This window comes from Carcharodon carcharias, chromosome 9 (genome assembly GCF_017639515.1).
Source record: "Carcharodon carcharias isolate sCarCar2 chromosome 9, sCarCar2.pri, whole genome shotgun sequence".
Taxonomy (NCBI): Eukaryota; Metazoa; Chordata; class Chondrichthyes; order Lamniformes; family Lamnidae; genus Carcharodon; species Carcharodon carcharias.
Window position 1 is genome coordinate 131,306,768 of NC_054475.1, and position 72,089 is coordinate 131,378,856.

General features: G+C 43.0%; 1 protein-coding gene across 6 annotated transcripts; it reads right to left on the reverse strand.

Annotated features, from left to right (window-relative positions):
* Positions 1-2,346: 2,346 nt before the first annotated feature.
* Positions 2,347-43,817, reverse strand: LOC121281873 (serine protease 23-like). 6 transcript variants are annotated; one of them, XM_041194965.1, is made up of 3 exons: positions 43,555-43,817; positions 18,422-18,523; positions 2,347-4,024 (listed from the first exon to the last, which is right to left on the reverse strand). In XM_041194965.1, the coding sequence occupies exons 2-3, from the start codon at positions 18,463-18,465 to the stop codon at positions 2,890-2,892; spliced, it is 1,179 nt and encodes a 392-aa protein (XP_041050899.1). In that variant the 5' UTR covers positions 18,466-18,523; positions 43,555-43,817; the 3' UTR covers positions 2,347-2,889. The 6 variants fall into 6 exon arrangements, 5 of the variants coding, with proteins under 5 accessions (XP_041050899.1, XP_041050900.1, XP_041050902.1 ...); XM_041194966.1 differs by lacking the exon at positions 18,422-18,523; XM_041194968.1 differs by lacking the exon at positions 18,422-18,523 and having other exon boundaries at positions 2,347-4,027.
* Between the last annotated feature and the right edge of the window lie 28,272 nt (positions 43,818-72,089).

Sequence of the window (72,089 nt, forward strand, 5' to 3'; positions counted from 1 at the left end):
AAATAAGAGTGAAAGACATTTGGAAGTAATATGATGCTTGGCTAGATGTTTTAGGGTAAGGAAGATTCAATGGAATCTCTTGTTGACTTTGTGTTTCCTAAATGCGCTCTCAAATGGCTAAAGCAGCTTTCAGTTACCATCTTTTTGAAATGCACATCTTTACAGTTTCACAAATTACCTGTTTGTATTCCAATATTACACTTTTCTCTAGCAAAGGAACTTTGGAATTGAGCTTCAGAAAATATGCATTTTCATAGAATTCTGATAAAATAACAACATTTTATAGCAAGAAGTTGATGGAAAGCCAAGTGATGGATCTGAGCCAGTCTAATTTTAACTTGAACTTTTATCATGCAATTTGCAATACCTTTCGAGGCATTATTGTCTTTGCCTTTTTAGTTCCAAGACAGCAGTAACAAACTAGGAGATACTTAGTCACAAATCTGAAGCCATACAAACAATAATTACACACAAAACACAGTCAACTCAGGCATTGCTATGCACCATAGTACATTTTTGCATAATTTTGGGCTTCTGTTTATTTAAAAAAGATAAATCTTGCGCCTTTTGCTTGTTGTTTGATGCAGTTCTTCCAAACTGCTTCATTCCTCCTCAAAACCAAAACCATTTCACAAATTCAAAGCAAATCAAGTAATGAGACAGATGAAAAATAGTTGGGGAAAAATCCACCCTTTAAGGAGTGTGGTGGAATGTCAGCAGTCGGGGAGATTGTGGTTGGCCTGGTCTCATTGGTGGAGAGTATCCGCAGCAGCAAAAGCCCAGATTTTTCTTGACAGATGTGGGGGGGTGGGGAGGTAGTGGAGTGGATATTTTCATGGATATGATCTGAACTGTCATTGGAGATATAATTTCCACCCCCGGCCAGTTATCAGAAGCAGAATGGGCACTGTCTTACCTATAGAATTTTGTTTAAAGTTTTTTAGCACCCTACCACAAACAAAAACAATTTGTTGTCGCTTAACTTTCATTTCTTTTTAAAGAATGTTTCTTATCTTAAATGCCAAACCATAAATGACCATTAAAATGACCCTTTGGCAGTGTTGGTGTTGGGTTGCATTGCAAGCTGCATGTGACACACTGTGGGTCAGTCCTGCCCTCATTGATAACAAAGCAACAGCAACAAATGTGCTGTCCATGGAGATGTGAAATAAAATTAGAACAAGAATGAATGAGTTTTGGATTGACTAATCAAAAGGGAGCATTAGTTGACACTAACTTGTTTTTATGTTTAAGTATAGTGTTTCTTTTTATCTCCAGGACCAAGAAATGTACCCTTCCTTCCTTCAACCATTTTCTTTTCCATTATTTGAGGCTGCCCAAAATGAACAATAGGTAATGCAGTATCAATTATGCCATGGCACAGAATGATAGGCTGGTCAAAGTTCTGTCTCTATCTGCTGATGGCTCATTCCAAGATAGTGTTTTGGGGGTGGTGGGAGGGGGTCTCACCATTCTTGAAATATTTCAGTAAACTGTGTTACCTAGCACCCTACCAATCGGAACTCTCTACAAACCGGAATTTCTGATTTTTCTTCCACCCCCCCCCCCCCCCACCACAAACGAGTTGTCAACTGGAACCCATACCTGTATATTGTTTTATTTTATATTAAAATGTACTGTTGAAGATTAGAAGTAAAGCAACACTGTTCTTTACTTCTGGCATATTATTTAATGTGACAAGCATTGTCCTGTATTTTATTGGTAAATTGAACTCTCCTTTAACTGGCATTTTTGATTAACCAGCACCACCTGCGCTAGCCTGTTAAAGATCTTACTGTTATCAAGAAAAGCATCTTTTAAATGATTGTGAAAATTCCAGAAACATCCATGATTGCTGAATGGTGGCAATGTCCAAATTGTTGCAGTTTCTACTGTGAAAGGCAGTAAAATTAATTTGCCTTCCTGTAGGTGGTTTTTATTACTCTGTCACAGGGCAGTGGCTAGCAGGTGAATGCTTTAATCAAGCAAAATGGAGGGGGAGAAAAAACATGGCTTAGTAATAAGGTTAGAAAATGGCATTGAAAAGCACTTATCACACCGTGAATTGTGTGCATTCAGATGTTTTAAAATAAATTTTTCCCCCCTTTTTCCATCTTGAAATTGATTTTTACAAAAATCTGTGCAAATTAGAGTTAACGGTTCTTTGACAAATTCATCAGCTTCTGATCTACTGGGGAGCAAGAAATGGCAACTTCATTAAGGTTTTCCTGAAATAAGGTTGCCACCAAACTTTTTTTTGGCCTGACAATCCTTTTTGATTGGCGACTCAAATCATTTAAAAAAAAATAATAATTGAACACCAGCAAAAAAAACAAATGAAGTTCATTTAATTCCTAATGCCAATTTTTAATGTTTTATTAACAGCTAGGAAAATGAGAATTCCAGTCATGAACTCCCCTCCTGCCTCAATTCTGTTTAGTCCCACACACACACCTTAAACCAGCTTATATTTCAGCTCTTTCCTGGACTCGAACTCAAGTTCTGTCGAAGGGTCATGAGGACTCGAAACGTCAACTCTTTTCTTCTCTGCCGATGCTGCCAGACCTGCTGAGTTTTTCCAGGTAATTCTGTTTTTGTTTTGGATTTCCAGCATCCGCAGTTTTTTTGTTTTTATCTCTGTTTAGTTGGAAACTGGGCAAAGGTGGTAACCTTATCCTGGACACACCAAGACTCTATGTACTCAAGTTCCCCAACTTTCCTCCGTGACCACGACCTCAGTGAAGAACGATGTTTTCAGGACACCTCCACTCTACTCTTATACAGGGCTTCTGTTTTTGAACCAAGGTACAGGGAATGAAAGCATTTGGTATTGAATGTTTAAAACGGACAGGATAATCCTGGTTTTCCTTATGATACTGTCTAATTGCTTTATTCAGAACGGCAATCGTTATAAGTGCCTTTGATCCAGTAACAGATCTGTGCGTATTTCAGTGGGGTGATGCGAACTGCCACATTGTAATCCTGCTGCATCCCGTTCAGGTCCACCCACTGGTGTCCGGAAAATATACCGACAATCCTCCTTTCCCAATCCTGTTTCTCTGGCGACCACAATTTGGCATAGACGCCGGAGCCACTGGAGCCCGGCTGCGCATCACAGTGTTGGTAGATGAGATGAGGTGTCTCACTGATTATTGGACAAAATCTATACACCAACTGTCCGGGCCTGTCACTGTCAAATCCTGAAAAATGGATTCTGTTGCCAGCTACTTGGTCTGTAGTTGGCATGACCGTGATCTCCATGTGTGGCCTGTCATGAGGCCTCTTCAATTCCAGCAGAGCATAGTCATAGTCCATACCAAGGTCACTCTGAGATCGTATCCAACCCTTTGGCACCTGCGTGCGTTTGACACGGGTCCACCTTGTCAATAATTCTGGTGGAATTTTGGAACTTTTTGCTGACTGAGTTTTGGGATTCTCTTTCAAGAACCCAACCTTCAACTTCTTTGCCCCCTTGACATAATCTTTCCCATCATGAATGCAATGTGCTGCTGTTAACACATGTCTGTCTGACACTAAGACACCTGTGCACCCAGTGGAGATTTTCACTGTTGTAGAAAATGGGAAGTTGAGCAAGAATTTTTTTCCACTAATATCAAACCTGCCATCCACCCCAAAAATCTGCCGCTTACGCCGTGATCTCATGGGGGTGTACTGTTTCAAGACAAGGGTACTCGGGTCAAAGTTGGGGATGTCTACTACAGTGAGAGTTCGAGTGCCATTGGTGTAAACCGTTTCATAGGAGAGATTTTCCTTTAAATCTTCTAAGGAAGGGTGAGCTTCTCTCCATAGGCACTCTGCATTGCAGTGGGTCGTCAGTTCTAGCGTGGCTTTTGCAGAGAATTGGGGTTTGTCCAACTTCAATGTTTCTTGAGGAAGGAAAACTGGGATCTTGTGTCTGTGCCAGGTCATACTGGGGTCTGTGGCAGATAACGGGGATTGGTTGACACAATACAGAAGAATAATGGCTAGGATCTGTAACTGGTTCATTGTGAAGACTGAAGTCCTGCTTAAATAAAATAAGAATAGTCAGTGTTTATTGTTGATACTGAACACGAAAATTTACATCCTTGTGTTTACGAGTTTCTTAAAACATTGAATTCCTATATTTTACAGGAAAGAAAATACCAGCATAGTGATGCTAAAAATTAATTTTTACTTGTTTATGCTGATAAATTTGCAAATTTCTTTTTTTGATTGTTGAATCAGCAAAGATGATCTCTTAACAGAAATGTGCAACTTTTGGACCTGATATGATGCAGCTATGCATGCAGGTTGGAGAGTTTTAATGCCTATAGTTATTTTAACAAAATTGATGTATTGCATACAGTTACGTAGGAACAAACCGTTTAGCCCCTTGAGTCTGTTCTGCCATTCAGAGAGATCATGGTTGATCTCTGGCCTAACTCTATATTGCTGTCTTTGCCCCACATCCCTTAACATCTTTGGATAACAAAAATCTATCGGTTTCAGTTTAAGGTTAACAATTGATCAAATACTATTTGAAGAAGTGAGTTCCAAACTTCTACCACCCTTTACATGAAGTGTTTCCTAATTTCACTTCAGAGCTCTGGCTCTAATTTTTTTTTTTTGACTCTGCCCCCATAGTCCTATCATTAGCGGCAGCAGCTGACCCTTGATTTGAGGAAGAATCTACTCAGGGTCATGAGTATCTGCTCTGGGTCTTCACATGATCGAACAGGCCAATTCTTGACCCATGGATCTTTGGACACAGAGGGCTGGATATCCCATAAGGTAGTGGGATCCAGAATGCAGGGTTTGCTTCCTTCTCTACCACCACTCTGTCTCATCATAAAGATGTTGAGACTGTGTGTGACTCAGTGTGATGACTCAGTGTGATGCAGTTTGATGGACAAATTGTCGCCTTTTTGAATGATCGGTAGCAAGATCCTCCCAATCATTAATGTCAATGCTGCCACCCTCCAGGAGGGCATTAGTGTCTTTTGAAGTGTTTTCTTTGGCCTCCCCTGGAATGTTGGCCATTTTGAGAGTTGAAAAAAACAGGAACTGGCGGGGAAACATTTCAGCCATCTGGACAGTGTCCAGTCCATCATAGTTGATTTTTGCAGGAGTTTTGCCCGAATACTTGTGGAACTGGCTTCAAGAAGGACACTAGGGTTTGTCTGACAGTCCTTCCATTGAATTTGGAGGATGCAGCTGAGCCATTGATGGGAAATTTTCTAGCGCTCCTATGTGTTACTGATGCACAGTCCAGGTCTCTGTGCAGTACAAGAGTCTGGTGATGATTGCTCTGTACTCTAGGACTTTTGTTTACTTGCAGAGGTCTTTGTCAAACACTCACTGCCGTAGCTTGTAAAAGACTCAGCTGGTGCAGCTGATCCAGTGTTGGGGCTCCTTGTCAATGGTGGCCTTTTAAGGGAGCTAGCTGCCAAGATATGGGGAGTGCTCAACATATTTCAGTCTTTTCAAAATAAGGGAAGTGGAATATTTTGCTGACCAGGTGTGGGTTGATAGGAGTTTTTTAATTTGGCAACATTCAAGGACAGGCTGAGTTTCTTGTATGCAGAATTGAAGAGATCAAGGGTGGCTTGCAAATCCAGTGTAGAGTGGGTAATGACACTGCAGTCATCTGCTAGCTGATCATGTTTGTCTTTGGTGGTCAGTTTTTAGTTTTCACTTGATGGCAACTAAGATTGAGTTTTCGATCTAGGTGGTAATTAATACTGAAACCAGAGGACAATTGATCTATTGAGGTGAATAGTCACTATCAAGTTGATTGTAAATAGTATGGGGATATCGCATAGCCTTGCTTAACACCACCTGTCCAGATTTTGAAGGCGTCTGCCTCAGACCTCCCACTCAACACAGTTGCTGTCATTTCACCATGAAGCAATTATAGGATTGTAATGAAGTTTCTTAGAAACCCAAACCTTCTGAGTATAATCCAGAGCCTCATGCTTTAACCTGACCAGAGTACTTGACTCAGTAATGAATGGAATGAAGAGTTCCTGGTGGTGTTCTTGACGTCTTTCTTGGATTTGTCTGGCAACAAAGAACATGCCAGAGGTCCTTTCCAAAGGAACCTAGTCTTCTAATATCCAAACTAGCAGTAATAGTTTCTCCTAATCTATCCTATCTGGTCCTTTTTTTAAATATCATAAATTTTGACCAAATCATCCATTAAATGTCTAAATTCCAGGGAATATAACCCTAGTTTCTTTAACCCTTCCTTGTAGCTTGACCCTTGGAGTTCCAGTATCATTCTGGTAAATCTACACTGCATTCCCTCCAAGGCAAATATATCCTTCCTAAGATGTGGTGCCCTGAACGGCTCACAGTACTCCAAGTATGGTCTAACCAGCCTTTGTAAAGCTGAGGCATGACTTCTACCCACTTTTTTTTACCTAAAGGAATAGAAAACGACAGTTTTCCATTAGCCACACCAATACAGCAACATGGTTGACTCTTAAATTCCCTCTGAAATGGCCTAGTAAGTCATTTAATTGTATCAAAACTGCTAAAAAGGCAATAAGGATTGAAACCAGATGGATCACCTGGCATTGAGCTAGGCACTGGAAATGAGAATGACAAACTTAAACCCTGTTGACCCTGCAAAGTCCTCCTACTAACATCTGGGGGCTAGTGCCAAAATTGGGAGAGCTGTCTCAGATTAGTCAAGCAACAGCCTTAGTCATCCTCATCTGAGTCATCCCTTGCAGATCATGTCCCAGACTCCACCATCACCATCTCTGGGTATGTCCTGTCCCACTGCCAGGGCAGACCCAGCAGAGGTAGCGGCACAGTGGTGTACAATTGCAGTGGGGGGATTGCCCTTAGTCCTCGACATCGACGTCTCATCAGGTCAAACATGGGCAAGGAAACTTGCTGATTACCACGAACTGCTCCCCCTTCTCCATGTTGAACACCACTTGGAGGAAGCACCATCCCTGGGAGGTGGCTAGGGCAAAGAATGTACTCTGGGTGGGGGACTTCAATGTCCATCACCAAAAGTGGTTCAGTAGCACCATCACAGACCAAGCTGGCCGAGTCCTAAAAGCCTAGACGGGTTCCTTCACTACTTGCCTCAGAAACAATGAGGGAAAAACGTTCTTGACCTCATCCTCACCAACTGACTGCCACACATGCATATGTCCATGACAGTATCAATAGCAGTGACCACTGCATAGTCATTGTGGAGACGAAGGCCTGTCTTCACACTGCGGATACCCTCCCTGTTGTGTAGCACTACCACTGTGGTAAATGGGATAGATTTCGAACAGATATAGCAACTCCAGATTGGGCATCCATGAGGCGGTGTGGACCATCAGCAGCAGAATTGTACTCAACCACAACCTGTAACCTCATGGCCTGGCATATCCCCCACTTTACCATTACCACCAAGCCAGAAAATCAACCTTGGTTCAATGAAGAGTGTAGGAGGACATGCCAGGAGCAGCACCAGGCATATCTAAAAATGAGGCCTCAACCCGGTGAAGCTACAATGCAGGACTACTTGTGTGCCAAACAGCATAAGCAGCAAGTGATAGCCAGAGCTAAGCTATCCCACAACCAATGGATCAGATCTAAGCTCTGCAGTTCTGCCACATCCAGTCATGAATGGTGGTGGACAATTAAATAACTCACTGGAGGAGGAGGCTCCACAAATATCCTCACCCTCAATAATGGGGGAACGCAGCATATCAGTGCAAAAGATGAGGCTGAAGCATTTTCAACAATCTTCAGCTAGAATTGCCGAGTGGATGATCCATCTTAGCCTCCTCTGGAGGTCCCCAGCATCACAGATGCCAGTCTTCAGCAAATTTGATTCACTCCACATGATATCAAGAATGGCTGAAGGCACTAGATACTGCAAAGGCTATGGCCCCTGACAATATTCCAGCAATAGTACTGAGGACTTGTGCTCCAGAACATGACACCCCCTTAGCAAAGCTGTCCCAGTACAGCTACAACACTGGCATCTATCTGGCAATGTGGAAAATTGTGCAGGTAGGTCCTGTCCACAAAAAGCCGAACAAATCCAACCCAGCCAATTACTGCTCCATCAGCGTACTCTTGATCATCAGTAAAGCAATGGAAGGGGTCATCAACACAGACCAAACATTGGAGAGACCAAATGTAAACTGGACGACCGCTTTGCAGAACACCTGCGGTCTGTCCGCAAGAATGACCCAAACCTCCCTGTCGCTTGCCATTTTAACACTCCACCCTGCTCTCTTGCCCACATGTCTGTCCTTGGCTTGCTGCATTGTTCCAGTGAAGCCCAACGCAAACTGGAGGAACAACACCTCATCTTCCGACTAGGCACTTTACAGCCTTCTGGACTGAATATTGAATTCAACAACTTTAGGTCTTGAGCTCCCTCCTCCATCCCCACCCCCTTTCTGTTTCCCCCTTCCTTTTGTTTTTTTCCAATAAATTATATAGATTTTTCTTTTCCCACTTATTTCCAATATTTTTAAACTCTCCCCACCCCCACTAGAGCTATACCTTGAGTGCCCTACCATCCATTCTTAATTAGTACATTCGTTTAGATAATATCACCAACTTTAACACCTATGTGTTCTTTTGTTCTGTTGTTGGTGACATCTTTTGATGATCTGCTTCTATCACTGCTTGTTTGTCCCTACAACCACACCAACCCCCTCCACTTCTCTCTCTCTCTCTCTCTCTCTCTCTCCGCTGCTGCGCCCATCCCCCCCCCCCCCCCCCCCCCCCCCCACCACACACCTTAAACCAGCTTATATTTCAACTCTTTCTTGGACTCGAACTCAAGTTCTGTCGAAGGGTCATGAGGACTCGAAACGTCAACTCTTTTCACCAGGTAATTCTGTTTTTGTTTTGGATTTCCAGCATCTGCAGTTTTTTTGTTTTTATCTCTGTATATAAATAACTGTTGATTGCACTTGAGGTACTGATTTTCTTGAGGTTTAGTGATGTTCAAAATAAAGAAAAACATTGTTAACTGGTTTCTATGTTTATCTTCTTTAAACTTTAATGTTGTCACTGATTTTCTTTGCTGATAAAATTGAAGCCTCTTGAACTAGGTTTTTTAAATTGGCAATGAAACTGTTGTTGTAGGTCCTCCGTGGCTGATGCAATACTATTATGATACAAACTGAAAGCTGATTTACAGGGAAATGTGAGAATATGTCTTGAAATTATTGTTGCTAATATTAGTGAATTAACATTTAATGATCGTATGAACCAGTTTATTCTTAAAGGGCTAATACCCTTTAAATAACAAACATAGGAATACTGTCAGCCTTCAATGCTATTCCTGCAATCTGAAGTGAATGTTCATTCTTCTCCTTTAATATCCTGTTGCTGTAATGTGTTTGGTTTCCTGCAGATGGAAGTAAAGCTCTGGGAGAGAGCTTGATACTATACAGTGCAAATGCAGCTCTTTCCCATGAAGCAAAAATGGAACATTTTTCTGTCAATCAAACTAATCCATTTTGCTTACAGGCATTTGGCTGCTGCTTAAGTACCAAACTAAACTTTTTTTGGTAGTCATCCCAAATGGACAGTGGTATTTCATTGCGATGGGATCATGGTATGGTGGCTACGCAGGAATTTATTTTGTCCATCACCACCTAATGTTTTAAGGGGATACTCAACAAAAACAGTAGCAAATGCAAAGACTATATAGGGACAAGGTTTTACGCGACAGTTAAAATAATTTATGAAAGGGCAATGAGAACCTTGCCAACATTAACACTGGCAGCTGTAATATTGCATACGTCCTAATATACTGACACTTCAATCATGCTTGCCTTTTTAAGTATTTTGCTAACGTTGGCGTGACTCATCATTTTTGCAGTTTAAAAGTATGGTTTATGGATCCAATTTTTTAAAAACATTGTTGTCTAATAATTTCAACTCATCCCTGAAAAACCACTCACTGATAAGGCAAACTCTGCTACAGACACTCACTGACTTAGATTTTCCAATTGGGAGACATATCTCCAGAGGGTAGGAAGCACTTGGCAGAGATGTCTCCTGATCCTCTCCAAATTTCTGGTCCTGGAGTTACCTGCATTTAGAAGGTGGGATCCTTGTCCTTGTTGGAAAGTTGCACTATACTTGGCATGGAACGTTCCTTTACTTGTAGAGATAAAGACCTTCCAGTTGGGCCTCTGATCTGGCATTGGTCAGGTGCTGCATGATGAGCATATTTGTGTCAGCAGCACAGTTTTTTTTTTTTGCTTCTTTTCCTGTCCTATCACAATTCCCTTTGGCCTTGTGAGACTAACTCTTCTGTCTTTCAATCTCTTCCACACCTTCCTTGTCACACCCACCCCTTGCTCAAAGACATATTACATTTCTAACTTACTGTGACGAAAGGTCACAGACCTGAAACGTTAACTTCCTTTCTCTCTCTCTCTCTCTGTCTCTCTCTCTCCACAGATGCTGCTGAGTATTTCCAGCATTTTCTGTTTTTATTTCAGATTTTCAGCATCCACATGATTCTGCTTTTGCCCAAAAACAAGAAGTTTGGTGATGGCTTCAAGATGATATTATCAATTCTAGTCCAGAGCTATTTATATGCATTTCTAGAAACTGCACACTCTAGCAGCCCTGGACACCTGTTTTCTAGGCTGGGCAAATGAGATTGCCAAACTGATACAAACACCAGGAAAATTGTACAGATGTCTGTGCAATATCATTTTATTATAATTAACTAAAAGCCACAAGCATTTCTAATGGCTTTACAAAACTTGATCAGGAAATTGGATTTATACCAAATGGATGAAAATTTGGTGCAATGAATCCCCCTCTTGTTTCTAATTCAGTTAATCTTTCATAACTGATCACAATCTGAAATGTTTTAATCCTGGCTCCAGAACAGTTACCCACACTTCATTAGGATGGCATATCTGCTTCCCACTTAAGCCATCTTGTGTAACCTCGTGGAGTGAAACAGATAAGTTAATACCAGTTGGTTCTGAATTACAGCCAATATTCTACTCTGGTCCCTGCCTACAGGGAACTGGCTTCACATTACTCAAACTCATTTTGCTTGGGACTCAGTCATTGCACAAGTACAAGGAAACCTTTAATATCAATCTGGGCTGAAATTGGACCCATGTCCCAGAGATAAAACAACATTTATCGTACTGACTTGTGACATCCAGTTACTAAATAAATATATGGGAAATATTCTCTTAAGTTTCCATTCTTTAATTTTCACATTGGACTAGCTCTCTCCACACCTTGTGCCATTTATGGAGATGAAAGGATGCTGCTTTTGAGCTCAGGAATATGCAAGAGTGAATTGGAAGTAACTCGTCTGTCCTGAATGGCTGGCTTTGCTGTGGCCAAATGAAGATTTCTGTCTGACAAATCATCATTGCATCTATGTGAAGGACAAGTCGCTGTGATTGTTTTTCTTCCTCCTCTTACAACAAAGATCTGCTTTAAAAAAAAAAAATAATTTATACAGGTGGTTTGATGCCCAATAATATTTCCAATAAGCAAAATAACACATGGAAGTATTAATGAATGGTACTTTCAGTGAGAACCACACATTTTCTTACTGACCCATAGATGCAGTATAGAAGAAATATTTGGAATTAAGTGCACATTTGTGAATGTATACTCTTGGCCAAATCCTGGAACCTAACCTTCCAATTTGATATAATACTGGATTTATGAAATGTTTTCCCTTTTTATAGCACAAAAATAAAGATTGATGCTCCAGTGTGGCGCTGAGGGAGAACTGTACTGTTGGAGGTACTGTCTTTTGGATGACTTATTAAACCGAGGCTGTTGGACTATTCCGAGGAAGAGCAGGGGAGTTACCCTGGTCAATATTTATCCCTCAATCAACATCACAAAAAATAAATTACATGTCATTGACATTGCTGTTTGTGGGAGCATGATGCGTGCAAATTGGCTGTTGAATTTCCTACAACAGTGAATACACTTCTTTGGCTGTGAAGTGTTTTGAGACATTATGTCATTATGAAAAGTGCAAGTTTTTTTTTTGCAAGGCTTTGTCACAAATAAAGCATTAGCATTCTATGTTGGGAATTTTAATGATTTAATGCCTAAATCAGCAGGAAGACGATGACAGATTTTAATTTGAATATGATTCTTCGCCCTGTAGAACCGCTAATGCTGTAGCAAAGAGATTTTCCTTCAGTTGTACTGGAAATTGCACTAGTGCCTGCTCAAATATTTACAGGAGCCCAATCCCAAGAGGTTAGGGGCACCCAAGATTGCCAGATATAAGCTATGCTTTCCCAAGCTTAATGCAATCAGTTTGATTGGACATATTTCAAAAGATGTTTGCCCACCTGTTTCTGTTTCTCCCCTCATTAGCCTCTCTATAGCAAAAAAATAATTGATACTAGCTTTGAAATTCATTCTGAAGCATTAGTTCAAATAATTTTGAAAAAAAGCAAATGGATGCATAAGTTCTAGGCTCTAGATTTTCAATGAATTGGAATGTTAGTAGAGACCTATCCCAGTTTTTGCCCTTGCTAGCCCTTTCCCAAACTACGTTGAAGGTGTGCAGGGGCTAGTGGGGGAAGATTTGACATAAGACCCATTAATCTTCACCACTTGCCTCTTTTTAGACCTACAGTTTCATCCATGTTACATTCACCATCTTTGAACTTGCCATTGCTGGAGAAGAGTGGGTTGGGCAATTACACCATTCATTAGAATTCCTAGCAGGTCCCCCTCTACCCACCCAGGCAACTATATGCCTGCACAAAGTTGACCTTCTGGTACTGTCAGGTTGTGCAAACTGGCTGTGGATCAGTTGCCAAATGGCTATAAGCCTCTCTGGAAATGTCAAGTTTTATTGAAACCAACCCCTCTTTATTTGTACCTGCAATCACTTCTACCCAGTGACTTGCCTTCACCAATAATTTCCTGCTCATCCATCATCATCCTGAGGGTTACAATTGACCAGAAACTGAACTGGACCACTAGAGCGAGTCAGAGGTTGGGAATTCTACAGTGAAAAAACTCACCCCCAGTTACGGACAGTGGGAGGGGGAGGGCGTTAAATAACCCTGATTTCTCCTCTCTCCACTTGCCTATAAACAGTAAAGTGTTTTGATTTTGATTTCCCCCTTTATAAGCGGTGGCACATTTCCCAACCCCTCAGTTTTGATGTGATCCAATTTCTATTAATAACCACACAGCAAACTCAAGGGTGAACTCAGAGGGGTAGTTTATTTGCACACACTCAAAATGCAAGTGTTCCAGAGAGAGTCAAGGGTTTAAAAAATAATGGGTGTGAATACAGGGCGAGAGTTGATTGTGTTTACTTAAGTTCCAAGTTCAGTGCAGTAAATAAATAATTTGAGTCATGGCAGGGCTGCTCATAGCCGTTGAGTGCACGTCCTGCACCATGTGGGGACCCCAGGATGCTACCCATGTCCTGGACAACTACATGTATAGAAAGTGCCACCAAATGGAAAAACTCGAGTGCCGTATCTTGGAACTCGAGCAGCTGGTGTCACTGAGGAGCATTCGCAAGGATGAGAGCTAAATGGATAGCACGTTTCAACAGGTAGTCATCCCGCAGCTTATGAAAGAGCAGGCAGCAAAGGCCTGGGTGGCTGTCAGGCAGACCAGGCAGGTAAAGCAGAAAACCCTCTGAGGACATCCTACTTTCTAACAGGTACTCAGAACTGAGTACCAATGGGGGAAGAGGGTTCTTCTGGAGAGAGCAGCAAGAGTCATGACCGGAGTACCATGGGTGGCTCAGCTGTGCAGGGAGGGAGGAGAAAAGAGGAGAGCAATAGTGGTAGGCAATTCTATAGTTAGGGGAACAGACGGGTGCTTCTGTGGTCGCAGACATGATTCCAGGATGGTATGTTACCTCCCTGGTGCAAAGGTCATAAATATCACCAAGCAGCTTCAGAGAATTCTGGAGAGTGTACAGAGATCATGGTTCACATTAGTACCAACGATATAGGTAGAAAAAGGGTCCTGCAGGCTAAATTCAGGGAGTTAGGAAAGAGATTAGCAAGAAGGACCTCAAAAGTAGTAATCTCTGGATTACTTTCAAGGCCATGTGCTAGTGAGTATGGAAATAGACGAATACACTAGATGAATGCGTGGCTGGATAGAGGGTGCAGGAGGGAGGGTTTCAAATTTCAGAGGCATTGGGATTGTTTCTGGGGAAAGTGGGATCAGTACAAGCTGGATGGTCTACACCTTAATAGGACTGGGACGATTGTCCTTACAGGGGGATTTGCTAGTGTTATTGGGGAAGGTTTAAACTAGATTAGCAAGGGGATGGGTACCTGAGGGCAGATTCAGATAGAACAGATTCAGAGCAGGGAGCAGGATGCAGAAATTTAGCGGGTGACTTTGAAATCTCAGAAGAAGTAAAGGAATTACAGCACAGGAATTTGGCAATTTTAAAAGGTGTTTATTTAAATGCAATGAGTACATTAAAGCCGATGAGCTGAGGACACATACATGGCAGAATGATATTGGTATAATGGAAACTTGGCTTAAAGAGGGGCAACACCCCTGGAGGTAGAGTTTTCAGGCAGGATAGGGAGGGGAGCTTAAAAAAAAAAGTGGGGGTGTAGCACTATTGGTTAAAGAAACGATTACAGCTGTGAGGAGGGATGATATACTAAACGAATCATCAAATGAGGCCATATAGGTTAACCTCAGAAATAAGGGGGAAGCCACATTATTAGGAGTGTACTACAGACCCCCAAATAGTGAGACGGTGATCGGCGAGCAAATATATAGGCAAATTTGAGTGCAAAACAATAGGGCAGTAATCATTGGGGACTTCAACTACCCTAATATCAACTAGGATACATACATTATAACAGGCACAGAGGGCACAAGAGAACTTTTTTAGCCTGCACATAAGTCCAATGAGAGGGGGTGCAATTCTAGATTTAGTTTTGGGAAATTAAGCTGGGCAATTGCATAAAGTAGCATTGGGTGACCATTTTGGAGACAGTGACCATAATATAGTTATATTTAGCATAATTATGGGAAAGGATAAAGAAAGAACAGGAGTAAAAGTTCTAACTTGGGAAAGACAAATTTTACAAAGCTGAGAGGTGATCTTGTGAAAATGGACTGGTTATAGCTAATTAAAGGGAGAGCAGTGACAGACCAATGGGAGGCATTCAAAAGCTTCCACGAGATTCTGCAGGCACAGTGTTGACATGTCCCCACAAAGAAAAAAAGGGTGGTACTACCAAATTTGGAGCCCCCTGTAGAAGCATACAGGCCAAGATAAAGCAGAAAGATCACTGATAGTCACAAAAATACCCAATGCTGTAGAAAGCCTAGAGGAGTATAGAAAGTACAGGGGTGAAGTAATAAGGGTAATTAGGAAAGCAAAGAGGATATGAAAAAAATAATGGCAGTTAGAATCAAAGAAAACCCAGAGACATTTTACCAGTACATTAAGAGCAAGAGAATAGCAAGGAAAGGGCCTATCAGAGATGTACATTGTAACTTGTGTGCTGATGCTGAATGTGGGCGGGGTTCTCAATGAGTACTTCTCCTCTGTCTTCACTAAGCAGATATTCTAGTTAAAGAGGAGTGTAAAATATTAGACACAATAAGCATGGTGAGAGAGGAAGTACTGGAGGGACTGACATCCTTGAAGGTGGATAAATCGCCAGGCTCGGATGGATTGTATTCCAGGCTGTTACAGGAAGCCTGGGAGGAAATGGTGGATGTTCTGAGGATCATTTTCCAATCCTCACTAGATACAGGTGAGCTAGCAGAGGATTGGAGATCTGCAAACATTGTACCATTATTTAAAAAGGGTGCGAGGGACAGTCCAAATAATTACAGGCTGGTCAGTCTGACTTCAGTGCTGGACAAATTATTAGATTCAATTCTGAGACAGGATAAAATGTCACTTAGAAAGGAACAGATTAATCAGGGATAGTGAGCATGGTTTTGTTAGAGGAAGTTCGTGTCTTACTAATTTAATCAAATTTTTTGAGAAAGTGACAAAGAGGATTGATGAGGGTAGTGTAGTGGATGTTGTCTACATGGATTTCAGTAAGGCATTTGACAAGGTCCCACATGACACACTGGTCAAAAAAGTAAATGTCCATGGGGTACTGGGGATTGCGGCAAGGTGGATCCAAAATTGGCTCAGCAACAGGAAATGAAGGATAATGGTAGGATGTTTTTGCAAGTGGAAAACTGTTTCCAGTGGTGAATCACAGGGCTTAGTGTTGGGTCCCTTGCTGTTTGTTGTATATATTAATGATTTGGACTTAAATGTGGGTGACATGATTGGGAAATTTGCTGATGACACAAAAATTGGTCATGTAGTTGATAATGAAAAGGATAGCTGTTGTCTCAAATGATATCAATTGTTTCGTTGAGTGGGCTGAAAAGTGGCAGATGGAATTCAATCCAGAGAAATGTGTGATAATGCATCTGGGGAGGGTAAACAAAGCTAGGGAATACACAGTAAATGGGAGGATATTGGGAGGGGTAGAAAAAGTAAGAGTTCTTGGAGTGCATGTCCACAGTTGGCTGAAGATGTCAGGAGAAGTTGATAAGGTAGTAAAGAAAGCTTATGGAATGCTTTCCATTATTGGACAAGGTATAGAATACAAAAACAGGGATGTAATGATGGACCTGATGAAAATGCTAGTTAGGCCACAGCTGGAATTTTGTGTACAGTCTGGTCACCACATTACAGGAAGGACATAATCGCTCTGGAGAGAGTGCAGAGGAGATTTACAATAATGTTGCCAGGGCTTGAAAATTGCAGCTATGAGGAAAGATTGGATAGGCTGAGGTTGTTTTCCTTGGAACTGAAGAGGCTGAGGGGTGGCCTGATGGAGGTGTACAAGATTGAGGAATCTTGATAGAGTAGACAAGGATGCCCTGTTTCCCCTAGCAGAGAGGTCACTAGGGGGCACAGATTTAAGGTGATTGGTAAAAGGATTAGAGGGAACATGAAAAATTTCTTCACCCAGAGGGTGGTCGGTTTTTGGAATTCACTACCTGGTTTGGTGGTGGAGGCAGATGCCCTCAGTTCATTTAGAAAGTACCTGGATCTGTGCCTAAAGTGCTGCAACCTGCAAGGCTATGGACCAGGTGCTGGAAGGTTGGATTAGAATGGGCAGCTAGTTATTTATTTTTTGGCTGGCACAGACACAATGAGTTGAATGGCATCTTTCTGTTCCATAACTTTTCTATGGAGTGTCGCTACCTAGTCCCTTGTGCATTCATACAATAAACAAAGAATAGAGAAAGAAATGGTTAAAGGACAAAGGTCACAGATTAAAGAATTATTTTTTCATATGAGTCTAGAGTCCAGAATCAAAGTCCAATCATGTATTCCTTTACAGAGGTCAGCAGGTTGAAAACTGATGCTGAATAATTCACTTTTCCAGTAGAGACAACTTCCATGATGAAATAGGCATGCAGAGATGAATTAGCCTTGTAGGCAATGGTACAGAAGTTCAGAAGATCCAGTAGAAACAGTGTAGATGGGGGCTAGGCTTTCAAACCTGGTCAGAGTCCTTGTTCTATGTTGCTGCTTGGTAGATGGAAGATGGCAGACTGATCTGCAGTACAGCAATGAGATAAAAAAAATCTGATATTGCCCTGATAGCTCTTTGTTTAGGGGGTCACAGACAGACATAGCTTCAGTAATTTTAAAAGGTCATTGTCCAATTTTAAAATTTAGGAATAAGTCCTGATGAAATATACATATATATCTCATAAAAATATAGTGTGCGGTGTTAGCCCCATTACAGCTCCTGACTCCATAAAGCCTGCCCACCATCTACAAGGCACAAGCCAGGAGTGTGATGGAATACTCTCCACTTGGGTGAATGACTAACTGAGCACAGCTCCAACAACACTCAAGAAGCTTCATACCATCCAGGACAAAGTACCCTGCTTGATTGGCACCCTACCCGCCACCTTAAACACCCACCTCCACCACTGATGCACAATGGCAAGTGTGTAACATCTACAAGATGCACTGGAGCAACTCATCAAGGCTCCTTTGACAACACCTTCCAAACCTAAGACCTCTAGAAGGCCAAGGACAACAGATGCATGGAAACACACCACCTGCAAGCTCCCCTCCAAGACACACCCCATCCCGACTTGGAAACACATCGCCATTATTCCACTGTCATCGGGTTAAAATCCTGGAACTCCCTCCCTATCAGCACTGTGGGTGTACCCACATGTATTGCAGTGTTTCAAGAAGGTGGCTCACCACTATCTTATCAAGGACAGTTAGGGATGGGCAACAAACGTTGGCATAGCCAACGATGCCCACGTCCCATGAAACAATAATAATCCAATAGGCACTCCAGCTGCACTGTTACTGACACTAGCACTCTCACCCATTTTACAAAAATGCCTTTGACCCATGAGTCATAGGAAAGTTCTGCTTTGCCATACTTACGATAATGGAGCGAGATCACGGGTTTTTGGGGTACTGCCAGCCATCAAAGAAAAGCATCCTTCATGTTGGGCTGACAGAATACCACTGGGGCATCCTGGGAAACTGAAAATTGCACATTCTCAGACAGTTTTCAGCTGCCAGTTAAAGATCTAAAGAACAGATTAAGGCTATCTTTTAGGAGAAACTGATATTTTACAGTAAGAGCATTAATGAAAGTATTCAGGAGATTAAAAAGTTAATTTTGTAATTATGTTTTTGAGAAATATGTAATTTTTATAATGCACTCCCAATTTTGACATCTTAATCTTCCATCTGAAGAGAAAATATGATGGATGAATTTTCAAGTGTGTTGTGACTTGGCTGATGCACAGGTTAGCCTATTTGAGTTTCTCTAATTCAGGTTACAGACCTGGCCAATGCCAAACGGAGGTGTCATAATGTTACAGTAGTTGGAAAGTGCAACAGCAGTAGGACAAATTTATATAAGCAGTTTCCATCATAGGAATTTATAATTAAAAATTTACCAGTAAATATGACAAATGTGAGAGTAGACAGGGCATCTGCACAATGTTAATCAATAAATATATATAAATTCACATATTAAATTGATAAATGGATGTTCAAAAATAGATTTACAGGGTAACATAATGGCCATTTCAAGTGTTAAATTAAAAATTACTGCTTTAACTAAAAATTGAGGAAACCAAAGACTAGATATAACTCAAATTAACAAAAAGCGAAATAACGAAGCATGAAAGGGAAAATACATGTTCCCAGTTAGTGGTAGAATGCAAAGAGCGAGCTTTGGTGCGGGACACGTGATTATAAGTGATCTCTCTGAAGTGCCAGTCTAAGGAACAGTTTTAGAAGCATGCTGGTGAGAAAAGATGATCTTTTCTCATTTCACTGTTTAATGTTCCTGTGAACCTTGAAAATAGGATGGGAACTGATTTAAAAAGTGGAAGAGATAAACCTTAAAGCTGAAACAAAAACATGCTTTAAATACTCAGCCAGTCAGGTCGCAGCAGAAACTCAGAACAGGGATTCTGATGAAAGGTCATTCACCTGAAATGTTAACTCGGTTTCCTATCCACAGATGCTGCCTGACCTACTGAATATTTCCAGCATCTTCTGTTTTTATTTCAGACTTTCAGCAGCCGCAGTACTTTGCTTTAGTAACCTTAAGGCTAAAATGGAGATGTGATGTGGAGATGGATTCTGAAAAATCTGAGGCAAGGAAGCTTAAAGGAGGTGGGCAACATAATCCCAGAAAACTGTGTGAAAATAGATCATTAAAGCTGTGATGGCTGGATCCTTGTTGGTATATGGGGTGAAAATTCAAAGATGTTGTGAGGAACAGTTCAAACCCATGTACTTTTCTAAAGACGATTTGTGGATAACTTTAATTCCCTCTCTATGAGCTGGATTTGAGCCCAGACAGTCATTTCCTTTTTTAAAAAAAAATATCCACATTGGCTGGAACTTTCCAGCCCTGCCGCGGCGGATTTCCCACGGCGGGGCCGGCGAGCCGTTGAAATCTCCGTTCACGTCGGTACGACTGGAAGATCCCGCCGGCGTGAGGGGCTGGAAAATTCCGGCCTTTGTCTTACTTCATCTGAAAATTCACCAAAAAGACAGTAGTGAGATAATATATTACCATGTTTATGGCATGTGTTGACTTGATATCTGTAGCTCTTCAAAAACAAGTTCTGAATCACTCACTCAGAGCATAACTCAGAGTTATGCACATAAGTGCTGCGTGAAAACTAAGAATTAAGCATAGGGCTGCCAAAGGCTGGAAAGTTAATTCTTAAATTGGGACAAACAACAATGCATTTCTAGAGTACTCAGCTATTTTTTTAGGTTGCTGTAATGTATATTTTCGAAGTCCTAATTGTATCTGCTAATCTGTTAATGTTACTCCTCTGTGGGCTCTTTGGCTAGAGTAGCTTGATTATTATCGAAAATAATAGGCCTTTATTTAAAGTTTACTCAATTTTTTTGTATCAATAGTATTTCTTGTAAACCATCACAGGACAGCATTAATATATGCACCAGATTGTTCTGCTTTATGCATTCATTATTTTTAACTTTGTGGATGAACCTTTCATCTGAGAAGTATTCTGTTGCTTTTCATTGGACACGACAAATGTCAATTCTGAGTCTATTTAACCTCAGTATCAGATCATTTTAACTACGTAAGATTATCAGGGCCATTGTTCCCAGCCCAGACCATTTTCATTTGCCTTCATGGTCTTTTCTGCTTATCATGTTACTACTCATTGAATATAATTTCTCTTTTTGCTCTTCCATTTATCCATAATCCTTTTCTTATTTGCCTTTGCTTCCTGGTTCTTTTTTCCTTTATGTTCTTTTCTCCCTGTTTTTGCAATTCAATGCTTCATATTTATTTTCATTCTCTGTCATTTGTCCATCCTTCCATCAGTTCTTTTCCTCTTGTTTTGTATCTTCACCTGTCCATCTCAGTCTTTGAATAGCATCTCTGGTATCCAAATCACTATCACAACCATCCATTACATCCTACCAGCTTCACTGAAGTATAGGATATAGGGCAGATTCTTGCCCTTGTTGGGCGGGCGGGGGCGGCGGGGGGGGGGGGGGGGGGGGGGGGAGATACTCTGATTTCAATAAGTTTTCTTGTGTATCTTCCATGTTAAACAGGGTTTCTTTAATAAGTTTTAATATGCAATCTTGAATTTTCAATAACGGGAATAAAAGCCAACATACCAGGCCATTGTATATCTTTCAATCAGACACCAAAGTGTTTAAAAGCAAATTCATTCATCACAGAGGACTTGATTTGAATCTTTAACTTTGTAAATGTCCAAGGGACAGAAACCATGGGCAAATTATTAGACAACTGTGTCTTAGTTAAACAAATAGAGACGATTTGATTTTATTCTTGTAAAGACTTTTTATTCTTGTAAAAACATGATGGGCCTTGATAGAAACTCTAAAACTTTTCACTGGGCTGCATCTTGCAGTCGATGAGCGGAGGGCGGGGCCTGTTTGCTTATACGTAAAATGATGCGAGGTGATGTCTGCCGTGTGTCCCCACATCACCCCACGTCATTTAGATTTCAGTTTGGCGAATTGTCAAAAAGTAATTAAAAACAAAAGAGATAAAAACAAAAAACTGCGGAAACTGCGGACGTTGGAAATCCAAAACAAAAACAGAATTACCTGGAAAAACTCAGCAGGTCTGGCAGCATCGGCGGAGAAGAAAAAAGAGTTGACGTTTCGAGTCCTCATGACCCTTCAACAGAACTGATTGAATATCAGAAGAGGGGTGAAATATAAGCTGGTTTAAGATGGTGGGGGGGGGGGGGGGGGGGGTGGGGGGGTGGGGTGTGGGGGGTGTGGTGTGATTGTAGGGACAAGCAAGCAGTGATAGGACACCAGGAGAGAAATGGAAAGCAATGAAGGCGAACAAGGCAAAAGAGAGATAAGGAAAACTTGTCTCAGAAAGGAACAAAACTTCTTCAAGATTGGCATTTCTTGAAGAGGAGTGACAGTCAACTAAACTGATTAATGGATCTGCCCATCCAACCTTAAGGCTGGCGGGTAGGCGAAGAGGCCAGGTGGCCTTCAGAAAAAACGTGAAAACTCATCCACGGGCAGGATGAGGTTTCATGAGGGTACTTAAATTTGTATGAAATGTCTAAATGCAAAAAATCGACATGTCCCAGCTCGTGTGACAGTGTCATATGAGGGGACATGTCAATCTTTTTTTCTCAACTTTATTCACTGTTTGAAACCTGAGCAGATCTCCCAGAGGCAGCACTTTGCCTCAGATCTGTGCGCTTTTCCGTGCACACTCATGGCTCAGGGAATCCCCTCTCACCTGCACAGAGAGCGCATAGTGCTTCGGAGTGCATGTTGGGCGGGCCTTAATTGGCCTGCCCATGTCAAATGACAGCGTGCCCCCAACCGGGGGCACCGATCGGGAACCCACCCACACCCACACAATCCCCCCCCAACAGGGGGAAGATCCTGCCCACTGTGTTAATACATTCTTAAGGGAAGACGGAAAGTACATGTGTGATTTCCTTCCATCATCCATTCTAAGATTGCCAAGTTGTCTTCAGAATAGTACGAATATAAGGTTGTGGCAAAGTTACCTAATTTTGTCTAAGTTAATGAGTTTTCAACTTTGCTATCAAACTTACTGTGCCCATTCTTAGAATTTGAATTTGAATCAAACCCCAACTAGTGGGAAGCATACCAATTCTTTGTCATATAAAACAATTCCTAAATGGCCAGCCTTAATGCACAGGTTCTCAGAATAAAACTGAACACAATTAAACAATAATTTGCACCATCAGAAACCAAGAGGATGGTTGGCATGGGAAATGAAAAAAAGTCATACTGAACTTTTGAAGTTGGTATTGAGCGATATTGCTAGAGACAGTGTTGAGTGAGATTTACTCTGTGTTATTTCAGGCTAGACTCAACCTGGACTTGCTTGATGTGGCAGCGTAGCAGGAGATTTGCACACCATTTAATTAATGCTGTACTTGATTTAGCAGTGCTTAATGTCTGTTTTTGGAAATCTCTACCCCAGAGTGTTATGTGTACTAAAGTTTTGAGTATATCCAAGACTGAGGTTGATAGTATCTAAAAATCTAATGGAATTGAGGGATATGGAGGGCAGTGGAGAGGATCAGCCATTATCTTACCGAATAGTGGGCAGGCTTGAAGGGACATATGGCGTACTCCTGTTCTTATTTCTTACCTTTTTATACTGAGAACTGGATTCTCTCACTACAATAACATTGCCAGAGAGTACAGTGCCATATTTTCCTGGAGCTGAGCTGTCCTGAACTGGCTGGTGATGTGGTTTGATGTTGCATTCTCCACTGCCATCAATGGGGCTGCTCCGGGATATAACCATAGTAGCGACATGGCAAGAAGATGCAACTTAACTTGTGAGACTCTGTTCAGGTAAGATATTTGGGGCTGAATTTTTGGGGTGGAGGCAGGCTCCAAGATACAGGTGGCGGGACGGTGTTTTAGTTTAAAGACGCTGAATGCAATAATCACCAGGGAGGGGCAAGGGTAGACAGGAATCCATTCTCCTAATAAGTGAGGCCAACTAAACTTGTTATAAAGCTTGTTTAGAGCTTGGTGGAGGGAGGTGGTGGAAAATTTAAAGGAGCACCCGAGTTTCACAAGATGTCAGTTTCAGAACAGTTGAAGGGCAGCAGGTATACAGTAGGGAGCCAGTCATGGCTGCCTCCAGGTGCATCATCATCATCAGTGCAAAGGAGGACTGGACACTTGATAAGAGGGTGCTCTTGATGCTGCACAGGTGGCAGGGAGAGTGTGAACTCAACATCTGGGCTGTGAATGGGGTCAACACCCCCTGACATCACAGGGACAGAAGAGCAGGGGGGAAAGCTACCAAAGGACAATGGCAGCCACCTGCCCAAAGGAAGGTTCCAGCTGGCAATGGGCACATAACTGTCGGATATTGGGCCCAGTGGTAATGAGAGGCAACACCTTCACAGGAAGGGCAGACCCCCAGGCATCAGGAGGACGTTTCCCTTGATGGAGAATTCTAGAACCAGGGGACATGGATTCAAGATAAGTGCCAGAAGGTGTAGAGGAGGACATGAGGAAGAACTTTTTTTACGCAGAGGGTAGTGGGAGTCTGGAATTTGCTGCCCAAGTTGGTGGTAGAGGCAGAAACTTTAAACTCTTTTATAAAATACCTCGATCTGCACCTAAAGTGCTGTAAGCTGCAGGGCTATGGGCCAGGTGTGGGAAGGTGGGATTAGCAAGGGCACCGGGGTGTCCTCGGGCTGGACAAGATGGGCCGAATGGCCTCCTTCTGTGCTGTAACTTTTCTATGGTTCTATGGCAGAAGAAAGAAGGGCAGGAAGGTGTCTGAGGCCATATCTTCAACAAAGGATCGACTGCCAAAGATGAAGATCACCAAGCACCAGTGCCACATGAGACTGTGACTCTCCTGGCAGATGGTGACAGACATCAGTGCCCTTCATCCACAGCCAGGCCAGGCTCACAGATCTTCACTCAAATCCTCAAAGTGTGTGGATGGCACCTGGGGACAAGGGAAATCCCTTGAACAGATGGCCACTTCTCCCTCCACAGGAGGCATAGAGGCAATACAACCAATGCCATCTGCTCAGCAGGACAGACATTGAGCAGGCCATTGGGCTTCTGAAGATGTGATGCTGGTGCCTGAACTAGTAGAATGCTGCCCTCCAATACCCTCCTGCAATGGCCTTGTCATTATGGTGGTCTGCCGCATTCTCCATAACTTGGACCTCCAGAAAGGTATGGACATTGGGGGCTGAGACCCTGGAAAGGGACAGCTCATCAAGGGTAAGAAAAAAAGAGGAGGAATTGGAGGTTGAGGGAGGTGGCGTTGAACAGCAGGTGCCCTTGCTGCACTGAAGTGGCCTCCTCCTGTCACCCTCCAGGAAGAGAACTCTCTTCTCTCCCTTCAGCATTGGGTCAAGATTGGCATCAGTGAAATGAGGGGTGTCGTGATGATAATTGATCGTGATAGTGGACTCAGTATTAGATACTATACAGTACTCTGTACTAGATAGGAGGTCACCTGACCTGGGAGTTGAAGGACAAGTAGCACATGTTGGAGCCGGTCTTGATAGAATTCAGTTAGTGCAGATATGTGTTCATGTTAGGAAAATGTGTTACCAATAAAGTTAGCTCAGCTACAAGGTCGACGGCCTGTGTGCATCATTGAAACAAAAAACGAGACATGGTGTCAGAAGTAAACTAAGTGCAACAATGGAGGTTCTGAAACCACTGACAGAGCTCAATTTGGAGGGAAATCTCGCCGAAAACTAGAGGAGGTTCCAGCAGGGATTCAAGCTGTACCTCTCAGTGACGGGCAGTGATTTAAAAAAAGACCCTCAGGTAGAGTCTTCCATCTTTCTTCATGTAGCAGGGGAAGCAGTCCTAGAAGTCTATATAATACATGCACATTTGAAAGTGATGAGAAACAAAATTACCTGTAAGAAATAATGGAAAATTTGGAGCCTACTGCAACCCTAAGAAAAACATCACGTGAAAAGATACCAATTTTTTTACATGCATGCAAGGCAGTGACAACATTATTCAGTATGTAACTGAGCTGCAAAAACAAGCTAAATAGTGTGAATTTGGTGACCCTGAAGAATAACTCATCTGAGATAGGAGTGTCATTTGTGATTCTGCAAATTATTCTGAGAGAACGGCTTTTGAAAGAAGTTGATCTCACGCTAGAGGAAGCAATAAATATCTGCAGTGGCAGAGAGGACGAGATACCAGATTAAATAGATGACAGAAGATGATAAGCTGCAGTTAGAGGCAGTTAAACAGAAACAGCCCCGGGAAAGAACAAATAGTCTGAATGTGAAATGAACACAACTGCTATTAAAACATTTAAATACAGCCAATGTGGAACAGAGCATTTACTATATAGTTGTCCAGCCTATGGAAAGCAGTGTAAGAACTGTGATAAACTAACACATTTTGTTAAAATGTGTAAATTGGAAGTGCACACGATGGACACAGAGACACTTTCTTTTGTTGGTGCAGTGACAACAAATTCCAAGAAGATGAATGAAAGGTTGATTTAAAAATTGCCAGCATGATGGTGAATTTCAAGCTTGACACAAGTGCACAAGCAAATGTCATTCCCATAAGCCTGTATTGTAAGATAAGCAAAGAAAAACCGCTAACTAAACCAAAAGTGAAGCTGTCGACTTATACAGGTGAAAAATTGCAGCAGAAGGCAAGTACACACTTTAAAGTGAACTACAAAAAACAATCTTGAGCATTTCCATTCATAGTGGTAAAAACTGATGCAAAACCCATTCTTGGAATCAAAGCTTGTGAAAATCTGAAGCTAATCAAGAGAATCCTGATTGTCACCACTGACATCCTGAACGATAAAGATGTGTTCCAGGGGATAGGCTGCCTATAAGGAGAATTTGCCATCAAGATTGACGAAACTGTGACATCCAAAATACATCCACCCAGGAAAATACTAGTAATACTGAGAGATCGACTGAAAGCAGAGTTGGGCAGAATGGAGAAACTTCTCCATCAAGAAAACTGAAGAACTGACAAAGTGGGTTAATCCAATTGTAATTGTAGAAAAATCAGATGGGAATCTACGAGTCTCTCTGGATCCCAGAGACTTGAACCAGGCAGTACAAAGAGCATTACCAGCTGCCCACAGTAGAAGAGATCACGTGTAAGCTAGCTGATGCTAAATACTATTCAATCTTGGATGCGAGTTCTGGCAGGTCAAGCTGGATAAACACAGCTCCTATCTCTGTACCTTCAACGCACCATACCGGTGATACAGGTTTTTATGCTTACCTTTTGGTATTAATTCATCTCCAGAGGTGTTCCACAGAACAGTAAAGCAGCTGTCTGAAGTGTTAGAGGGTGTGGAAACCTATATAGACGATGTGCTGGTCTGGGGAGTCTCACGAGAAGAACACAACCACAGACTGAGGCAGGTGCTGTCCAGAGCTAGAGAAAGGAACCTCAAGTTGAAGGTGGAAAAGTGCAAAATGGGTCTTCATGAAATCAAGTACTTGGGACATGTGCTAACAAGTGAGGGATTGAAGGTGGACCCGAGTAAGATCAAAGCAGCTGTGAACATGCCACAGCCGAATGAAGAAAGACTTGAGGATGTTTTTAGGAATGGTGACCTATCTTGGGAAATTCATTCCAAACGTGTCAGACCTGACGGCACCTTTCAGAACTTCTACAAATTGATGTGGAATGGCACTGGGAACAAAGTCACCAGGAAGCTTTGACCAGTCTGAAGAGAACACTGACCCAGGCACCAGTGTTAAAGTATTACAATGTTAGTCAGCCAGTCAAGATCTCAGTGGATGCTTCAAAGACTGGCCTGGAAGGTGTTCTCTTGCAAAATGAGGCAACTGTGGCATACACTTCAAAGGCAATGACTGAAACACAGCAGCGGTATGTCCAAATAGAGAAAGAAATGTTACCAATTGTGTTTGGTCCAGAACGCTTCCACCAGTTTGTCTATGGTAAAGATGTGGAGGTAGAGTCTGATCATAAGCCTTTGGAAACTATACTTATAAAGCCCCTGAATTGTGCACCACCAAGAATCCAAAGATTACTAATGCGTCTGCAGAAGTACTGGGTCAGTTAAATACAAACCAGGGAAGGAAATGTGCATCACAGACACTCTGCCATGTGCATACCTACTCATTATGGAGGAGGAGGATAAAGAAACAGAAGCATAGGTTCACATGCTGACAAAGAACTTGCCTATGGCTGGCTGTAACCAAACTGGATGAGATCAGGGACGAGACCAAGTACGACGCCACCCTGAGAAAGCTGCAGCAGATTATGTGGGCCAGCCAGTTTGCACATCGAAGCACAGCCCCTTCTGCTGTACAAGAGTACTGGAACTTTCGCGAGGGACTTTGTGTAGCAGAAAGAATACATTTCAAGAGAGAAAATATCATAATTCCTGCAACACTGAGGAAAGAAATGCTGCAATGCATACATGAGAGAGACCTCAGCATAGAAGCATGCAGGAGAAGAGCTCAAGATGTAATGTGGAATGGAAGCACAAATCGGGGAAATGGTGAATGTCTCCAGTGTGCCAAAAGGACAAAATCACAACAAAAAGAATCACTTCAACCACACAGAGGCCCTGGCAGAAAATTGGAGTGGACTTGTTCACATTTGACAACAGTGAGTAGCTACTAGCGGTAGATTATTACTCTGTTTTTTGAGTCTGTGCTGTTGAGAAATGAAAGTAAGAGCATCACTGTGATAAACCATTTAAAATCAATTTTTGCTCACCACGGCATACCTGAAGTGCTCATCTCAGATAATGGTCCACAATTCTCAGGGACTGTGTTTCACAAATTTGCATAGGACTGGGAGTTTTGCCACACTACACCAAGTTCCAAAATCCAACAGAATGGTGGAATGTACCGTGCAGACCTTAAAACACCCGTTGAAGGCAAAGGCAGATGGAAGAGACCCCTATCTGGCTCTGCTGGATTTTGGGGATACTCCATTACAGGGCATTGGATCATCTCCAGCACAGCTGCTGATGGGAAGAAGACTAAGAACTAAGCTTTCAACTGAGCCCCCAACTGTTATTTCCATAGCCAGTGAGCTACAGTATTCAGGACCCGCTCAAACTGAGACAGCAGAAGCAGAAACGGTACTTTGATTGAGGCGCCTGAACTTTGCCTGACCTGAACATGGGAGAGACAATGAAGATTCATCATGAAGGGATCTGGAATCCTGCTGTTGTCACAGGAGAACCAAGGTCTTTCTTAGTGCAGACTCCAAACAGACAACTATACAGGAGAAACTGGCAGAGGGAGATGGAGGAGGGTTCTCCAAAGTTGGTCCTACTGACTAGGTGTTTTCAGGAAGCACTTCCCCTACCTCCGCCTCAGCCAGGAGCAATGTGTGAGGTGCCCATGATTCACCAAGAAATTGGTCACTATAAATGCAAGTCTTTTTATTTTTTCTTTATTGTCTGATCAGAAGACATACTGACTTGAACACATCTCCCTGCCCTCACCCAGCAGCTGCACAGTGGGTTTTAAATATTTGTGAACTCAATTTAATTTAAAAGTAATATTTCAGTGTAAATCATACCCAGACCCACATCTATGTATTTCCAACCAATTCTGCATGCTGAATCTCAAATATATTTTTATATATGAGTGGGTGCTTTTACTGTACTTGTGAGCTGTTTGTTCTATCTCATTCACAGACTTTAGTTTCAAACTGAAACTGTTTTACTGTGGGCGAAGCCCATTACAGTGCTCCAGATTTCTTGGTCTTAGTAAAGTCCTGGCAGCTTTACTTTTGGCTTGCAGTGAATGCATGAGGTCAAACCCTCAAGTTTTTCACACTGTAAGCATCTTTTAAGCTATGTTCACAGTAAACTCTCCCTGTAATGTTCCCTGATGTATCACCTCTCACTGTACCCTTTTGTGACATAGCTCATACCCATAAATGGTAACATATAATCCACACCCCTCAGTGTGGATCCTACCACTGGTACCATGATATATGCTATTGTCGCCAAGCTTGACGGATACTGTTTAGATACTAAGAAGCAGTCTTATATGAGTTACACAGAAGTCTCTATTAGCAATACTGAACTATGTACATATTTACAATACTGAACTATGTACATATTTACAGTAGGTATGGAGAGAACTCCATACTAGGTCCTTGTACATTGCTACTCGCCTCTAGCCTGGCCCCAGCTCTAGGTCATGTGCCTTCTTACATCACTGTGTGGGCAGTACTGTACTCAGTTTCCTGTTAACCTTTAGGTACTAGATCCTCTTTCAACATGCATTTCATGATATTGTTATGATGTAGCAGGTGACGTATGTCAGGCGGACCAAATCGACAAGAGAAACTTGGTAATGCTATCACGATGGTTTTGCAATTTGTATTTTTTGCGAGAAAGTGTGTGCATTGAATTCAGAAGCAATGAGTCCACTAAGACCCTTAGATTTTAAAAAATAATTAAATATTTATTAAAAGATTTTAAGCATATAAGATTACAGTTACATATTATAACAAACCTAAAATTCTTAATTAATCTAACTCCCAACAACACACCCTCTTTAAGGCCACAGTCCAAAATAGATTTTAAATTTAAAGACATCCCAGTAAGTTACCACAGTACCCACTCAGCAGTGGAATTCCAAAGACTTTTCTCCAACTTTAGTTACTGAACACAGCAGACTTTTTCAAAAATGGCTGGAGGCTTCTTCAAGACTGTTTCATGCACTCCTGTTAGATCTTATATGGCCCCCCAACGTAGCCTTTTATTCCTCTTTATATATGTTTCTCTCTTTAATCTGTAAATTCCATTGTTCCATATGTCTTTGCAAATTTACTTTTCCCACAATATAAAAATCTTTCATGTTAGCAATATGACCTCTTTCCTGTTAGTAATATGACCATTTTCCTTTTGGGAAAAATAAATGCACTGCTTGGCCTTCCTTATCTTACCAGTTATAAACATCCTACCATCCCTTTAAAATCCAAACAACTCCTTCATTTATCTAAAATGCAAATTTCCTTCACACCTTATTTGCTAAGACCTCATCCATGTTTACTTATTAGCATTTCAAGTACCCTTCTACACCTAACTCCTTTTGATAATTTCAAGTTTGCAGTCTAGTTGACTCCAACTGAATTAAATTACACACAGACAGAATCATGCATAATTGCACTTATAAAGCTACTTTACAATAACCCATAATATTATGAATATTATTATAGTTTAACAATATACTTCATGCCACTACCTCTAACAATTTGCCCCAGACACGCACTCTCTCTGATTTACTTAATGTCCTTCACTTTAATACGTCTGATACACTTACATCCACCAAAGTAATCCTACATTAGTATATCGGAGATTGCAATGACCAAACATCTCTCGTTATTCAATCTAATCCTCACTGTGGGATGTTCTGATATACCCTACGCATTTCACTGTAGCACACTCAGAATGTTTCCATGAGGCATGTGGGATATATCAGTGATATATTCCGGAATATTCACAATGACATTTTCTGGTATATACCACATGCGTGAATTACTGTTCTATATACATTATATTGTTCTTAGAAGTGACAAAGGGCGGGATCTCCCATCTCTTCCCCCCCCTCCCCCCCCCACCCCACCACCACAACCATCCGCCACCAGGATCATCCAGTCCTACTAAAAGTCAATGGACTTTGGCTGGGCTGCCAAATCTCCTGTGGCAGTCCCAGCCAATGTTACAGATCTAAGCATTTTCTCCCTTCCTCATCACAAAACTTAGATATGCACTTAAGGTTCCAGTATCCTTCAAGGCTATGGACCAAGAGTTGGAAAGTGAGATTCTATTAGCTAGCTCTTTTTTGGCTGCATAGACAAGAAGTGCTGACAAGTTCCTCTATGCCATAAATCTCTCTATGGGCCAGAACTTCCATTGATGGGCAATCATGGTCAGATTGCCACTCCACTCACTTTTTACTTACCCAGGTCAGGAGCTGCACATTTCTCATTTGATCTTCAGACCCAGGCCTGGTGAGAAATGTGCAATGCAGCAGCTCTAGAATCCATCCAGTGCAGGGCAGCAGCGTCAGGGGAAAGGAAGCCATGCCCCCCTTTTTACAGCATAAGCTGCTGTACACTAGGTACGTTTAAGGTCCAAGCACTTAGAAGCCAGGGAGAAGGTAAGTGGGTGAGGGGTTAGGAGGGTTGGGAGGGGGAGGGGTCAGGTGGTTAGGAGAAAGGGGGCGTTGGGAGGTCGGGGGGGTCTGCAGGGTAGTTGGAGGGGTTGGTTGGAGGGTGGTCTGGGAGGGCTAGTTGGGGCTGTGGCCAGGTAATTGGGCGGGTAAAGTTTATGGGGGCAGGGTGTCGGGAGAGTAGTCGGGGCTGTGGGATAGCCAGAGGGGACAGGGGATACTTTGGATAGTAATCAGGTGTGCAGGGATCGGGGTGAAGGTGCGGGCAGTTGGTGTGGGGAATGGTCGGTGGCGTGGGAGTTTGGGTTAGATGGGTAGTGTTGGGGAGGGTGTAGTTGTGGGGTGTGGTCAGAGGAGAGGTCGTCTGTGTGGGGGAATGTCCAGTTGGGGGGGGGCGGGGGGTGGTGGGGGCAGTACCATAGTTACCCAGGAGTTCCAAGTGGCTTTAATCCTTTTAACTTTTCCAGGGTAACTATTCTGCTAAAAGAGTTGGAACCATCTGAAGTCTCCAATTTAAATCAGACTATCAGATGGCTCCCAGTGCAGAGTAATTGTGCATCATATGTTGAAAACTTCCCAGGCAATTCCCATGCAGTCCTTGTGAGGGGACTTCTGGGGGGTCTCCCAGCGCATCTTCTGGTGTAGCCCCAGGGTACAGCCCTCCCCACTTCACCCTACCCCAGGAACAGGAGCTCTGGGCCTATGTTTTCCCTCCTAAAGATGGTGATCATCTGTTGGGCACTGTTTCACAAGTGTTTGCAGTCCTCCAGCCCCTCACCCATATTTCTGGTCGTCATGTGTAAGTCTTGATAGTGACTGTAATCAAGCTAACTTTGGAGTCCATCACCATCGATCACAATCCAGCAGTCACCTGATATTTATAACTGCTTTCCTTTTAGCAATCAGGATGGATACACGATCTGATTTATCACTTCCTTAACTCTGGATGTGCAAAAGCCAACTGCTGACGCCTCTTGACAAATTGGTTGTGTCATCTGAGTGTTTAACTTATTCTTTGATAATTTGTAGGCTTTATTTGTAAGGCTGAATGTTCACCGCATTGACAGGAAACAGGAATTAGGATTGTTTTTGTGTCATGAACCTGCCTGTGGTGGAAAACTGATTAAAGTCATGATTTGCATGGGAGTGAGCCCTTATAATTGCTATGGAGATGGGTTTCCTGTCCAATTAGAACCAGTGGGGCTGGGAACAGGGGTGGGTCAGATGAAGTGTAGGGTTGATTTAGACTCTCCATCACTGAGGCTGCTGATTGTGCTGAGGGAGAGATCTGCAATTCATGCTAAAGGCTTCCACAGCACCAGAGGGAAATGAGATGAATCAGGTGATCCAGAGGCCTAGCACATAGAGCCAGGGCTGCCCATCACTCCTTCAATTCCAATCTTGATCTAATATTGGAGGCCATGAGGGAGAGGAGGAAAGTCATTTTCCTAGAAGTTGGCATGAGGAGAACATCAGCTAAAACCAAAGAGGCCTGGATCGAAATTGCTGCCACTGTCAAAGGAAAAAGTAAGACTAGAAAAACCTGGATCCAGTGCCATAAAAAGTTCAATGGTCTTTTGCATTCTGGCAAGGTGAGTGCAACCCCCCCCAGCACTCCGGAAAGGTCTCAGGGCTTGCATCCTCCAACAGCCACACCAACTGAGGAGCCTCAGGGTGCATGCTGCTCCTGAACATGGGAGAGGTGTATATCCAGACCGCACTCCCCAAAATGGTTCGTATCTATAGTGCTGCTGAGCACCACTCACCACTGAGACATGCAGTTCCTAATGCATAGGGGAAAATTACATTAGCCAGGGAGGACAGCATTGTCTTACCTCCCTCTCTTTTGCCTTTGCAGGAGAAACCTGCACATAATATGAGGGAGTGGGTTCAGACAGGAGGACAGGTGCCATTCTTCTACCAAATTACCCCATTGCCGCAGACAGCAATAGAGATAATCAGGGTAGTGGGAGAGGAGGCAATTGGGTCTGGCGAAATGGGTGCTCATGATGGAACTGGTGGTTAGAGGGCAATGTGGCCATTAAAGAGGTGCACTGCACTCCACCCCCCATCTCAAAGCACGTTTCACACTAAATAACAGTGGGTAGCCTCAGCACTGCAGCTGTTTCAACTCTCCTTGGCTAGCTCTCATCATCTCTATTTTTGTGTCTCCCACAAGTGCAGATATCCAGCCTCTCCCTCTGTGGGCCTAGAGCAACATGAAGAAAAAGAAGAAGCACCATCACACCTTAAAAGCGTACCATCCACCAGCGCATTTGCTCCCACCTCGATAGGCCCTCGTGCATGTGTAGTTAAGGAGGCACAGGGTGATGTTCACTGTACTAGTGTGCAGGAGTAGATGCCAGAAGAAGAGGGAGCTCTGGTCAGTTCCTCTCAAAGGAGGGAGGACAGACATAGCACTGCTCAGCTGGGCACAGGGCCTCGGGAGTCAGTGGAATATAGGCTCTACTTACAACAGCAGGAGATGTGCTCCCACATGTCAGAGTTCATTGAGGCAGTTCAGGGCAGAGGATGGAGTCCTCCATCTAGTTGGTGCACCACAATAGCTCCGGGCTATGAGTGCTTGAGTTCCTACATTGAGGGAGTGACCAAGTTCTTGGAGAGCTACACGTGGCAGCATTTAGCGTGCATGCAGGAATGGCAAACTGACATCCACAGGATGCATGAGGTGCTGGGTAGCATGGATTGGTCAGTGGCATTGGTGGTGCAGAGATCTTTGTGCTCCTGCTGGTGTCCCACTCCCCCAGTATCCAGAGCAAAGGGCCGAGGATGTTACATGGGATGATGAGGTGTCAGTCTTTATGGGTCACCCTCGCTGTCCTGGCCTTCTTGGCCCTTCTGACTGATGGTACGTATCTGAAGCAGGGCAAAGTGGAGGCTAACCCAGCAATTATGCACGTGCAGCAATCTCTGGAGATACTCCCACCAGGTTCCTTCACAATGAAGACAACTGCCACATCTACCTCAGCCACAAGCCAAGACGAAGGAGCAGGCTGCTTCCTTCTGAGGCCACGAGGTGATCACCGTGTAGAGTGGCTGAGTGCAGTGTGCACCATGTCGCGTAGGGTATCAAGTGGTCATTAAGGCGTCTTCTTACTGTCTTGGTCTACCTCTGTTTGCATTGTATAAATGATGATGCTTTAAGGCACGTATCTGGGCCTCTTTTTATTGCTACTCTGGCAGTAAAGATGGTTTGAAGTTGTGAAAGAGATAACAGGATTCTCTGTGGTGAGGGTGAAACCTCCTTCATTAGCAGTGTAAGTGATTAGATGTTCTAGGCTGTGTCTTCCATGCATGTGTTAGCCCAGGCTTCCTTCCATGCCCCTCAGTCTGGGTCAGAGAGGCTCAGGAGAAAAATTCCTGAATCAGGATATTCATGGCATCTTCAAAAGCCTTTTTACGCCCCAAGCCAGGCTTGGCCACCTCATTGTGCAGCAATGTTCAACATCATCTCCCTCCACCTCTTCTTCCTCCTCCTCTCTCATCTCCTTTTCCCCTGATGAGCTGTCTCTTTCCAGGGCCTCACTATTCTAAAGATCCACAGCTCTCTGGAGGGCCATGTTATGGAGAGTGCAACAGACCACGACAATGAGTGTGACCCTTGCAGGAGGGTACTGGAGGTTCTGACACTGGAAGTGCATCTTCAAATCTGATGACCTGCTCAATGGTTGTTCTGCTGAGCAGATGACATTAACTGTATCACTTTTGTCTGGGTCTTCTATAGAGCCATGAGTAGCCATGTCTTCAAGTATCTCCCTTGTCCCCCAGGATCCAGCCACACACTTTGGGGGTTGGAGGGAAGATCAGAGGTAGCTCAGACTACCAAAGGTTGAAGGAATAATGACAGCTGCCAGGAAAGCAAGTGCACACATGGAGGAAGCTCTTGTGATCGAATCAGTAGCTGAATGTTGAGGGACTGTAAGCTGTGGCCAAATGGGTACAATTGATGGTGCCCTGCACCTGGGGAACTCGTAATGGTAGCGAAACCTAATGCACTTTGTTCCTGGGAGGCCGCATCTGTCAGGAAATGAATGTGTTGTCCAGCTCTGGCAAAGAGGGCATCAGTGACCAGAAAGATGCAGTAGTGTACTGCCATTTGATGCCACTAAGATCTGCAGCAGGTCCTTGGAAGAAGCCAGAAGCTAATTCAATGCCAAAGTGACTTTGACAGCTACTTGCAGGGCATGGTGACCAGTGCTGCAAGGTGTGAGGTTTTCAGCAGCAAAGGCACAGTTGTCTGTTACCATGTGCCTGGACAATCACAGTCTCTTGTGACACTGGTTATTGATCCTATCCAGTAGCTCCATCTTTGGCAGATCCTATATTAAGGGTACAGCCTTTGTGCCCTTTCTGCCACTTTTTCCTCTTCTGTGCCCTCCTGGTACTTGGCATTCCACCCTTCCTGTGGAGGTTGGTGCCCTTCATCACCACTGGGCTTAAATCTAACAGTTGTGCCCCCACTGCCAGCTGCAGTCTTCCTCTTGGTCAGGTGGCCACCCTCTTGTGCTTGGCACCCTTTCCTCCCTGCTCTTCTGCCCACACGATGCTGGGGTGGGGATGACCATCTTGTTCAATGCCAGAGTGCTGAGTGTGCACTGTCCCTGCCACCTGCACAGCTCCAAGGGCATTTTCTTCCTAAATGCCAAGTCTGCTGTTACTCCACCGACTCTCTTATGGGGCCAGGATGTTTACCTTGCCAGCCATGACTGGCTCCCCACTTTTTAGCTGCCTCCCTTCAGCTGATCAGCAACAGAGAGCATGTGTAACCTGCGAGGCCCCTCCAAAATTCAAATCTCCGCCTCTAACAATTCTTAATGCACTTTCTAAATTCTTAAATTGGCCTCAATCAGTTGGCAGACAGAATTGATATCCTGTCCTCCCCAACCCCACCAATCCTGGTGAACTTTGTCAGCACTGGGAACGGTGTCTCAAAACTGACACGCAGCCAGCACCAGTATTTTTGAGTCACATTGTGGTAATAATGCATTGCACAAATGTAATCAACTGTACTTTATTCTCATGAACCTTTATGATCTAGAAAAATTCCACTGAATTAAGCTCTCCTAAAACGACCATTTCAGTAATCTGGAAACATTGTTTGTTGTTGATTATTTCTGGATTCCTCTATTTCTCCCCATGTTTCAAATCTACCTCTGGTTAAATGGTAACAAAGCTGAACTTCTCCAAGAGGACTCCAATTACTGCTCTGATATATTTCCCTCCCATTGTTTCGAGGCTGGAGGGACAAACCCAGCCTGTAGTTGATATTCCCCTATAGCAGGATAGCTTTGATGAGTAGCATAGTTGTGCTGATTATACTACTAATAGGGCACTGTGTATCGCCATTCCCTCTGAGATACTCCACTGGCAACGACTGGAACTAATCTTAAAATGGCCAGCTTTTCATAAAACCATTCAAAGTGAAACCATTTGATCCATTTGTGCCTGTGTCAAGTGTGTCCTTCTCCTCCAGTGATTTCTACTCTAATTCTAAATTCACATTCTTTCCCTATACCCTTTGATATAACTCATCAACTCCTTCCAAATTGATGTGAATTAATTGTAGTAATATGTATTCCTTACCCAAACAACCATTTTGTGTGAAAAATTCCTTCCAAGCTCCACATTACATTTCTAAATAAACCCTCAGTTTATAGCCCCTCATTACCAATTTACTGACCAGTGGAAATAACTTTTTACTATTTATTCCTTCAAATGAGATAAGGTTTTGAGTATTTGCACTCAATCCCTTAACTTTTTCTAATGTACTGCTGTAAAAGCATGTAACTTGTTTAAAATGAACATTTTTGTATTTAGCTGCAGAGATGTTTACTGTTGGTGTATACTTTGCACATCAGAAATCCTCCAAAACAAGGCTCTGCTCCTATCCTGAGGTGTCTGGAGTGCATTAACAGGCTGGCACATTCTGTGGCATATCTGTGGTCTAAATGTTGAAAGGTTTTGAAGGCCACACGTTTCCAAAATAATTAATTATTTTCCAGAGAAAGTTCCACTTGCTTTGGACTTGATGACTAATGCGTGCACATGTGGGCTGATGGGTGTGTGTAGGAGAGTGTGTGTAATATGCCTGAACCTGTGTGCATAGCAACATACAGAATTACTTGGCCTTATGTTGACAGTATTATAGAACCACAATGTAGTTACCAAATAGATTGGTCTTAAATCAATGCTATTTTCCCCCTTCCCTTTCTCCAAATATAGAAGAACTGCACCCTTTTTTTAATTGTCTTTTTTCTCCCTCTACTCTGAGTTGACAGTTACTGGGGTAGAGTTCCAAGGGCACCTTATCCATGGGGCATTGATCATACATAAACCTAGACTGATGATTTAGCTGTGGGAGGAATCAAAGTCAGGCCTGATTGTTTCTTCAGCTTAACAGCACATAATTGTACTTTGCAGCAAGGGTTACTGGATCGCAGTATAACTGATTGCTTTTCCCCCCTTTATATTTCAGTAGCACTGAGGTCAATCGCAATATTTTCACCATTATTCTGGTTGAGGTTAACCAACTCCTCATTCGGGGGATCAAACCTCAGACTATGCCAAGAATATCAATGTTTTCATTTCCATCAAACACTAATATAAACCAGAATTTACCCATATGTTCAATTGACAAATGTTTTGAATTATCTTGTTTATTCTCTGACTTTTATGTTCTGGTTGAATAACCAATAACACAAAATGCTGAAACAGCTGAATATACCATGCAAAGTAATGAAAACTACAGTGTCCATCACACAGAGATTCTGATTATTTGAAATGTGTCAGGAATTTTAAGATTTAGACAGAAATTTGATGAAAGATCAATTAAGGGATATAGATAGTGGATGTCATATATCCTAGATTTGAACCCATTGTGAAGAGGGCCCAAAAGGACCTGTTTTCCAGTCCTCCATATTCCTATGTTGAAAAGTTATTAGCTGACTGGCAATTATCTCAGTCGCAATAAAGGTGACGAGGGGTTGATATTAGTGCAAGATTGTAAATTACTAATCCAGTAAAGTAACCGGTCTGTATTGTCCCCACAAGAGCTCATTGTGTCCAGAAATATGCAATATATGTTATAGGATCCCTATCTTCATATTGAAAAGGAAATAAAACCACACAAAGTGAAGCTATTTGATCCATTATGCCTGTGTCAATGTGATCGCCTCCCTGTAATAGGATGTTTTGACCATCCTGCGGTTGGTGGTTGAAGGCAGCAGTGGCTGGAGTGCTGATGTAAATGAGGCGGTAAACGACATTATATTGGGGCAAATGTTCAGGTAGGCACAGCTCCTTGGGCAGCTTACACTGCAAATGAGTGGAATTTTCAAAGATGTTTTTGAAAATAAACTCTTCTTTTGACCGAGATAAAATAAATTAGTAGTAGCAATCCTGATTGACTGACTGTTTCCACTTTCTCCTAATTATATACATTTATTTTGGTATTGGGACCCTTTTAAATTCCTTGGCATTTCTCCATTTAACATACATGTTAATGCAACTCTGGTGCAGTGCCTTACAGTCTGCTTTACCAGGTTGGTATCCAAGAGCATTTCCATTAACATAATTCAATGATGTTGCATCAGTGTTCATATTTGATGTTTAAAGAGTTCATAATTTGTGTTGAACTTGAAATTATCTTGTCACCGTGATGCCAATAAGACGGATATGAGTCTGGTTTCTAATTTCACTTAGACCCTATCTCTTCCTTGTTTAAGCAGGGGGGAGCTCCGAGGAGACCAGGCAGCTTCTCACAATGAGAGGGGAAAGAAATTGGAATGATAGTTTTCTCTTGGCTACAGTTGTTCACTTCCAAGCAGCTGATCAGAGCAGTGGCAAGAGAGCCCTAGAACAGGTCATCCACCTGCATTCTCAGCTGCAGTTAGCATGTGGTGTAAGGAGTTCAGGGACTAGGGATAAAATAAGGGAAATGACACTGCCTGACAGCTGATGTCTCATTGAGTCAATGCACCACCTGGCATGACACGGAGTCATACTTAAAAGGAATGTCTTATCCCATCATAAAAGCAAAATACTGCAAATGCTGGAAATCTGAAATAAAAACAGTAAATGCTGGAAATACTCAGCAGCTCAGACAGTATCTGTGCATAGAAGCAACATTTCAGATCATGATGATGCTTCATCAAAACTCATGATCTGAAGTTGTCACTTTATTGTGGAGTTTAACAGGAAAGAGTTGCTCAGTTGGGATGTATTCCGATGAAGGGTCATCATGATTTGAAATGTTGGGCTGGATTATATGTTCCTCCGCAAGTGGGTTTGTAGGCTAGGGCATGTAAAATCTAGCTGGCAGCCTGCCTGCCCACTGCTGTTTTACCATTGGTATTTGATGCCTAATTAAGGGCCTCATTCCACTGCCACAAGGATTTAATTGGCGGTGGGAGAAGCCCACAGCAAGCGCCCAGCCCAGCAAGCTTTACTGCATGGCCTGCTGGCAGGTAGGAGGCTTCCCTCCTTAATGGGCCTATGAGGCCCATCGGCGATGCCCCACCAAGTTGTTACTCTCCCTTGGTTCTCCTACCCCCATGGCCTTTCAAATTTCTCCACCCCCTTCACACAGACCTGCTACCTTGCCATCCAGGAAGCTTCCTGACTCACCTGCTGGGCTGAATTGCAGCTCTGCAAGCCCTAAGTGCAGTACCAGCAGAGGCCATTGCTGCCTGTGGTGCTGTTGATGCTGGACAGCTGCCAGCTTCTGAATGGCCAGCAGCTCTGAGATAGGATTTCTTGATCCAGAAGGGCTGAAGTCCTGCTTTCAGGCTGTTAAATGGCTGCGGCGGCAACACAGGGTGGGGGGGGGGGGGGGGGGGGGGGGGGTGGTGGGGTGGTGGGGGGGGGGGGTGGCGGCGGTGGGGAGAAAGGATGGCGGTGAAGAATTTGGTGTCCTGTATAATTCAGCCCGTTAACTCTGTTTCTCTCCACATATGCTGTCTGACCTGCTGAACATTTCCAGAATTTTCTCATTTTATGTCTTATGCCAGGTCTGTGATGAGTAATCTTTACCAGTGGGAAGCTCCAAGCTGAGTTCAATACCCTGGGCTAGGGAGTAGATGGTCAGCCTGTGTTCTCATTCCAAATCACTATCAAGTGACTCCTGCTGGAAAGTGCATATGTGTGGACATTGGATGAGGACAAGAATAGGTTTGAATGTGCTGTCTTCCATGGCCAAATAGCCTGCCATCACTTCCTATCTAGATCATACATGAAGAATGGAAATTTGGACAAAGTAATAAATGACTACTGGCATTTGTGGAAATTTAATTTCTTGCAAGGGGAAGGGTAAAGAAAAGGGTATAAAATTGGGAACCTTACCCTCTCCAAAAAAAAGGCAGGAAATGAAAATTGAGCATGCAGTCATACACATGTGGTGTCAACTTACAATTGTTGCCAACCTGGCTGCACTCAATCCTGAATTTTTCAGAACATTCTGTTATTGACTGTTCCAGAAATTGGCAACATCCCAATAACTCTTTCCTGTCAAACTGCACCATGAAGTGACAACACTTCTTTAAAGAGGCACTGTCTGAACGAAAGAGTATGGCAAACTTTCTTTTATTGTTACAAAAAAGAATCCAAATTAACAGCTGTCATTTTTGGCACAATAATATTAAACAGAAAAAACTTAGGGTTGGAAATCTGAACCTGTTTAAGGGGAAGGATCAGAGGCAGAGGGGCCAAAAATTTCTAGCCAGTGGCCAGCGTGCTGGTTTTCCAGCATGGGTGTGCCCCTGGACCATTTTCCAAAAGGCTGCATTGAGGTCAAAACAGCTTACCATATTCAGCAAGCGGCAGTATCACCAACAAAAGTAATTAAGCCGCCTATTAAAGCCCCTCATGCGCCAACTGGAACTTTTGTGACCAAAACACAGCCAGTGAGAGGAGGTGGCCTCCTGGTGACAGACACAGAAGCCAGCACTCCAGTAGCCTTTTTAAACACTCCCGCCACCATTGGCATGAATTTTTAATACCCACAGCTGTGGCTGAATATTGCCCTGCAGAGGGGTTCTGTCTGGTCGCTGTGCGCAATTCTATATTTAAAATGTTTGCAACCTTGAGGTGCCCTGTGCTTTCCCTCTTCAATGGCAGGCTGCTGATCTCTCGGTGCTGGGGACTCCCTATTGGCTCTCAGCTTCAGGAGCTCTCCCATTGGCCTTAATTGGACGGTGAGCCCTTCCTCTAGCCATTAATTGGCCTTTTGTTTGAAAAATCACATGGGGTGGGGGATTCTACATCTGATGTGGTGTGGGTTCAGGACCCAAAAATGGTCCCAAACCTAAATCAAAGATCCAGCCCATAGTTTCCAAGTAACTAACAATTAATGTCTGCCAAGCACTTTTTTAAAATGAAAATGTTAATATTTCTTCCAAACATTCATAAATGAATATTAGAAGATGGCAACTAATCAGTCCTCAGTGCCTCATGAACAAAATATATGAACGGTTCTCTTCTCAGCTTTGTTCAAACAACACACATTTTAAATTAAAAGAGAAAACTATGGAAATACAAATCAGGATAGATCAGATCTGAAGTGAAATTATTAGCTGGGATTCCCATCAGGAGTTACAGTGAAGTTTTGACAAAAGGACTCCAGCAAAAATGTTAATCTTTCAGATGCTGACAGACTTGCTGTGTTCTCCTGGTATTTTGTATTTCAGATTTTCTGCCTTAAGTTCGAGTAACAGCTTACTGAAGAAGAATAAATGAAGAAAGCTATTGTATTATTTTCAGGGCTTGGACAATTTGTGATTTCAGAACTTTCATGCTTAAACATGTGAGATTTCTTGGGTACTTCATTCTTGTTTTACCTTGCGTTCCTTGCAGAGTTTTTACTGGATATCGTTTACACTTTAACTAAAGCATCTGGTAGTAACCATTCCTGAACTCTGATAAGACTAACTAAATTCAGAGGAACAATTACCAGGTTCATAAGGTGAAAACGACAGGTGGGGGAAGGGGACTAGGACTGCAAAACATGCATTCTTAATGGAGAGTGACGCTTATTTTGAATTGCAAACAAAGATGCATCTGATACAAGCTCTGACCCAGTCGTTAAATTCCAAAGGAGCAATTCACTTCCCATTCACTTTCATTCTGTGAAATTGTAATGAATTAAACCTCTTCCCATTTATTCATGTTGTTTTGAATTTAAATTGACCAAATTCTTTTACTGTTCACTGACAATGTGGGAATACTAATCAAACCATTATACTTAAAATACAAACTATTATCTTGAAAAACAAATCACTCAATTACTCAGATTTAAAATCACAGTTGATCACATTTAATCCAGTGATCTCATCTCGAGTTAGCAACACAATTTAGAAGATTAAGCAATTTTATATAGTTTTAAAAATATTTTCTTAATCCTTGCTTTCTTTAATTTTCCCTCCCTTCTGCATTGTAGAAACTCTTAAAACCCAAACTTGGCATAATTAAACCATTACTTCTCAATTTATCTTGTCTTGTACTTTTTCAACATTGATCAGGGCCCAGAATTCAGTAAAGTCACCTGGGCTTTGCAATATAAAAAAAAATCCTTTTTCCCTAATTAAGTGTTTTTTTTCTTTGCCATGAGTCCCTAAGAATGATTAACATGGACTGTGAAAAAAATTTGAGTTTTACTGTAATTCATTTTTATATTAATCTGAATTAAAATATTCTTAGTAAAATAGTCATTGAGTATATGCTCAGAACCCAGTTAGCAGCAGATGTTATATCCAAGTAACTGAGTTCAATAATTTGATTTTCAAAACATTATTTAAAGAATATGCACGGGATTCAATAATATAATAAATTAAAAATCCTTACCTGTATCTTTAAGGAAACAGAATCACAGTTCTTTGTTTAACTCCAGTCTGTGTGTAATACAGTTAAAGTCCAAATCAATTTCCATTTCACAAATCAATTGTCTCCTCTCTCTTGTTGCTGCTTTAAGCTAACATCGTTTAAAAGCAGACATCCAGCTTAGAACTCTGCCCCTGGGGTTACATCTGGCGTACAGTGCCCAGGTCCAGACTGCTGAAATTTCTCTTTCTGCTGCTCACAGACACTAAGTTGCGTTTGACTATTTCTTTCTTACTGGCTGTGTGAGAGCTCGCATTTTAAATCACAGTTTCCTAACATGGCTTTGAAAAGTTTCCCCTGCGGTCCTAGTGCCTGAGAATTCTGGTATGATGGAAAAGGCAGTAACAACTTCAAAACTTATTACACCTGTTACTTCATGCTGTTTCATGAGTCCATGTTTTGCTGTGGGCTGTGCGTTTTAACAGTTACCTTTAGGACATTTAACTTCATTTAAAGGCACTACATGAGTGCAAGTTGTGTATATGTAGCATTTTTATTTATTTTGATACAATGTATCGATGTGTGTTTTTATTGTTTTATGTTATGTAAGTCAAAGAATCCTTTAAAAATTTATTTTCTTCATTTCTGTATTCTATGTGCTGGCACTTCAGAATTACAGCCGTTTCCCTGTTAGCAAGTACTCTGCCAGTCCTGAGAGATATCTGAAGTCTGCCATACTCTTTCTATTCTGGAATCATGTTAATGCAATGTGACAAACAACTTTTGGTCTCTAGATTGAAATTCGGGTTAAATGAAGTTGTGGGGAGATGGATACACTGAGAAATTGGTGAACAGAATTAAAGGCCCAGTGAAGATTGGAGATGTTACCGAGAAGCTGAAGAGCAGTTCTATTTTTCAGTTCAGCCAAAATAGGACAGTAACTTAAGCAAGGACAGTTGTTGAGAGAAATTTTCTAGCTTTTCAATAGATTTCTATTTCTGCCACAGTCTGTCCTCTTTTGGCCCTGTTACATTGCAGATATATAAATTCTTGTCTTGCAAGCCATGGATTTCTGATGACTATTCCAGCATAACCATTTCAATTGAACTGTATATCTATATGAATTGACTCAAGCATGACACAGACATTGGTTAATTTGAAAGCTATCACTTACAGCTGAAATGTTGTCAGCCTTTGTTTTACACAAATACAGGAAAATAATTGGAGACATAGACAGATTTTAGGATTTTTTTCAAGATAGAAAGAGAGGTAATAAAGATGTTTTTTGAAGGTGGGAAGAGAGATAATGGCAAAGAGGGCTTTGCAGGGCCTTTGCAAAGGTGGATATTTCAGTTCTGGCAAATTGCCTTGTACCTTGGAAATGTCTGAATAACTTCCAGCTTAAGAGATTTTAAAATAAGAACTGCTGATGCATCTGTCATGTAATGTCCTGGTCTGGTGATGGACTCACCCATAACATAAGCACTAATATTACTGTCTAAATTTAGGCACTGAGCTGGGGTGAGGGCAGACTGTTCACTCCTTTTGAAGAGTTAGGTTTTCACCTATCATGCGCAGCCTCCCGAGAGAGGATTGATACTGAAAGGAGATGAGCCTCTTGAGGGCGCTGAACTAATTCTAATATCTGTCCTACTTAACCCTTTAATCAGAGGGATGTGGATTGAAGCATTGAGTGAGGGGATGGGTGCAGCCTATTTCTTTCACAGAGTAGCGCTTGTATGCACCTATTGACTCAGCAGTCTAAAAAGTATTTTGATGCAGTGAAGAATGACAGCATAAAGCAGCATTTCAGTTTAAAATGGCCTAATTCATTGATGGATGGAGGACTTTTTGAGTAGGGCAGGAATGAAAATGTTTGGATCATTATGAGACAGGATTCAAAGAAGAGAATGGCCTGAAAGGGGTGACTGGTCTTTTTTCATTCCTCTTGTCATTTGTTCTTTTTGTAAGAACAAGCCCTTCTAATGCTATTGTGAGGCTATTCAAAACCCCATCCTTCATTCTTAGTTTCAGGATTAAAGTTCTTTATCCTTTGGGCAAAACCATATTCTGATGTTTTCTGTGTTCCTATATATGCAGATCTGATTACCATCAGGTGCAGCTAGGCAACTGATCACTAGCTGTTGAACAATTTTCTAACTTCAGATTGACAGTGATTTTTATCCTCTGTAGTTCAGCATAAAAAGGTTTTCTCTAAAGTGCCATCAGGTTGCAGGAAAGAATTTTTGTTCAGTGAAACTGTGCCGCACCCTATGTGTATCCCTTTTTTGATCTGATCTGCCCCCAGGACCAAACTGAAATATTGGAAATGGTTTTGTTATTAGCCAGTACACCTGGACTGAAGTCAGTCTCCTCCTTCGTTAAAGGGCAAAAAGCAATCAATTCACTCCAATCTGGTACTATACAACTCATATGTATCACTACCAGCCCCTATATTGTCACTACCAGCCCCTATATTGTTACTGTACAGTTTTACTATATCTCATTTCCTCCCCATGCAAAATGCTCATCATTGTTGCCAGCTGTCCCTCAATTCAAGGATGACATCTGGTCAAGGTCGCGAGTTTCTGCCACATGTTTTGTTAAAAGCTCAGTCAAGATCAATAGCTTTTTTCTTGAAAATAGAGGAAATCTAAAATCCCAGTTAATTACTGAAAGAATGAAGCCACAAGATTCTAAGTTTTAAAAAGTCAATTTTTGCTGCAAGAAAATTAACCAAAGCATACACTGAATACTATCTTAGGTAACCGCCTATACTCTAAAACCCAAAATCAACATAAGTTAAACATGAATTAACAGGCAAATTGCGGTCGATTATAAACCATAAATTACACATCAAATGGCAGATGCAACTCATACCGATCTTATAAATTGGCTCGGCCGTCCTCCCAGCATATATCTCATCAACCTCAATCACAAAGTCCTTCAGCCCTCTGTCTTCCTCACAAAGAATTTCAGCTCCTTTCCTTCTAGGATTTAGCCTGATCCCCAGCAACAGTAGTGCACAACCAACCCAAGTTCTACAAGCATGGTTTTCACTAAAATTGGCACAAGCAGAACCTCCTCAATTCTGCTTACGATGGTCTGGATGGCATAGATCCAGCGATGTTATCTTCATAACAGAAACAGCCGCAGCAACTGTACATTTGCCTATTCTCAACTTTAAGATCTAGCCTCCATCTTTTTCAGCCTGCCTGTACCTCACCACTGGGATCATCACCTGAGCTCTAATGGCTCTTTGCCCTTTTAGATGGTTTCAACCAATTTCAGTCTGCCCAGAAGATTTGGTTTCCAACCCTGGTTTCAGCCTTTGTTTCCTCCGAAACTGGAAGCATCATTTCCTTTCTCAGTTTCCCTTTTCAGTTTCTTTTTTCAGTTAGGGTCTGTCTCAGAAAATACAAACTATAAAATCAGCAATTTCATCACACTTATCCCCTTGGGAAAAAAGAAAGCTTTACTGTAGTAACGTTTTCTTCATAATTTTGAAATATAGCAAGTTCTTATCATCCTAAGCATTTTAACAAAAAGCTTAATACACACCATTTCATATTTCACAATGACACACATCTTATTTACAAAATTGTAATGGATTGACCAAAGCAAATCAAGTAAATGTAACAATTTAGGATAAGCAGGATTTAAGCATCATAGAATTATCATAACTCAGTGACTGCCTTCTCCCCACACTCAGAGCACCGGCAATTGCATTGTTTTTCCTGGCAACATGCTCATTTTTTAGATTGAATAGATGCAGCATCAAACTCCAGCAAAACAAATGAAGTTTCTGGATCTAGCCTCCATCTTGTTCAGCCTGCCTGTACTGCACCACTAGGATCATCATCTGAGCTCTGATGGATCTGTGTCCTTTTACAGTTTCAGTCTCCCCAGAAGTTTTGGTTTCCAATCTCTCAATTTCAGTCTTAATTTCCTTTTAAACTGGGAGGGTCAGTTTCCTTTGTCAGTTTCCCTTTTCAGTTGGGGCCTGTTTGACTGAACAGGCTGATTCTCAACCCACAGATCTTTGGACAAACTTTGTAAGGAAGACAGAGGTCTGAAGGACTTTGTGACTGACACTGATGAGATGTATGCTGAGAGGACTGCTGAGCCAATTTGTAAGATCTGTATTTGTTGTATCTGCCATTTGATGTGTAATTTATAGTTTATAGTCGTCTGCAATTTGCCTGTTAATTCATGTTTAACTTTTGTTGATTCTGGGTTTTAGAGTATAGGCAGTTACCTAAGATAGTATATAGTGTTTGCTTTGGTTGATTCATGTACAGTAAAAATTGTTTTTTTTTAACCTTGGAATCTTGTGGTTTCATTCTTTCAGTAAATAACTGGGTGTAATAATATAGTTTTGGGAAATGTTGAACTGTAGCTTTAAGAATAATCCTCTGTTGTAAAATCACATGATCCACCAATGTGTTAGCAGGACGGGGAACCTCTACTGGGGAGTTCTTCTTTAGTTATGAAGTTTGATGTACACCTGTAGTTGCTGCTGCTATCTTTTAAATGAAGTTAAATGAAGAAAAGTTGTCTGAAGATCAACTCTAAAACAAACTGGCGATGAGGGTAAATCAGATTCGGTGCTGTACCTTGCCCAATGATTGTGAATATCTAACTTCGTTAAAAATAACAGAAGATATAGTCACCTGAAATGCCTCAGTTTGACAGAATCGATCCCTTTGAGCTGGCCTCAGACGATTGGTCTCAATAGATAGAACGTCTTGCGTTTTTCTTTCAAGCAAACAAAATCACGGGGTAAGAAAAAAGGAGAGCAATCCTCCTGAGTATTTGTGTGAACAAGACCTACAGTTTAATTTGAAGCTTGATGGCCCCAGTGCCTCAGATTTGAAGATGTTCAGTGAATTACTGGACTTCTTTTAACGGGCATTTTCAACTCAAGCCTTCAGTCACAATGAGGAGGTTCAGGTTCAATTCACAGATTAGAGCCTGAGTGAGACAATTGCTACCAATCTGGTGAAATTAAAACAGCTAATAGAATATTGTGATTTTGGTGAAATCCTGAATGACATGCTCAGGGATAGTTTAGTACATGGCAGGCAGGAAGACAGTATTCAGCGAAGATTGCTGGCTGGAGTGATTCTTGATTTTAAGAAAGCATTAGAAATAGCGCTGGCTATGGAAAGCGCTATAAGGGATTCACAAGCAATTCGGGCAGGAATACTCAGCCGAAAGTGGCACAAAAAGTTAGGACTGCACCACAAAACGGGAAACAGCCCCCGCTAACTGAAAAATGAGAGGAAACAGCTTAGTAACCAAATCGAAAAATAACTTTCAGCAACGTGGAAACAATGTCCTCCGGCAATTGGCAATTTAAAAAAGTATAATGTTATTTTTGTCACAGACGTAGACTCATAATGAGACAGCGCAAAGCAAGACTTAAACAGGCTTCCAGGCAACAAATGAATTCCACTGAAGTCTATTGAAGAGCACAAAAAAGCCAGTTGTGACATTTATTCATTATTCAACATGAAAGTTAGGAAGACAGAGTCAATATTTGTTACAGTGCAAGTGAATGGTAAACCATTAAAAATGGAAGAAGACATGGGTGCTCCTACCACTGTTAAAGGAAAACACACTTTCAGATATTTAAATAAAAGATGATCAACAATTAAATCTGGAAGAAACATCTGCCAAGCTGAAAACGTACACAGGTGAAGAAATACAAGTAAAAGGTATCATCAGAGCAACTGTTCATTGTAGAAACCAATCAAAATATCTACCAGTGATGGTATTGAAAGGCAGAGGACCAAGCCTTCTAGGTCGAAATTGGTTGAGGGAAATTAACGTTGATTGGCCAGTGAGGTTTCAAAAGGAAGCTAGAAGAATTCTTGTCTTGAGAAAGGAACAAAGCAAGGTACTTCAGAAAGAGCCTAGAGAGTCCAAGGACTGCAACAGGATGAAAAAGGTGTGTGTAAGGACTCAACAACCTGAAGAAATGAAGACTGTCTTAAAGAACGACATGAAAGAACAGCAGAAGAAACTCAATGACAGAGTTCAAGATGAAGCGAGAGAACTTCACAAAGAAAAGGAAAACCTATTGAAAGACCCTCACGCTACGAGATTCCCTCAGGCCAAAGCTTGTGGCTTTGGAAAAGTACGAAGAGAAATAGGAAGAATTTAACACCTCTCTGAACAAGCTGAAGAACCAATTGGCAGAGAAGAATAATCCTGTGTTGTAAGATCACATGACCTGTGGAAACTAATTTGTTGGCAGCGTGGGGAACCTCTACAGGAAAGTTCTTCCTTAGGTATGGAGTGTGATGCACATGTGTAGTTGCTGCTGCTGTCTTGTAAATACAGTTAAATGTTTCCATTAAGAAAAGTTGTCTGAAGATTAACTCCATAACACTGGGATTTCAGATTTCTTCTATTTTCAAGAAAAAAGCTATTGATCTTTGGATGCCATATGAGGTAGTGGGATCCAGAGTGCAGAATTTGCTTCCTTTTCTTCATTTCTCTGCCGTCGCTCTGCCTCATCATTACAAAATTAGAACTTAAAGCATGTTGCCGCTTGATGGATAGGTTGTCACCAGTTACTGCATGAGGGGAGGGGACACAATGTTAGCAGAAAAGGGACACATCATAATACAGTAAAACAATCAAGTCTGAGGGAGTACAGCTGCAGCATTAAGTTTCAAGGGAGTAAGGCATGGCTGGATGGCCTCTACTTTAATGCCAGGAGTGTTACAGGTAAAACGGATGAGTTAGGGCTGAGGATTGACACGTGGAATTGTTATATAGCAGCCATCACAGACATGGTTGAGGGAGGGGCAGGATTGACAGCTCAACATTCCAGCATATAGAACCTTCAGGCGAGACAGGGGAGGGGGTAAAGGAGGAGGAGGCATTGCATTATTAGTTAAGGAGTCAGTTACTGCAGTACGGAGAGATGATATCTTGGAGGGGGCATCGAATGAAGCTTTGTGGGTAGAGTTTAGGAATAAAAAAGGGGCAGCCATATTGTTAGGTGTTTATTATAGATCCCCAGATAGTCAGCGGGAAATTGAGGAGCAAACATATGCACAATTTGAAGGGGTGTGTAAAAACAATAACAATAGGATAATTATATTAGGTGATTTCAACTTTCCCAACATTAATTGGGATAGAAATAGTGTTAAGGGCTTGGATGGAGTGGATTTCTTGAAATGTGTACAGGAGAACTTTTTAGGTCAATATGCAGAGGGTCCAATAAGGGACAGCGCAGTGCTGGACCTAATTCTGGGGAATGAAACCGGACAGGTGGCTGAGGGGGAGCATTTTAGTGATAGTGACCACAACATGGTACAGTTTAAGTTTGTTATAGACAAAGAAATAGACAAGTTGCAAAAAATTGTTTTGGACTGGGGGAGAGTGGATTTTAGTAAAATAAGGCAGGATCTGGTCAAGGTAGACTGGGAACAGCTACTTGTGGGGAAATCTACAGAGGAGCAGTGGGGGGGCATTCAAAAAGGAAATGGGGAGGGTATGGGCTCAACATTTTCCATCTAGGGTGATAGGAAGGAGTAACAAGCCCAGAGAATCATGGATGACCAGAGATATTCAGGTTACGATGAGAAGGAAAAGAAAGGCTTTCAGCAGGTACAAGGGAAACAAATCAGCGGAGGCATTAGTGTAGTACAGAAAGTGCAGAGTGGAGCTTAAGAAAGCAATTAGGAGAGCAAAGAGGGGATATGAGAAAGCTCTGGCGGCAAAAGTAGGGAAAATCCCAAGATATTTTATAAGTATATCAATGGGAAGAGGATAACCAGGGAGAGAGTAGGGCCCATAAAGGACCAAGCGGGCAATCTATGGGTGGAGCCAGAGGACATCGCTAGTGTGTTGAATGAATACTTCACATCTGTCTTCATCCAAGAGAATGAGGATGAAGGTATTGAACTCTGGGAGAGAGACTGCGAGGTTCTGAAACAAATTGATATCGGGAGTGACAAGGTATTGGAGGTGTTGGCAGGTTTAAAAGTGGGCAAATCTCCAGGTCCAGATGATTTTTGTCCCAGACTGCTGAGGGAGGCAATGGAGGAGATCGTAGGGGCTCTGACCCAAATTTTTAATTCCTCTTTGGCCATAGGATAGGTGCCAGAGGACTGGAGAATAGCTAATGTAGTTCCGCCATTTAAGAAGGTTTGTAGAGATAAGCCAGGAAACTACAGGCCAGTGAGTCTCACGGCAGTGGTGGGGAAACTATTGGAGAAAATTCTGAAGGAGAGAACCTATCTCCACTTGGAGAGGCAAGGTTTTATCAAGGATAGTCAGCATGGCTTTGTCAGAGGGAGGTCATGCCTAACAAATTTGATTGAATTTTTTGAGGAAGTGACCAGATGTATAGATGAGGGTAGTGTAGTTGATGTAGTTTATATGGATTCCAGCAAAGCCTTTGACAAGGTCCCATATGGGAGACTTATAAAGAAGGCAAATGCACATGGGATACAGGGTAATTTGATAAGGTGGATTCAAAATTGGCTTAGTTGTTGGAGGCAGAGGGTGATGACAGAAGGATGCTTTAGTGACTGGAAGCCAGTGTCCAATGGCATACCACAGGGATCTGTGCTGGGTCCCCTATTATTTGTCATTTATATAAATGACATAAATGACTATGTGAGGGGTAGAATTAGTAAGTTGGTGGGTGGCACAAAGGTTGGCCGGATGGTTAACAGTGAGGTTGACTGTCTTGGGCTACAGGAAGATATAGACAGGATGGTCAAATGGGCAGATAAGTGGCAGATGGAATTTAACCCTGAAAAGTGTGAGGTGATACACTTTGGAAGGCGTAATTTGACAAGGAAGTATTCAATGAATGGCATGACACTAGGAAGTTCTGAGGAACAAAGGGACATTGGCGTGTGTGTCCATAGATCTCTGAAGGTTGAGGGGCATGTCAGTGGGGTGGTGAAAAAGGCATATGGGACACTTGCCTTTATCAATTGAGGCATAGATTACAAAAGTAGGGAGGTCACGTTGGAGTTGTATAGGACCTTGGTGAGGCCACAGCTGGAGTACTGTGTGCAGTTCTGGTCACCACATTATAGGAAGGATGTGATTGCACTGGACGGGGTGCAGAGGAGATTCACTAGGATGTTGCCTGGGATGAAACATTTAAGTTATGAAGAGAAGTTGGATAGACTTGGGTTGTTTTCATTGGAGCAGAGAAGACTGAGGTGCGACCAAACGAGGTGTACAGGATTATGAAGGGCATGGACAGGGTGGATAAGGAGCAGCTGTTCCCCTTAGTTGAAGGGTCAGTCACAAGGGAACATAAGTTCAAGGTGAGGGGCAGGAGGTTTAGGGGGGATGTGAGGAAAAACATTTTTACCCATGGGGTGGTGACGGTCTGGAATGCACTGCCTGGGAGGGTGGTGGAGGCAGGTTGCCTCACATCCTTTAAAAAGTATCTGGATGAGAACTTGGCACATCATAACATTCAAGGCTATGGTCCAAGTGCTTCTCAGGTGTTTCTCAGGTCGGTGCAGACTTGATGGGCTGAAGGGCCTCTTCTGTACTGTGATTCTGATTCTGAATGATTGGTAGCAAGCTTCTTCCAGTCATTAAGGTCAATGTCACTGCACTTTTAAAAAATTCATTCACAGGATTTGGGCTTCACTGGCTGGGCTAGCATCTATTGCCCATCTCTAATTGCCCTTGAGAAGGTGGTGATGAGCTGCCTTCTTGATCCGCTGTAGTCCATATGCTGTAGGTGCACCCACAGTGCTGTTAGGAAGAGAATTCCAGAGCTTTAACCCAGCGACAGTGAAGGAACAGCGATATATTTCTAAGTCAGGATGGTGAGTGACTTGGAGGGGAACTTCCAGGCGGTGGTTTTCCCATCCATCTGCTGCCCTTGTCCTTCTAGATGATAATGGTCATGGGTTTGGAAGGTGCTGGCTAAGGAGCCTTGGTGAATTCCTGCAGTGCATCTTGTAGATGGTACACACTGCTGCTACTGTGCGTCGGTGATGGAGGAAGTAAATGATTGTGGAAGTGCAACCAATCAAGTGGGGTGCTTTGTTCTGGATGGTGTCAAGCTTCTTGAGTGTTGTGGGAGCTGCACTCATCCAGGCAAGTGGGGAGTATTCCATCACACTCCTGACTTGTGCCTTGTAGATGGTGGGCAGGCTTTGGGGAGTCAGGAGGTGAGATACCCATTGCAGGATTCCTAGCCTCTTTCCTGCTCTTGTAGCCACAGTATTTATATGACTAGTCCAGTTCAGTTCATGGTCAATGGTAACCTCCAGGATGTTGACAGTGGGGGATTCAGCAATGGTAATGCCATTGAATGTCAAGGGGCAATGATTAGATTCTGTCTTGTTGGAGATGGTCATTTCCTGGCACTTGTCAGCCCAAGCCTGGATATTGTCCAGGTCTTGTTGCACTTGGACATGGACTGCTTCAGTATCCGAGGAGTCGTGAACGGTGCTGAACATTGTGCAATCATCAGTGAACATCCCCACTTCTGACCTTATGATGGAAGAAAGGTCATTGATGAAGCAGCTGAAAGTGGTTGGGCTGAGGACACTACCCTGAGGAACTCTTGCAGTGATGTCCTAGAGCTGATTTGATTGACCTCCAACATCCACAACCATCTTCCTTTGTGCTAGGTATGAATCCAACCAGTGGAGAGTTTTCTCCCTGATTCCCATTGACTCCAATTTTGCCAGGGCTCCTTGATGCCACAGAGAAAAAAACAAAAAACTGCGGATGCTGGAAATCCAAAACAAAAACAGAATTACCTGGAAAAACTCAGCAGGTCTGGCAGCATCGGCGGAGAAGAAAAGAGTTGACGTTTCGAGTCCTCTAGTTCTGTTGAAGGGTCATGAGGACTCGAAACGTCAACTCTTTTTTTCTCCGCCGATGCTGCCAGACCTGCTGAGTTTTTCCAGGTAATTCTGTTTTTGTTTTCTCCTTGATGCCACACTCGGTCAAATACAGCCTTGATGTCAAGGGCAGTCACTCTCACCTAACCTTTGGAGTTCAGCTCTTATGTCCATGTTTGAACCAAGGCTGTAATGAGGTCAGGATCTGAATGGCCCTGGTGGAACCCAAACTGGGCATCAGTGAGCAGGTCATTGCTAAGCAAATTCTGCTTGATAGCACTGTTGATGACCCCTTCCATCACTTTACTGTTGATTAAGTGTAGACTGATGGGGCGGTAATTAGCTGGGTTGGATTTGTCCTGCTTTTTGTGTGCAGGACTTACCTGGGCAATTTTACACATAGTCGGGAAGATGCTAGTGTTGTAGCTGTACTGGACCAGCTTGGCTAGGGGCGCAGTAAGTTCTGGAGCACAAGTCTTCAGTACTATTGCCGGAATATTGTCAGGGCCCATAGCCTTTGCACTATCCAATGCCTTTAGCCGTATGATGTGGAGTGAATCAAATTGGCTGAAGGATGGCATCTGTGCTGTTGGGGACCTCCATAGGAGGTCGAGATGGATCATCTACTCGGCACTTCTGGCTGAACATTGTAGCAAATGCTTCAGCCTTATCTTTGCACTGATGTGCTGGGCTCCCCCATCATTGAGGATGAGGATATTTCTGGAGACTCCTCCTGCACTGAGTTGTTTCATTGTCCACCACCATTCAAGACTGGATGTGGCAGGACTGCAGAGCCTGATCTGATCTGTTGGTTGTGGGATTGCTTAGCTCTGTCTGTCACCTGCTGCTTATGCTATTTGGCACGCAAGTAGTCCTGTATTATAGCTTCACCAGGCTGACACCTCATTTTTAGGTGTGCTTGGTGCTGTTCCTGACATGCCCTCCCTGCACTCTTCATTGAACCAGAGTTGATCCCTCGCTTGATGATAATGGTAGAGTGTGGGATATGCCGAGCCATGAGGTTACAGATTTTGTTCAAGTACAATTCTGCTGCTGATGGCCTACAGCACCTCACGGATGCCCAATCTTGAGTTGCTAGAACTATTTGAAATCTACCCCATTTAGCATGGTGGTAGTGCCACACAACATGATGGAGGGTATCCTCAATGTAAAGGCGGAACATTTTCTCCACAACAACTGTACGGTAGTCACTCCCACCGATGCTGTCATGGGCAGATACATCTGCAGCAGGCAGGTTGGTCAGGATGAGGTTAAGAATTTTTTTCTCTCTTGTTGCTTCCCTCACCACAGATACAGTCTAGCAGCTATGTCATTTAACTCTCTGCCAGATCAGTCAGTAGTGGTGCTACCGAGCCATTCTTGGTTGTGGACATTGAAATTCCCCACCCAGGGTACATTCTGCGCCCTTGCTGCCCTCAATGCTTCCTCCATGGAGAAGCACTGATTCATCAGCTGAGGGGGGAACAGTGTGTGGTAATCAGGAGGTTTCCATGCCCATGTTTGACCTGATGCCATGAGGCTTCATGGGATCCGGTGTCGATGCTGAGGGCTCCCAGGGCAACTCCTGTATATCACTGTGTCACCACCTCTGCTGGGTCTGTCCTGCTGCTGGGTCAGAACATACACAGGAATGGTGATGGTGGTTCTGGGACATTATCTGTAAGATATGATTCCGTGTATATGACTACATCAGGCTGTTGCTTGAATCGTCTGTGAGACAGTTCTTCTGATTTTGGCACTAGCCCACAGATGTTAGTAAGGAGGACTTTGCAGGGTCGACAGGGCTGAGTTTGCTTTTGTCTTTTCCAGTGCCTAGGTTGATGCTGGGTGATCCTTCTGGTTTATTTCCTTTTTAGTGACTTTGTAGTGGTTTGATGTAATTGAGTAGCTTGCCAGACCATTTCAGAGGGCATTTAAGAGTCAACTACATTGCTGTGGGTGTGGATTCACATGTAGCCAGACCAGGTAAGAACTGCAGATTTCCTTTCCTAAAGGGCATTAGTGAACCAGATGGGTTTTTATAGCAATCAGCAAAGGTTTCATGGTCATCATTACACATTTAATTCTAGATTTTTATTGAATTCAAATTCCACCATCTGTCGTGGCGGGATTCGAACCCTGGTCCCCAGAGTATTACCCTGGGTCTCTGGATTACTAGTCCAGAGACAATACCACTACACCCTGCCTCCCCACTTCAAGGAAAGCTTCAGTGTGCTTTTGAAACATTTTCTTTGCCCTCCCTGTAATATTGGCCATTTGAGAGTTGTGAAACCAGGACCTGTGGGGGAGATGCTTTTAAGGACACAAGTGCCCAGCCCATTGAAGTTGACTTTGCACTCAATGCTGAATGCTTGCTGAGTTGACTTCAAGAAGGACACTTTGGTTTGCTGGATGGTCTTCCCATTGTATCTGGAGGGTGCAGCAGGGGCTTTGCTGATGGAATTTCTCTAATGTGTCACTGATACACAGTTCAGGTTTCACTGCTGTACAGGAATATGGTGATGACAACTGCTCTGTACACAAGGGGCAGAACTTTTCGCTTGGTGTGCGGGAGTGTGCCCGACCCGCTTCAGCATGAAATAGCATGCGATGATGTCAGGCGAGCATCCCGACATCATCGCGCACTCGCATGATATTTCGGCTGGCAGGCGCACGCTAAACTTAGAAGTGTGCCCGCCGACAAGTAAGAGGGCAATTGAGCCCAATAATGGCACAATTAACGGAGAATTTTTGTTGCCCGTCCAATGTTCATGTTGGTGGGCGGGCGAATCAGCCAGACCACCTTTGCAATTTTCAGGAATCCTCATCCACAGGTGGGATGAGGTTTCCATTATTAAATTTAAAAAAATGTATGGGCAGAATCTTCATCATTAAATGTTCAGGTCACTGATTCTGATGCATGGGCATTTTTTCCGGATTTTAAAAGCTTTATTTATTTCATTTAAATTCTTCAGCTTCCTGAGGCAGCTCTTTGCCTTCAAAGAGCTTTCATTCTGCACTCACCCGTTCCAGTGCTGACTTCAGCACTTGTCCTCCTCCTGGCAGCGCTGAGCCTTTCAGCTTGTGTTTCGCACTGGCTGGTCGTTAATTGGCCCAACTAAATATCCTGCCCAATGACTTTTGTTGACTTGTGGAGATCTTTGTTGTCAAACACTCGTTAACATGGCTTGTAGAAGGCTGAGCTTGCATTGGATCTCCTCATCAATGGTGGCCTTTTGAGAAAGGTGGCTTTCAAGACATGGGAACTGTTCAACATATTCCAGAATCTCTCCTTCAACATATCGGATGCGGAATATTTGGCTGACCAGCTGTGGGTTCATATATATGTTTTGTTTCAGCATCATTCAAGGACAGGTCAAGTTTCTTGTATGCAGAATTGAAGAGAATGCACCAGATCTACAAACCAGAGTGAGTAATGACACTGCAGTCATCTGCAAGCTGTAAATCATATATGGTTCCTTTACATGCAAAATACACACAAGGTAATAAGATATGGCTCATTTCAGTCTGATGGCATACAGCTTTTGTATGCCTCATTGTTAGCTCCTGTGCAAACCTCGAGTGAGTCTCACATTGGTTAAGATTTCTACTGCATTTCATACTAAGGCCAGGAACTTCCTTGAGCTGCTCTTACACTGTGACTTCCCAGTAAACAGTGTGTAATGCCTCAATGATGATTGATGAGTTTTTTACATTTAGAAAAAGTTAATGCCTGTATAATTCAGTTACTTTGAGCCGAATTGTCCAGTCCTATTGGTGACGGGTGTCATGGCATGCGAGGTGGGGGGTGCTGGTGTACAATTCGGCATGAGGGGCAGACATCAGTTTCACACTGGTGTGAAATCACAGCATGATCATCCGATGGTGTCTGCCATGGTGGAATGCGCATCACGCTGGAGGCTGGCATGAAGCCGATTTACATCCTGTTACTGGCCTGACCGGAATCAACCTCCATGGCCAATTTACCATTACGCAGGCAGAAAAACAGGTCGGCCCAGAACACACCTGGACAAGCGAGACGCGCAGAAGTTGGGACTCTCCTTCAGGCCATGTTGCCTATGATGACTTTGGCATGTGTCCTCTGGACAGCCAAGGCCTTAAGGGCCCCGCCTTGCTTTGACTGTCCTCCTGTGGGCCAGTTGCTCTCTCTGCCGTGATAGAGGATGATGTTGAGGGGTCACAGGCAAAGAGTTCTGGGAGGGAGCGGACAGCCTCTGAGATTCCTGAGTGGATGACCCAGGGGTTCCCAGCTGCCGCTCTTCTTCCCTTTGGGTGCCCAATGGCCCCGGCCTGATTCCTTGAGAGGAAAGATTACCTGAAGGGTGGTTGAGGAGCCCTGTTTCCCCCTCATGTCACCACTGCAGGAACTCACCCATGGCTACCGCGATGGAGTGCAGGTCTGCGCACACCTCCATGTTCTGCTGGACCAGTGTCTCCATGGCTTCCTCCCCATGGAGACCTTCATATGCACACATGTGGGCACCACTTCATCAGACAGCAGGCAGCTGCACTCCTCCTACACGCATGCCATTCTGTTGAGGGCTTCCAACAGCTCTGCCTGATTTTCTTCCGCCTTCTGCTGACTCTGCACGATGAGTTGGAAGGCCGAATCCAGAGGCTCATCATCTAACAATGACCTCAGAGATGCCTTTTTCTCAGCAGTTCTAAGTGCCGGGGAACTCGGCTGAACCTGCCTCCTTCTGCTGTGGACACATGTCCATGCAGTGACCACCAGATTGTGAACCCGAGCCTGCTGTAAATCTAGGGCCCACCGAGGTTTGTATCTGTTTATTTCCAGCTCTTCAATGGAGGAGGTGTCCTCTTGCCTGGGGGTGAGGACCTAGATGGAGCTGAGGGACTGGCTGGCTGAGGGTGTCAGTCATTTGGCAGAGCTCCCTGTGAGTCAAAGTAGAGATAATTAGTGCACGGCAGCAAAGTCAAAATCTGGAGAGAAAGCATTCACAGTTGTGTTGAGAGAGGATGATGTGATGCAGGATCCTCAAGTGAGTGTTCACCCCCGCCCTCACCACTGCCACAGGCACAGTCCACATCCTTACCAGTCAGCCCGCTGGCACGCTCCTCAAAGTGATAGTGGGGGATTCAGTGATGGTAATGCTATTGAACATCAAGGGGCAATGGTTGGATTTTGTCTTGTTGGAGATGGTCATTGCCTTTCACTTGTGCGGTATGAATGTTACTTGCCACTTGTCAGCCAAAGCCTGGACATTCTCTAGGTCTTGCTGCATTTGGATAAGGACTCCTTCAGTATCTGAGGAGTCGCAAATGGTGCTGAACATCATGCAATCATCAGCGAATATCCCCACTCCTGACCTTATGATGGAAGGAAGGTCATTGATGAAGCAGCTGAAGATGGTGGGCCTAGGACACTATGTGTAGCTGATTCCCAGTGAAGGCATTTGATGTTATGTTGATTAGAAAGGAGCTGCATAAATATCTCGTTAGAAGTGGAATGGGATTGAGAGTTACAGGGATTGATGGGGACTGAAACTCTATGTAACAGCAGCTTCATTTGAAGAAGCTGATGGTGTGTGTGTGGTGAACAGCAGGCCAAGGCTGAGTAATAGTGGAGTGAGGATGAATGAATCATATGATTCTGCCTCTTAGTCTTTTGTGAATCAGGAGTACTTGTTGTATGCTGGTTAGTCTAGCTTTGGAATGATCACAGAAATGTTCAGATAACAACTAGTTATTTTATACAGCTGAACTATGTACAGCAATCTATGGCTATTTGTTACTCTGCTGAAGCCATGAACATTCTCCTCCTCCCCTCCTGGTCATGCGTTCTCTTACACCTTCATTATGAGAGGTGCCATTTACTCAGTCCCATACATTAACCCTTACATTCCTAATATTACATCTCCCCCGAAGTCTTCGTCCATAATTTTTACATTCATATTTACATACTACCCCATCTCCCCCTAAGTCTTTGACATCACAAATTCAGTCTGGCAGGAGGCTCACAGCTTAAGACCATAAGACCATAAGAGATAGGAGCAGAAATTAGGCCATTCGGCCCATCGAGTCTGCTCCACCATTCAATCATGGCTGATAAGTTTCTCAACCCCATTCTCCCACCTTTTCCCCGTAACCTTTGATCCCCTTACCAATCAAGAACCTATCTATCTTGGTCTTAAATGCACTCAATGACCTGGCCTGCACAGCCTTCTGTGACAATGAATTCCATAGATTCATCACTCTCTGGTTAAAGAAGTTTCTTCTAATCTCTGTTCTAAAAGGTCTTCCCTTTACTCTGAGGCTGTGCCCTCGGGTCCTAGTCTCTCCTACTAATGGAAACAACTTCCCCACATCCACTCAATCCAGGCCTTTCAGTATTCTGTAAGTTTCAATCAGATTCCCCCCTCATCCTTCTAACCTCCATCGAGTATAGACCCAGAGTCCTCAAATGTTCCTCATATGTTAAGCCTTTCATTCCTGGGATCATTCTCGTGAACCTCCTCTGGACCCTTTCCAGGGCCAGCACATCCTTTCTGAGATACGGGGCCCAAAATTGCTCACAATATTCTAAATGTGGTCTGACCAGAGCCTTATAAAGCCTCAGCAGCACATCCCTGCTTTTATATTCTAGTCCTCTTGAAATAAATGCCAACATTGCATTTGCCTTCCTAACTACCGACTCAACCTGCAAGTTAACCTTAAGAGAATCCTGGACTAGGACTCCCAAGTCCCTTTGCACTCCAGATTTCTGAATTCTTTCCCCACTTAGAAAATAGTCTATGCCTCTATTCTTCCTACCAAAGTGCAGACCTCACATTTCCCCACATTGTATTCCATCTGCCACTTCTTTGCCCATTCTCCTAACCTGTCCAAATCCTTCTGCAGCCTCCCCACCTCCTCAATACTACCTATCCCTCCAACTATCTTTGTGTCATCTGCAAACTTAGCCAGGATGCCCTCAGTTCCTTCATCTAGATCATTAATGTATAAAGTGAAAAGTTGTGGTGCTAACACTGACCCCTGCGGAACTCCACTAGTCACCGGCCACCATCCTGAGAAGGACCCCCTTATCCCCACTCTCTGCCTCCTGCCAGACAGCCAATCTTCTATCCATGCTAGTACCTTGCCTCTAACACCATGGGCTCTTATCTTACTGAGCAGCCTCCTGTGCGGCACCTTGTCAAAGGCCATCTGGAAGTCCAAGTAGATAACATCCATTAGCTCTCCCTTGTCTAACCTACTCGTTACCTCCTCAAAGAATTCTAACAGATTTGTCAGGCATGACCTCCCCTTGATGAAACCATGCTGACTTTGCCCTATTTTACCATGCACTTCCAAGTATTCTGAAATCTCATCCTTAATAATGGACTCTAAAATCTTACCAACGACCGAGGTCAGGCTAATCGGCCTGTAATTTCCCATCTTATGCCTCACTCCCTTCTTAAACAAGTGGGTTACATTAGTGATTTTCCAGTCCTCTGGGACCCTCCCTGACTCCGGTGATTCCTGAAAGATCAGCCCTAATGCTTCTACTATCTCTTCAGCTATCTCCTTCAGAACACTGGGTGTAATCCATCTGGTCCAGGTGATTTATCCACCTTCAGACCTTTCAGTTTTCCTAGCACTTTCTCCTTGGTAATGGCCACCATATTCACCTCTGCCCCCCGACTCTCTTGAACTTTGGGGATGTTACTCGTGTCTTCCACCGTGAAGACTGACGCAAAGTACCTATTCAGTTCCTCCGCCATTTCTTTGTTCCCCATTACTACTTCTCCAGCGTCATTTTCTAGTGGCCCAATGTCCACTTTTGCCTCTCTCTTACCCTTTATGTATCTAAAAAAATTGATGCAATCTTCTTTTTTATTACTGGCTAGCTTACCCTCATATTTAATCTTCTCCATCCTTATTTCTTTTTTCGTTGTCCTGTGTTGGTCTTTGTAGGCTTCCCAATCCCCTGGTTTCCCACTGCTCTTCACCACTTTCTCTTTAGCTTTTACGCTGTCCCTGACTTCATTTGTCAGCCATGGTTGCCTCGTCCTCCCTTTAGTATGCTTCTTCTTCCTAGGGATGAATTTTTGCTGTGTCTTCCAAATTACTCCTAGAAACTCCTGCCATTGCTGTTCCACTGTCTTTCCTACTAGGCTCATCTCCCAGTCAGTTCTGGCCAGCTCCTTCCTCATGCCTCTGTAGTTGCCTTTATTCAACTGTTATACAGTTACATCTGATTCCAGCTTTTTCCTCTCAAATTGCGGGTTTCCCTGATCATGTTCTTGTGAGACTTGGAAGATCAGTGGTCTCTGTTTGGATTCCTTTTTCTTGACTTAGATGGCGTCCTTTGAGAGTTGTAGCATCTGATTCTTTATTAATTTCTGACTCAACTTCCATCAGCCTGGGTGGGTTCCTGGTACGGTACCACCGGTTATGGGAACCTGTTGTTTACAATAAGACTGCTCTCATTCTTGAATTCATTGATAATCCTGGACTTCTAGCCCTGGGAGTGATTTTTTGGGTAGGATGGAAAGTAGCATTCAGATATTTCTGCCATCAACTGTTCTGATGATGCCAACCCACACTGCAGTGGAGTTGACCTGTAATTTAGGAGTGCAGTCAGAAAATCCTCATTTTGCTTTAACAGTGCTTTGTTGGTTCGGATATCCTTTTCGGTTTTGCCATTGGATTGCAGATATCTTGGGGAATTTGTGAGATGCACAAACCTCTAATTATTTGCAAAGAATGTGAAGCAGTCATTAGCAAATTGTGGACCTTTTATCAGAGACAACCTGGTTCAGAATGCCATGTGTCGCAAAAATTTCCTTCAAAGCCTGAATGACTGTCTCAGTGGTCGTAATGTACAGACGTTTGATCTTGTTCCACCTGGTAAAGTAATCAATGATAATAAGAATGGATTTTCCATTAAACATAAACAGATCCATCCCCAGATGTTTCCATGGTCTAGATGGGAATGGAGATGAGATAAGGGATTCCCTTTGCCCTGGTCTGTGCACTGCGCACACCCGACATTGAGAAATGGTTTCTTCTATAGATCACGATATTCCCAGCCATCGCACAGAAGACTGAGCCTGTGTTCGCATTTTGTGATACCCCTGTGGCTCTGGTATATTCTTTTCAAGATCTCTGACCAGAGTGAGACTTGAATCACCAGAACCCTTGTCATATACCAGCAAATCATCTATCATAGTAAAGTGCTGTCTTTGCACAAAGTAGGTTTTCATCACCATGCAATGTTTCCAATATCTGCTAATGCTTGTACTGGAGTGTTGCCTGTAACTTTCCCTTGACTTTTGATTTGATCCCTCCTGGACTATATAGCTAATTTTCCGTTGGCTGCAGGCAATGTGTTGGTAACCACGGCCCATTGATAAAACCGTTACATTCACTCCAATATCTAGTTTAACGTTGGTGAAATGTCTGTTGACATATACATCTACGTTCCAGATGCATTGATCTCACCCAGGGAACACTTTTGTTCCTCTTCTCACAGAAATTCTTCAACTTCATTAAAAGCATTAAGCATGAAGATTTTTTCTTTGAAACCTGTGAAGTTAGAGGTTTTACTCCAGTACATCTTCCCAAAATGGTCAATTCTTGTGCAGAGAAAGTATTCTGCAATGTTTGCTGGACACAATTTGTGCCTATGCATCTTTGTGGCGCCACAATGCTGGCAGGGTTTTGATGGAGTCTTGTACTTTCTCTCCAGATTGTACATTTCTTTGCTTCTTTAACAGTCCTGGGCTTAAGGAACTGTATGGTCACGGGAGGCTTCCTGAACCAAGGTTTTTCTTCATCTCTTGGTACTGCCCTGTTCTGTTTACAGACCTCTGTTTGTCTCACCACCTATTTTGTTTTTTCTAAGGTGAGGTCTTCCTTGGATTGTAATAAGTCTGATCGGGATTCATCAGTAACATTGATGACAATACAGTTTCATATTAATTCTGTTTTTAGGTCTCCATACATGCATACTTCAACCAGCCTGTAAAGATCATTAATAAAAACACCTACTGGTTCACCAGGTGAAAACTACAGGCCAGTTAGCCTAATATCTGTCATAGGGAAAATGTTAGAAGCTATTATTAAAGATATTATAGCAGGGCACTTAGAAAAATTCAAGGTGATCAGGCACAGTCAGCATGATTTTTGAAAAGGAAGTAATGTTAAACCAATTTATTGGAGCTCTTTGAAGGAGTCACATGTGCTGTGGATAAAGGGGAACTGGTGGATGGACTGGATTTTCATTTCCAGAAGGCATTTGATAATGTGCCACATCAAAGGTTATTGCGGAAAATAAAAGCTCATGGCATGGTGGGTAATGTTGGCATGGATAGAAGATTGGCTAGCTAACAGGAAGCATAAATGGGTCCTTTTCTGGTTGGCAGGATGTGACAAGTGGTGTGCCACAGGGATCAGTGCTGGGGCCTCAACTTTTTACAATTTATATAAATGACTTGGATGAAGGGACCAAAGGAATGGTTGCTAACTTTGCTGACGATGCAAAAATAGGTAGGAAAATAAACTGTGAAGAGGATTTAAGGAGGCTACAAAGGGACATAGATAGGTTAAGTGAGTGGGCAAAGATCAGGCAAATGGAGTATAATGTGTGCAAATATGAAATTGTTCATTTTTGCAGGAAGAATAATAAAGCTTATTATCTAAATGGTGAGAGATTGCAGAGCTCTGAGATTCCAAGGGTTCTGGGTGTCCTCATGCATGACTCGCAAAAGGCTAACCGAGTTTTCAGGGTCCTAATGCATCTTCAGATGACAGAGAACAACAGTGTCTCCAGAGACATCGGGCTGGATTTTATGTGCCCCCACCAGGCATGTTTTTGGCAGGAAAGCATTTAAAATAGGGCAGGTGCCCACCCCACCACCTTTCCACCCACAGCCGAGCTCACGCCACGGGGGTGGGCTGGTACTGAAATCAGCAGCTTGCCATATTTAAATAAATAATCGAGGGTCAATTGAGCTTGTTAACAAGCCAATTGAACCCAATAATACAATAATATGCTGCCCACACCATAATACAGTTAGTGGGGCTTGGTCTAAATAGCCAAGTGGTTATGGTACTGGGTTTGTAACCCCAAGATCAAGAGTTCAAATCTCACAATGGCAAACTATGAAAAAATGTAATACAGTTAGTGTGGGCAGGCTGTCTTTTAAAAAAACATTTTAAAAGGGTGGGAAGGAAGGGGGGTATTATCTTTGGGGGGGTGCCCTTTGCGCCTCTAGGATATTACTGCCCTTTCTTCCTATCTGCCTGCCTTATAAAACACACCATTCCCAACCCCAAACCCTCCCTGTCCAAGACCCCAGACTCACCTTACTCCTGGGTCTGCTTGCAGTCCTGCCAATGCCCACTAATGTACTCTTGATGCATGCTGGGACTGCTGGAGCTGCTGGTGAATCTGATTGCAGTTCCCAAGGGCAAGACCTCCCCCCCCGCAATTGGTGGAAGTCCCAATGGCAGCCCATTTAGCCTGCCTGCAGCACGTTATTGCTGTGGGGTGGGCTGGCATACAGCAAGTTGGCTCCACACCGACTTTCCTTCTCTGGGTGGGTGGGTGGGGGCACGAGCTATCCGCAACCCCCTTTCTCCGCCCACCCGGACTTACCTGTAACATGCTGCCCTTTGTCTTTCAAAAGTGGCTGTCACATGCTTCTGTGACATGCTGCCAGCTGAGATAGCCTCTAATTGTGTAACTTTAAAATTCACAGTTGCCTTGAATTTCTTTGCCTCCGGCTGCCTGTGGAGACCTCACTGGGATCACCCAGCCCATAGGACATCACTGCATAAAGATCTTCACTGATGCCATGATGTCATGGAGCTGTGTGGAGAAGGTGCCGATGACCATGAAGGTGATATTGAGTTGAAGAAACTCAGTTACTGGAATATTCTGATGATTACATCTTCCCATGTCTCACAGGCATCCAGACCCTCCTGTGGACAGCTGCCTGCAGCGGCTCACCCTCCTCTTCCTCTGACTTCTCATCAGAGGACTGGCCCATCTCCCTCAATTTCTCCTCAGACAGCGTTTCCCTTCTCTGGAGGGCCAGGTTGTGCAGCACACAGCAGACCGCTACCATGAGGGAGATTCTGCTTAGTGCATATTGGAGCAAGCCACTTGATTTATCCAGGCATCAGAATGCTTGGATTGATGTACCTGGCTGTTGAATGGCTTTCATTGTACTGATGCTCAGGCTCCATCCAGTGATAACTCCATTTGGATGGAGTTATCAGCCATTTCTTCAGTGGGTATTGTTTGCCTCCAAGCAGCCAACCATCCAAAGCATCTGAACCTGTAAACATCCCTGGCACCTGGGAGGGTCTGAGGATGAATGTGTCACAGCTGCTTCCTGGATATTGTGCACACATCTGCATTATTCTTTGATTTTGGTCTCACACAACCTGCACATTTATGGAGTAGTATCCCTTTCAGTTCATGAAGTCCCTGACTGTCCTGCTGGTGCTTTGATAGCTGCATGGGTACAATCAACGACCCCTAGTACCCATGGGAAACCAACCATGGCTACAAAGCCATTTGCTCTTTCTAGTTGACTGTTGTCTGTTGTAAAGGAAATATATTGATGCACACAGCTAAACATGGGGAGGTGATGGTGTAGTGGTATTGTTGCTGGACTAGTAATCCAGAGACCTAGGGTAATGCTCTGGGGACCTGAGTTTGAATCTCACTGTGGCAGATGGTGGAATTTGAATTCAATAAAAAATCTGCAATTAAAAGTCTAATGATGACTATGAAACCATTGTTGATTGTTGTAAAAACCATCTGGTTCATTAATCCAGGAAACTACAAGCCAGTGAGTCTCACGTCAGTGTTAAGGAAACTATTGGAGAAAATTCTGAAGGAGAGAATCTATCTCTACTTGGAGAGGCAAGGTTTGATCAGGGATAGTCAGCATGGCTTTATCAGAGAGAGTCATGCCTAACAAATTTGAATGAATTTTTTGAGGAGGTGGCCAGGTCTGTAGATGAGGATAGTGTAGTTGATGTAGTTTATATGGATTTCAGCAAAGCCTTTGACAAGGTCCCACATGGAAGACTTATAAAGAAGACAAATGCACATGGGATACAGGGTAATTTGATAAGGTGGATTCAAAATTTGCTTAGTTGTAGGAGACAGAGAGTGATGACAGAAGGATGCTTTAGTAACTGGAAGCCAGTGTCCAGTGGCGTACCACAGGGATCTGTCCTGGGTCCCCTATTATTTGTCATTTATATACTGTTGGAGGGTGTCCTAATGTCCCTCCAGCCTCTGAAGCTCTTCCACTTTCCTTAGTTGGATGTTGAGTGTGCAACCTGGCTACTAATTGGTCTGCTTGTCAAAAATTGCATCAAGTATCAGGCACCAATACAGTGCAGGGACAGGACCTGAAAATGCAGCCTATGTCAGTGCCCCGATTCCAGAACAAAAAAATCAATCCATTGACTCCATGCTTTTAGCTGGTACCGCAAGCAAAGTTTTGGGTTCCGTATGATATGAAAAGAAATCTTTTGCATTTTTAAAAATTGACTTTCTGCTGAATTTAAAAAAAGGCTGCTACAAGTCACATGACCACAGGGGGGTTGGCCCTTTGCCTGGGAGCTACCCCAGGAGCTGCAAGAACAAAATAATTATTTTCTCAGCCGTCATTTCTCACACTTTATTGTACAAGACCCCTTCTAATCATAAAAACCAGGATACTCGCACACATTGAAACTCATTAGGCTTCCAGAGCTGCTAATAGACTCATATCATACCTGGGACTGTCCAGGCCTGTTTCAAAAGGGAAACAAAATGACATCATTTGCATCTGGTAAGCTCACCTTGCTATTGGAGCCATGGGTTTGCCTAGATATAAAACCCTCAATATGGATGGTAACTCTTTCAACAACTAATAACTGAGACATTATCAGTGCTGAAATCAAAGCCAGTTCCAAACATGGAATAAACATCCCTTTTGGAAGTCATTGTGGAGAAAGGAAGTCACATGACCCTTTACTGTATATGTCTCTGTGTAGTGGAATGGGAACTCCCCCAAGTTTTGAATGTGAAATAAATTAACCTTCTGAGTTATTCATAACATGAGTTTGCTATGGATCATTAGGAAATTGGATCATACAACCCAAGTGTTTGGGAAAACATGCCACTGCACACTTTAAATATAATTCAAAACACCTTCTGTTTACAGACAGGTGTAGTTTGCCTATCTCTTTCCTGTCCTTAACAAAAGGAAGAGAACTGGAACTGCAGCACTGTAACCCTAACTCAACCCATCATCCTTTTGAGTAAGGAGCACAGGAATGTTGAATTTACTCTTAATTGGAAAACAGTAGGGAATTCTACTAATACCCTCCATTTCTTTCCTCAAACAGGACTATTCCAGAGTAGATTAACTGATTGCTCATCTCATTGCTGTGCGCATCAATGGCCATTAGTTACCTATGTAGAATAGTCACTGCACCTTTTTAATAATGTCTCAGAGAGTGTTACAAAGCGATAGATGAATGCAAGTTTTTTTTGTTTTCTTCAAATCCTGAACATACCTTTCTCCCTCAGTACTTTTTTGAGTTTGGAGTGACAGTGTGGAGTGGGTATGGAGACCAGGGATAGGATCATTGAAATGTAGGTGAAACTGGTCAGATCAGCAGGCTGTACTAAATCATCTCACAGCCAATGGTAATATTCATACTCCTGCTTTAGTAGTGACGGAGCTTCATCAGTGGTGTATTGTCACTGTGACAAATGAGGGTCATGCTCCAAATTCCAGCAAGGCTTTAACAGGTGTTTAGCAAAAATATGGGCTACAACCTACATAGTAACTTTTGAAGACAAATGATGGATTTGCAGTGGAACTCTGCACATACATCTGGCATTAAATTTTCAGCACAAAAATTTTAGCATTTAATGCTTCTTGAAATTGTTGTTTCTTGTCACTAGTTCCTCCAGCCAGAAGTATAATCTAGTCAAGTCTGTTCGCACAGAGCTTATCCAAAATTCAGTACAAAGATGGCCAGTGTGAGAACTTTTGCTATTGCTGGCTTTAGCATATTTGTTGTTGACACCAGGGAGTAGATTTAGCCCCAAGTGGACTGTGGGCCAGCATGACACTTGATAGTTTCCTGTGAGAGGCCATATTCATTTTGAGGACCAGGCCTCATTCATATTCAGCCGGTGGGCTACAAGCGGAAAACTAGTGGAGGGTTCTGACTGTAGAGATGTACTACAGAGAGGCTTCTTTAGTTGAACAACGAACTTTATTTTCAGAGCTACTGGATTAGCTGCAGGCCTCTAGCAAGGCTACAATAGATTGTCTAGACTAAGAAAACTCCGCCCTTTATAAACTTCCCCGTGTCAGTTTCGATTGGCTGCTCTGACCAATTAACCCTTACTCAGTAAGGCTGGCTTAAAGCAACAATCACTGCATCCCTCCCCTTTTAAATCCTTGTTTCACATTCCTTTTTTACACAAATTATTTTTTACAGGTGAGTAGAAAACAATGTCAAAAATCTTATATATAATCACACTGGCTTTTTGTCATGAATTCAGATTATACACTTATATACACAGGTCCAGTAATTACAAATCAAGTCGTTGAGGGGGTTTTCTGTTATGGGTAGAGCGGCGAAATTCTATAGCCTGAGGCTCTCTACAGGGTCAACACTAACAGGAACTCAGATAATGTGTACCTCGTTCATCACTATTTGATTCAATTGAGACATCAGTTATGTCTATAACAGGTCGATCAGGCACTTTGGTGCTAATGGGCATTCCTTGGTGGCAACACTGACTGTGGAAGCATCTCCCTGATCCTCAGGTGATCTATGTGTTTACGAATGATCCAGCCTTCCACGTCTACGCAAATCGTGGCCTGGTTCTTCTCTACCATCCCTGGCAAATTTGGAAATATGAGGCTCAGTCTCATTCTGAGAGGATGCTTCATAAGCAGTTCTGCTGGTGGAACTCCCGCTGTTGCATGTGGAATTGCACGGCAGCTAAGAAGGAAATGTGAGATTTTGATTTCCAAAGTTCCTCCCAGCAATTTTTTTAGCTCTGACTTGAAAGTTTGGATGGCTCTCTCAGCTAGTCCATTTGATGCTGGGTGGTAAGGCAGAGTTCAGATGTGTTTAATGCCATTTAGATTGGTGAAGTTCTGAAATTCAGCACTTGAAAATATGGCTCCATTGACTAAAACAATGACTTCAGGCAACTTGAGAGTCGAAAAGCATTGGCGTAACCTTTCAATGGTAGCAATCGACGTAGGTGATTTCACCTCAAAGATCTCCATCCATTTTCAGTGTATGTCAATAATGAGCAAAAACATTTTGCCTAGGAATGGACCCATGTAGCCTATATGGATCCACACCCATGGTCATTCCCGAGGGTGTATTGGGGCTGTGGCTGGCAACTTTTGTTGCAGTTGGTACTGTTGACAGTGCTTGATTAACTTCTCTATATCTGTATCTATACCAGGCCACCACATGTAACTCCTGGTGAGCATTTTCATCTTAGAAATGCCAGGATGAGAGCTCTCGGTTAGGAGCACTTCTCTGCCTGGTACAGGAATGACTACTCTTGTTCCCCAGTGTATGGTGCCATCCTGACAACTCAATTTGTATTTGCAGTTAAAAAATGGTTTCATTTCCTCGGAGACCGGCTCATTTAACTATCCTGTAATTACTCTGGACAGAAGCAGATCTTGATTGGTCCAGTTCTTGATCTGCTTTGTGCAGATGGGTTATGTGCCTAAAAAATTCAATGATTTTTTGGGGTACAGGAGTACACAAGATGCTTCCTTGCATGGGTAAGCAGCTAAGGGTGTCTGCATTCGCTATGTGTATCCCAGGTTGGTGCTTGAAAGCAGCCAGTTAGAATTGATGCCCATCGCTGAATTCTTGCCTGGGTATCGGCGGGATAGCCTTGTCTTCTCTGAAAAGGAGATGATCGGAGACAATAGTAAAGTGCCTGCCATGTAAGTACTGGTGGAATGTTTTTTTATTCCAAAGACTATTGACAGTCCTTCTCAATCTGTGAATAACCTCTTTCACCCACTGAGAGGGTTTTTGATACCTAAACTATTGGCCTGTCAGGGCCGTCATCCATTTCATGGGACAATACTGCACCAACGCCATGTGGAGAGGCGTTGCAGGTCAATATCCTTTATTTAGATGGGTTGAAGTGCACTGATAAGGTTGAGGAGTGCAGCAGTTGTTTTACTCTGTTGAATGCTTCCTCCTGTAGAGCCTTCCAGGACCAACAATGGTGTTTCTTCAGCAGTATGTGCAAGGGGGCCAGAACAGTTGATTATTTGGGTAAAAATCGCCCATAGTAGTTTACCATCCCTAAAAATTATTTGAGTTTGGTGATATTTGTGGGGGAAGGCACCTTCTTTATCACCTTAACCTTTTCTTCCACGGGGTGTAATCCTTGACCGTCTACCACGGTGCCCCAGATAGGTAACCTCGGTGGCTTGGAAAGCGCATTTCTCCTTTTTTTAGGTGGACTCCAGCTTCCAGAAATCTTTTTAATACCGCCTCTAAGTTTACTAAACGCTCAGTGTCTGTCAATCCAGTTATGAGGACGTCGTTAAGGTATACTACAACCCATGGTAGTCCCTGTAGCAGACTCTCCAAAATCCTTTGAAATGTTGCACATGCTGAAGACACACTTATACTGGAATAGGCCTTTGTGTGTGT

What these genes read in the sequence shown, in the direction of transcription:
- LOC121281873 (XM_041194965.1), bottom strand. Translation starts at nt 18,465, where the DNA reads ATGGCTGGCAGTACCCCAAAAACCCGTGATCTCGCTCCATTATC. An exon ending in CGTGATCTCGCTCCATTATC is followed by an intron (nt 4,025 to 18,421) that starts GTAAGTATGGCA and finishes TTATTTAAGCAG; the next exon opens with GACTTCAGTCTTCACAATGA.